Here is a 72,089-nt window from a genome sequence, read left to right on the forward strand (position 1 = left end):
TTGCCTACCTTGATCCCAACTTTACTCTTTGTTTGACTCTTTGTTAATTCGAAGTACCTGGTGTCGTCATGCTTGCTCACATCTACGTACACATAGTATCACACATGACCAAGAGGAACGCTTTGTACACAACACAAGTATTTTTTGACTGATCTTCATCTGTTCTGAAAAAGAAATTCCCAGAGGCATTTCTTTGCACTTCTGATATTCTCTTAGAGAAGATCTAAGAATCAGACCACTTATGCAACCACCAGAAGATTCCACTATTTCAGATACTATTAAACATTATTGTGTAAAGGTTTTATGGCCATATACCATTAGCAAGCCTGTGGCAATGCCGTCTAACATATAAAAAGTTGACAATACTACATAATAAATGACATACTATTATTACTTTCTTTGCTGTTTATTGTAATGGAATAAACCATGATGAATCCTTTAAGTTCTCATGCACAAACCCACAGCATTTCCATCATGATTTAACAGGAAATAATGTATAACAGTTTTACAGTTCTGCCACTTTGCAGAGATGAGCCAGAGGAGAAGCATTTTAATGGGGTAACAGTTTTCCGGTCTACCCCAACAGCACAGTCACTATTGTATTCCACCCTGCACGTGAAGTCTCCCATTTTCCATGTGTTCCCCAGGACATTTACATTTTATTGGTTTGATCCCCCTTCTAACTCCCCTGACCTAAAGAAAATATTGTTCAATTCTATGTTCCTTCTAGGTATTGAGCAGTCTTTCACTCCAACCATCAGCCCATATTAATCTCCTGCTCTGAAATTGCTGATTATGGGGGTGAAGCATTTACAAAGAAAGAGTTGCTTGATTCAAGAAACTTACTGAGTACAGTAGAAGGTGAGGGCTTGTGTTGATCGAGGACCTGCTATGCACTGTGGTGCCAGGAACATAATGGCGACTCAATGGTATCCACTCCCTTCTGCTCTGCCTTATGGCATTTAATCCTTACAAAGACTATAATATTAGGTAGATATCATCATCATCCCGTATTAGATGAAGAAATGGAGATTAGAGCCAATAGATAAATTGCCACGATAAAACAGCTAGTGAGAGCCGGAGCTGGAATTTGAACCCAGTTGTGTCTGACACACAAGCGCATATACTACACCACAGTGTCTCCGGAATGGCTTAGAGAAAAGAATTCATAATACATACATAAAATGCATCACACATAAATAATTAGAGAATCAAGGCAGAGGACAATTAATTGACAAATATGTTTGTGAGGAGTAAGAAATCACTGTAATGAGTTAGCCTGAGAAGACCAATTGAGTATGAAAATATAGAGAATTTTATTGCGTTTAAGCTTTGCTGGCCACTTTTGCTCCAGCATCATTCTGTCTTTTGAATACTCTCTCAGGAGTGCTCAACTTTTTCAGACATGAAACAAAACTTGCAAGAATGCGTGTCTGAAATAAAAAAAATAAATGAAAATTCAAATGTAACGCCTGTCTGATTTGATAAGACACAGAGAATTTAGAGTTAGAAATTTGAGAATTATTGCCCCAAAATCTTCATTTAAGCTGATAAAATTGAAGGCCAGAAAGTAAAACATTTTTGCCCATCTTTAGCTAAAGACAAAATAGAGAGAAGAAGCCAGATCTGATTCTCAGACCAGCTTTTCCACTTAACATTGTAATGATTATTTTCCTACTTACTTAACTAACTTACAAGTAGAGTTAGCAAACAGCCTTAGAAACCAAAATGACAATAAACCCAGGGCCACTGCAGGTGAACTGACGCTTGATTGAATCAATCATCTCCAGCAAGAAACAGAGCAGGCTGCTCTGACGCAGTCACGTCTTACCTTTGTAATTTCTTCTCCCTTTTCAGTCGCCCACATTGGGACTTTGGTTCACGCTTCCCCAGGGATGGCATAAGGACCCTGGACAGATCCAGCCAGTTCACATCAACAACAGATGCTTATTAAGAGTCCAATGAGTGTCAGGCTCAATCCTGGGTTCTAAGAAGTCAGCGTTTCCTAACGAGGAAAGAGATGTAAAAACAGCTAATGAGATGATCTCAAGACTTTCATTCCATTAATTCAGTAAGTATTTACTGAGCCAAGCACTGTGCTAAAAACACAGTTCCCCAGCCTTCTGATCACATCATTATATATAAGTATAAAATTGTAACTGGGACCACTGATAGGAAAGAGAGGTGAACAGTATCACAAAAGTAAGCCATGGAGGGAGTCAACCAGTCAGGGAGGTCAAGGAAGGTGCCTCCTATTTAGAAAAAAAAGTGTGTGTGTGTGTGCGTGTGTGCGCGTGTGAATGCTAGTGAACCATAACGTAAACGAAAACCTTAAAGTTGGTGAGAAAACTGTCAGAAGAAAAAAACAAGGGGAGGAAGATTAGAGGAAAAAGTCAGGGGGGAGGAAGAGATTAGAGAAAGCCCAAGTTTGTGCACATCTCACCTGCCTCGAGCTGTGAGTCAGGGAAATGGTGAACCCACCTAGACACGCTGTCTACATAGCAACACAAGTCATAACTCTCACCAATGTTTACCTTTGCCTAATTTACTAAAAACTTACTTAAGTGCTTATAATCATTTGCTATGGGAACAAATCGTGTACCTGTAAAACCACAATACTGAGACCTCAACAATTCGGAAATAATGCTTGCATAATTTCCTTGGAATAAAATGCTGTAAATCATTTTTGACTTTGAAAATACACAGGGTATTTCTCTTGAATAAAAGGAATCTAATATTAAATAGTAACTTTTTTAAACCTAGGAGTCTTAGAATAATAGAACCTAACCTTAGCACCAAAGCAAGGTTGGAAGGACAAGCATTACGCCAACTTCACTAACCACAGTTCTGCCCCAGGGCCAGCGGTCCAGCTCAGTCATATTCTGCAGACACTAGGAGCTCTGAGAATGTTACTGTGGGGGATGGAGGAGGGAAGAACAAGCTTCTGTCCACTCATTCATTCAACAAATATTTACTAGTTGTTCACGATGTGTGAGATAATGACTAGAAAAAGGTTATTACTTGAAAGTAAAAGAAAAAAAAAACTTGTAACTCTGAAAATATTGTCTATTTCTCCCATGTACTAAATCAGATTAACCATTTCTTCCCTCTCCTACCCAGAGTTTCTTCCTCCCCCACCCCCGTATGCACATGATTCTTAATTAGTGAAATTGCCCTTTATTCTTTATTGCTAATAAGTGTACAAATAAATTAAGGTCACACAAGTGAGAACAGCCTGTTTAGTCAATACTTACTACAGCACCACCACTTGAGCTTGTCAGAGACTCAAAGGCAGGCAGAGGAGTAGGAAGCTTACAGCAAAAAGAAGGATGGTGTCAGGTATGCCCTGATTGGAGGTTGTTGGTGTGGGGAGTAGAGGTGGGCCAACTAGAAGTGATGTATCTTATGTAATTGGCTTGGGAAGTGTATTTAGCCTTCTCTGTTTGGTCCTGAAGTAGAAACTGATTGGAGGGGATGGCAAAAATTAGGGAACCTGTCAGTCATTGACCAAGTCCTGACTATTCCGGGACAACTGCTGGAGAGGCTGTGGTTTGGCTTCCTGGACTGGTTGCTGCTGATCTGGGTCAGAGTTATACTGTCATATATAGTCTGGCCGTTGTCCTTTTATAAATTCAGTCTCTCAGTCTCTCCTTTTGATTAATCTCTTGCTTGTGAGATGTTGACCAATTCAGAGAAGGCTGGAGATCCAGATGGTCACCATTTATGGATTGTACGGTTGTTTCCATAGTCAACTGTATTGTGAGATCTTCTTGACCGTTTTGTTATTGTATCATCATGGTTATCATCTGATAAGAGAACAGCTGCTTAGAAGAATTTAAGACTCTGGATAGAATGCAATAGATGAGCATCATGACAAAAACAAGAAGAATTAATAGTCCCTACAAAACGCTTCAGAACTGGGAACTCCAACTGCCCAACCCAGGACAAGAACAAATTCCATATAGGCCATGAGGATCAACCTTAGAGAGCCAAGTAGCTTTTTTGCTTAAGGTAATGTACAGTCTGCTCCACCTTGTTTCATTGACCCAAGTACAGCAAGCAGTATTAGCCATGGCACAGACTCCACAACAATTAGCCAACAAAAAAATCTAGAGTAATGTAATTGTCCATTACTACTCATGCCAATGAGTTGACACTAATCTGTATTCCATCTAGGGCAGAGGTGGTATCATTAATGACTTCTACTAGAGTTAGTGTCCCTTCAGAACACTGATTTGATTATTTATAGAAACAATGAGTCAGTCATTCCTCCAGGTAGGGTGACTGAATAATCAAAGATGGCTTTGTATTGGAGCTTACATTTGAGTCAGAATGAGCAGCCTTGGCAATTTATAGGAATAGGGCCTCTGTGTACAGACAAGTCTCAGAATACTATTTCTAAATTACATGAGGTATTAATCAAAGGCAAACAGGACCAGGCATCCTGGCCATGAAGGAAGGAGTATCCAGAAGGGGCACATGGAGATCAGGGAAAAAAGAGTTGTTCATGACATGAGATTGGAACCAAGGCCTTACATTAGCTGGGTTATATTTAGATCTCTATCAGTCTCCTTCAGGTGGTATTTGGCTCATCACCCTACACAGACTGTTGAATTCAAATTTAGAGTTACCCAGGGTCTGATCGATAGATTATAATAAATAGTCCTTTTTCTGGGAGAGAGGGACACTAGCAAAGAGGCACAGAATGACTTGTTTAGGGTCAACTGTCCATGAAAGTACAAGTGGAAGTGAATATTGGCTATGATTGTCTATGGTGTCATTTGATGAAGCCCAGAGGTTTTTATCGTGGGGGGCTAATGTCATATCCAGCAGTCAGTAAGACTGAGGGCAGCTGTTTGGAATAATCTAAGAATGGTGTTAGAAAGAGTAGGTTTGAACCTAACAGTTATAATCAAGAAGAAAGAAAAAAGGGCTAATATGGGTCAACAACAACCAGAGATAGTTAGAGAAAATAAGAGGAAGAATGATTTTAAGCGAGCAGGTGAAACACTAAACAGTAATTAGACAAAGGTCTTGGTTCAAATTCTTGGGTGGAGCTTTCCACTATCTGAAATCATACACTTGTTCTGAAGGTCTTGGGTCAGCCGTCTACTTCCAAAGATCAGTGGCCTTCTATAGGACCTTCTGTAGAATCTGTAGTTTGAAGTCCCCTATTGGAGAAGGCTTCCAATTGTATAGAATTCTGAATTGCTTCTTTAGTTGTGAAATGTGAACCTACGGATTAACTCCCTGGAGTTGCCCCGCTGTATTTGTCATTAACAGAACATGATATGGCCCCTTCCAACATGATTCAAGAATGGTTTTTCTCTGATGTCTCTTCCAAAATATGAAATTTCATGGTTGAAGATCATGGAGAGGCTGTTCAAGAAGATATTAAGAGAAGACAGGTTACAGTGTTGGTGATAGTCTGGGTATAGAACATGAGTTCCTTGCAATATTTTGCTATGCCTGCATGCAGCATGGCAGAGTCTAGTATTTTAAGTAAAATCTTAAGCTCATGAGCCTTCCAGTTACCAAGTAATAGGGGGATAGCCAGTATGTCCTAGAGGGAGTGAACTTTATGGCCATAAAGGCCGTTTCAGAGTATCTTTGGCCAAGAAAGTTCAAGGGTTTCTGAAAGTTTTGCTAATTTTAATTTAAAGATATCATTTGTTCTTTCAGTCATTCCAGAAGATCATGCATAGTAAGAGCAGGGTAGTTTTTGAGTAACGGGTAATGCCTTACAGAGTTTTTCTATAACGGTTTTATAAGTATATGCTTTGGTCACTTGATATAAATGTTGGTATGCCCAGATTGGAAACACAAAATCAAGCAGCTCTTTCACTACTGAAGGGCTATAGTTTTTGACAAGGAAAACTTCAACCCATCCTGAAAATAGATCTACAACTAAAATATATTCAGATCCCATGGAAGCTGGAAGTTGGATAACATCCATCTGAAAGCATCCAAAGGGCCGTTGAGGCTTTGGTTTCCAGCCACGTCCCACCTTTACAGTTTTCCCAGGATTATCTTCTTGACAGATGACATGTGACCTCAAAATAATCTAAGCTTTCTTTTTAAAGTTTCCCCACAAATGTTGATTTAAGATAGTAACCAATTTGTCTATACCACAATGATAGCTTCATGAAGAAATTTAGCTAATTTCTGTTTGAAATAATCTGATACCACCACGTGGCCATCCAGTAGCACCAGAGATTATCTGAGTGAAGGGTGCAAAATCAGGAGTTAATCATTGATAATTTTTTTTTTTAAAGATTTTTTATTTTTTCCTTTTTCTCCCCAAAGCCCCCCGGTACATAGTTGTGCATTCTTCGTTGTGGGTCCCTCTAGTTGTGGCATGTGGGACGCTGCCTCAGCGTGGTCTGACGAGCAGTGCCATGTCCGCGCCCAGAATTCGAACCGACGAAACACTGGGTCGCCTGCAGCGGAGCGCGCGAACTTAACCACTCGGCCGCGGGGCCAGCCCCAAATCATTGATATTTTTTAATGACCTCTTTAAAGCCTTTGAGGGTTTAGTTAAGATCATAACTTTGGTTAAGGCTGCTTGTTTAACATAATGATCTGCGAGAGCATTTCCTCTAGCTTCCATATTATCTCTCTTTTCATAGGCTTCGACTTTTAGAATAGCCACTTCTACAGAAAGCAGGGGTGCACCTAAAACTTCCCTAATGCTGTCTATTTTCATAGAGGTTCCAGCAGAGGCAAGAAACCCCCTTTGTTTCCAAAGCACCCCAAAGTCATGTACTACTCCGAAAGCAGCCCTGACATCTGTATATATGTTTACTCCCTGTTCTTGGGCTAATTGGCAGGTTCTACTTGCAATAAGTGTTGCCATCTGGGTTGATTTTACCTGAGGTGGAGGACTATCTTCTAGAGGACAGATTAAACCAGCGAGAGCATATTCTGCTTGATAACCTCCAGTTTCAGCTTTGAGGAATGACCCACCAACAAATAACATCCGGTCAGAGTTCTCAATGGAGTCTAATAAATCTGAGTGAGGTACCAAACGTCCCTTAACTGAAGTGGAACAATCATGAGATTGCCCTTCTTCTTGAAGGGGCAGGAGACTGGCAGGATTTAGGGTGTTGCAGGAGTGAATAGTAATGTGAATCATAAGGGAAAGTTAGATCTTTTAAGTCTTAAAGACTTGGGAAAAATAGGAGGAGGCTTCACTGAACCTCTACGGTGTGACTGTCCAGGTATATTGTGGTCCTCTCCAAGTGAAGGCAAAAGGGTATTGACTGTCCCGGTCTAGAGGCACACTGGAAAAGAAAAAGCAAAGATACACTACAGTGAAGCAAGTGGCTTCAGGTGGAATTGATGACATTATTGATATTTGGGTTAGGTATTACTTCAGAGTGAGGGATAACAGTTTTGTTGGTGGCCTTGATGTCTTGAAGAAATTGATATCCTTGTCCATTTGGTTTCTTTACTGGTAGGACTAGAGTGTTATAAGGGCTAGAACAGAGTATGAGAAGGACTTTGGATTGAAAGCTTTTAACTGTATGTTTGAGTCCTTCCTTTGATTCTGGCTTTAAGGAATATTGGGGAAACGCGTAACAGTTTGGTAGATCTATCCGAACATTAATAGGTTCTGCGCCAATTATTTTTCCTATTTCAGTGGTATCTGGAAGTCCATAGAACATCAGGTATGGTATCAAGATCTTTATTTGGGGTAACACCCAACATGATGGGGAAGCAAAGGTGTATCCAGAGCGGAAACCACTCAATTATAAGTAGAGGAGTCCTCCGGAAGCTCAAGAAACAGTCCCTTGGGTGTGCGTATCATATTACAATTCCATTTTCAAAATAGGTATCTCCCTATTAAATTTGCAGGGGTGGTATCACAGAGCAGGAAGAAATGTTTTTCAGGCAAGGGCCAAACATTTGCCAATAAAATCTGGGAGACAGGGAAAACCTGTGAATTATTTGAAATACCTACTGTCTGTGTGGTATGTTTAATTCACGGGAGAGTTGCAGCAAAGGTGGCAGGGTTTAATGGAGAAAGAGCAACAAACATACCTACCGGGAATTGATGAGGCTGACCACCTGGATTAATAGTTAATTCACCTCGCATATTTAAGGATAAGGCAGGAGATTGGGTGCTTTTTCCTTCCTTGGAGCATCCTCACAGATCTGAATTAAAGGATTTTTCTTTGTCTTGTTTTTACTTTGCAAGGTGAAACAATCTTTTCTCCAGTGTGCCTTCTATTTACAATATCTGTAAGTGTCCTTGTCAGAAGGTGATCAGTTGGGAAGTGGGCCACCTAAGCTATTTGATCTGCTGGGCATACATTTATTTTAGGTCCTATTTCATTTTTATTTCTAAAGGCCTTTCAAATTGTTCTCCCAGGTGATATAGTTCAAATAAAAGAGCTATTTTCCATTCTAATTTCTGGTTTTGAATTAGGTCTCCAATTTCAGATTTAATTTCATTGACAAAATGAAATTAAATGGCTGCTGTTACATTGGTGCTTTCTCTAACTTTTGGATGTTGTTGGAAGTGTTTTCTTGTCTAGCCTGTAAGTTTTGTAACTTTGCATGTTTCCTCTGTTTTTCATGGTTAAATTACACTAGAAATGTTTTAGATATGATTTTTAGGAGACTTAACTTTTCTAGACATTTTTTTTAACCTTCAAGTTTATTGTAGAAAGAGGTGTCCTGTAGATCCATTTCCAAGTCAGTCTAACTGACTTTGCCAGCCGGGATTTAGCATCTGAGGTCTGTCCAACATGTGTACAAGTTGATATAAGTCAGGTAACCTGGGTGATATGCACCCAAAATAATTCTGAGTTCTTCTATGAATAGTTGCGGGTCTTGACCGTGTTTAGGGAATTCCTTCATTCATCTCAGGTTCAAGGTTTAAAGTCTACAGTTGCCTGAATAGCTGGTTCATGGGAAGGGTAGGTGTTTGGGGCAACTGGCATTTCGAAGTCCTAGGAGAGTTATTGACCAAAATGTAGGGGTCTGGACAAGGGGAAGAGTTGACAGGGTGAGAAAGGAGAGAGATCAAGAGGATGAGGGGAAAGAGGGAGGATTGGATATAAGGAAGCAACCGAGGCCAAGATGGAGGAGGGTTACCAGGGAACTGAGTCGTGTCTTTTTGCCTAAGTTAGTCAAATTGCTCATTAGCTTTGGCCAAACACTCTTTTAGTGAAGCAATTTTTGAATCAGAATTTCATTTGGGGGCTCTGCACACCAATCAAAAAGTGCTGCCCACTGAGCCTAAGAAATAGTATTCCCTTTCTTTTCTAAGGTATCTCCCAAATGAATAATTTTGTTCCAGTCGAATATTCTCCAGAGTAGCCACTGAAAGCCCGAATCACCCTGGGTGAAGTTACGCCATTTAGAGACGGGCACTAGAATTAGGACTGTAATGAGAGCACATATAGGAAGCAGGAGACTTTCCTGGAGAAGGGGAAGATTTAGACTTAGAAAACTCCATCAAGCTGGCAATGGTCAGTGGAAATGTGATGTTTATGCCATTGAGGTCTCGGGGCCCCAATCTGATGGTTGAACTCTTCCAAATGCACACCCAACAACTTGTCTGCCAGCAGGCTAAAAAACAGAAAGAACATTCTCTCTGGTTCAAAGCCCAAGCACTCAGGAAAAAAAATTGAGATGGAAGGAGAACCTCATCCAGTTTTGTTACTCTCAGTAAAGTTTGTCCAAGTGGCTGCTGATCCAGTGAGAACTGCAAATTCACCTGTCTGGGAGGAGGGCTCAAACCTACAGGGCTCATAGCATCCTCCCCTGTGAGTCTCCTTCTTAGGACAAACACGGCAGAGAGCACAACACAACAGAAACACAGACAAGAGCAAAGAGGGTTAAAAAGGCACCGCCTGATTCCCCCAAGGACGCCATCAAATGGGAACCAATGATAAAACCCAGCTATCTGGGAAGAAGGCTGAGACGTTCACTGCAGAGGTCAGAGTTCAGACCCGTGCTGACTCACCATCTCAGCATCAACCCAACGAACCAGGAGCAGAAGGCACAAGCAGTCTCACAGGTGCCACGTTTGGTGGAGGACCTGAGCCCTTGCCACCCTCTGAACTGACTTTGGGGTCCTCTTTCCCTTTTCTTGAAGGACAACAGTGTTCCCAGATGAATAGCACTATCAGCCCAATCTCTGCCTGTAGAATCGAAGAGGCCCAGCTTTCTTCCTTCATTTTGTCCCATCTCTGGCCCCTTCAGTCCAAGCTGGCAGCATTTCTGCTAAGATAGTTCCTTGAATCCACAAGCCATACACCTAATTCTTGAGGAAGCAGTTGTCCAGCCACCTCCTTGGCCCCGTTTCCAGAGCACTATCTGGACAGGCTGGCAATGCTCTAAATCATCATGCAGCAAGGTGAAACCAGGCCGCACCTCCAACACTTTGCTTAGGAATCTCCGTAGCTAAATATACAAGTCCATCGCTTACAATGACTACTCTCCTAAAGCCGGAAGAACACAACGCAGCCAAGTCCTCCGCACTTTGTAACAAGGATCTCCTTTCCTCCAGTTTCCAATAGCATGTTCCCCATTTCCATCTGAGATCTTGCCAGAAGCGCCTTTAACAATCATATCTCTACCAACAATGTCCTAAAGGCAATCTAGGCCTTTGCTATCAGGCACCTCAAAGCTTCGTGACCAAGTTCCAAAGCCACTTTCACATTTTCATTACAGCTCTTAATATTTAATACTTAATACAGTTATTAATTACAAGAATGGTATTTGGTATTTATTATTTTTCCTGGTACCAAAATCTGTATTAGTTTGCTAGTGTTGCCATAACTAACTCTCACAGACTGAAAACCACAGAAATCTACTGTCTAACGGTTCTGGAGGCTGGAAGTCCAAGACCAAAGTGTCGGTAGGGTTGGTTGCCTCTGAGGGCTGTGAGGGACAGCCTGCGCCATGCCTCTCTCCTGGCTTCTGTTTGTTTGCTGGCAATCTCTGATGTCCCTTGGCTTGCAGAAGCAGCACCCAGATCTCTGTATGCATTTTCACATGGTGTTCTCCCTGTGTGTGTCTGTGTCCTAATTTCCCCTTTTGATAAAGACACCAGTCATATTGGGTTAGGAACCCACCCTATTCCCGGACGACTTCATTTTAATTAGCTCTGTTTGCAATGACCCTATTTCCAAGTAAGGTCACATTCTGAGGTACTATGTGTTAGGAGTTCCACATATGAATTTGGGGGACACAACTCAAACTATAACAAACTGTTTTTTCATATGTTTTGTACTTTTTTTTTTTTTTTGCTGAGGAAGATTCACCCTGAGCTAACATCTGTGCCAATCTTCCTCTATTTTGTGTGGGGGTCACTGCCACAGCATGGCCGCTGACAAGTGGTATAGGTCCGTGCCTGGGAACCAAACCCCAGCCTCCGAAGCGGAGTGCATTGAACTTAACCACTAGGCCACAGGGCCAGCACCCTGTTTTGTGCTTTTTAAATATATTTCTCTTTCCTTAGAAATGAATAATTTCTTAAGTCCTTAATGGAATCTAAGTACATGAAAGAAAATGTCTACTTTAATAAGTATCATTATTTTCTAATTAAAGTTTAGTATTAAATTAATATGCAAAGAAAAACCCAGCGATCTCATAATCCTTGAGATCTGAACCAAAATTTATCTCTGTGATTCTAAGGAAGTGCTAGAAATCAATACAGCTAGCTAGAAAGATCATGTTTATAATTATAACATGGTTATATTTGAGTCTGATGAAATTCGGAATACAAGTGGGTAGACGTCAGGACAATTCAGACATGCAATACATTTCAGAGGAAATCAGCAAGAGGACAGAAGAGCAAGGTGGCAGGGAGAGCTTCATCGATTTGCCTGAAATTACTCAGGAGAACCAAAGGCAAACGCAGTTCTCATTTTTAACCCACTGCTTCTACCATATAACACTCTTTGTCTTGACTGATTCGAAATGGAATTCACCCAAAGTACAACCTCATCAGCATACAGCGAGGGAAAGTCTGTGACCTTGGTCTTCTCACCTGCTCACAGGGTGATCTTTGAAAAGTAAAGGCACCTCTGAAAAAAAGGACATTATATTATACAGACATCTGAATGGGGTCCCTCTATCATGTGAATAAAACTTACACCTGAATAGACTTTTCCTCATTCACAGAGACTGCCATTCCTAATTTGAACTGAAAGATAGGCTTCTTGAAAGTATGAATTAAAACAATCTCTTGTCCTTTATCTTCTTTCAAAGAAAATGCATAGTTTCAACACGATATTTGCATAATATTTTATAGTTAATTTACATATGCATCTATAGTTATATTTACATTTCAAAGTACTTTACCTCCCCATGAAGTTCAGCAGGATTTCTTTCTCTCCATTTGATGAGTGAAAAACTGAGATGCAGAAAAGAAATTCAATTTACCAACCTTCATAATGGCCTAATTCGGACTAGCGAGCAAAATAGCTAGCTATAGGGGTACTAGTTAATAGTAAATTAGTTGAGGGTCAATTTCAGAAAGTCAGCCAGGTTGGTTTCAGGACCGTGCAGTCTTGATGATTCCACACAGCTCCTTACAGGACTTCCTGAGTTCTTAGCTGCCTCCTAGTTTTCATATACCTGTGAAGGAATAAAATCGCTTGTTGTCAAACAAAGCATATTCCACAAAGCACTCATCAACTAAATTTTCAAAAAGCAACAGCTGCCTTCTTAGGGAACGCTATTGTTACTTCTGCAATTAATGCAAGGTGGCCAGCCGGCCTCCACATGAACCACTCTATTTTACTCTACCTGGAAAGCCACTTAAATCAAGGAGAGAGAATTTCCAAGGGATTCTCCATAAACTGCGAAGAACGAGAAGAATTAAGGGCATGCATTCCACAACTTGTGCAGACATCCGGGCAGCCTGGGGAGCTGGATGGCAATCTCTAACGTAGACATTTGCAAAAATAAGAATGACGATGAGAAAAGAATAATAGACGCCATTTACTGAGGGCTTACTCTGTGCCAGGCGCTGATCTGAAGTCTTCACATAATAAACGTTTGATCCTCGCAACCGTCCTACTACATGGGGGCTAGTATTATCAGAGCCTCCTGGAGATGAGAACAGAGGGGCGAGGAGTAACTCACCTAAAAGTCATGGGGCTGCCGTGCAGTCCACACTCAGACCCAGCAGTCTTACCTAAAGCCATAGGCTAAAAGCTGCTTTGTGTGCAGATGCATTTACAGATGTCAGAGGGAAAACAAAAGTTTTGATGGTTGCAGATGCAGCTAGAATGATAGATTACTGTATGGGCGTAGAGTTCCATTTAGGAAACCTCTGGAGAAACATTGAAATGTATTTAGTGAGCTAAAAAGAAGACAAAACAATTTGGACATCTTATGTTTAAAAAATACATCTATAGATAAATGGAAATAAAGACAGCAATACACCATTAAACAAGAGTAGATTATCATTTAAAATTGTGGTGGGACATCATGTTCTTTAACCATAAAACTACAGAGAGAATATCTTGTTGGCCAAGAAAAAAACAGAAGCAACTGCAAGTGTTTGATTCTAGGTCTCAGGAAGAGAGTTGAGGATGCAAATTTGCTGTTATTATTACTACTGCTACTACTGTGCAGGTTAAGCATTTGATTAAAAGGTTTTTCCAGGAGAAATTCCTATGAAGAACCATGTCCGGGCTTCTGAAAAGCTGAATCTTTGGAAAGAACATTGTCCAGAAAGCAGTATGACCTCTGGAATAAGAGATGTGTGTGAAATGTATTTATTCCTCAGTGTTCGTGCCAGGATTGCATTCAGTGGTAGTTAAAAATAGCTGGAAAGTCGAACTAAGCCAAGTACCAATTGCAATTTAGTGTGTATTATTTATTTAAGGCATATTACGGATCTTGTTTACAATATGAATACAGTGAATACTTAACAATAGGAATGCAATTATTTTATTAAAAAAAGAAGTTTGAGGAATAGGAAGAAAAGCCAATGTGCTTTTTGTGGAAACTTGAATGTGGAAATAAGTGGTTTAATTCTCATTTTTCTCTGTAACCCATGTTCGGATTATGTCTGTTAAGCCAAATACTGCTAAATAATCATCACTCGCCTCCTTCTTATAAACTCAAACCTGTTCCATGCTGGAAGTGTTGCCTGCAGCTGCGTCTGGAATAATACTGTGACTGCTTCAAAGTCCAACTTAAAAATAATGATTACCTAAGGGAAGAGAGAAACTGTGTTCGTCGTAACTGGGAGATTGAGACTAAGGAAAGCTGACTGGCCTATAGCAGCTATTCCTTACCGACAACAAACAAAAAACCCAGAAGTGGCAGGATATCAGCTTGGTTTGAGTAAAATTTTGGAGGAAAGCTGTGAATGAGCAGAGATTTGCATCCAGGTCGGCAAAGAGGCGGATGTGGGGAACCTGAGAACTCACGTTTAGAATTCACAGGAATTGTGTGGAGAGCTCTAAGCTCACATAGTCCATGAAATTGAAGATTAGAGTTATATTTACCTAAATATTCAGGAGGCAAAGCAGCCCCAAGTGACATCTCAGCAACAGTGGGGCACCGGCCTAGGATCTTAAAGCTGAGAAACTGGACCCCAGTGCAATGCAAGGGAGGTGAAATTATTACCCTGGAACTGAGCCCAAGGGCACTCTCATCGTCACTGCCAAACAGGCGGACCTACAGCTCAGGGAGGAAAGATGAGCGTGTTGATGCTTGGGTCAGAGGACAGTGGTGACATAACCCTGAGATCAACATGAAAACGTGGGGGAGTGATGTCCAGGTCAAGGCAGGTAGAGAGAGCAACATAGTAATTCCCCGCCTTGTCCGCAGCTTCAGTTACCCGAGGTGAACCGCAGTCTGAAAATAATAAACGGAAAATTCGCTACGTCACGATGCCTAGTCATTCACTTCACTTCACTCATCACACAGGCACTGCATCATCTCACCTCACCACAAGAAGAAGCCTGAGTGCAGTACAATAAGATATTGTGAGAGAGTGAGAGAGAGACCACATTCACATAACTTTTAATACAGCGTATTGTTATAGTTCTATTTTATTATTAGTTGTAGTTAATATCTTACTATGCCCAATTTGTAAATTAAACTTTATCATGGGTACGTACATATAGGAAAAAACAGTAGATACAGGGTTCAGTACTATCTATGGTTTCAGGCACCCACTGGGGGTCCCATCCTGCACGTAGGAGGGGACTATTGTAAACGCAGAGCATCCACTGATATCCTGCCAGGGCAATGCAGAACTAGAAATAAACTTACAACTAGTCAACCAGAGGAAACCCTGGAAATCGGTGATTAACACAGCTTCTAATGCCATTCAATCCTGAAAGAGGAAAGGAGGGCCTTGACCACCCAGCTTGAGATAATGGAGAAGGGCCTTTCTCTTGCTTCGCCTGCCGGGACAGACTTCTCCAGAGCCTGGTCTCCTGCTAAGGGGTAACTATCAAGGAAGCCTGGAATCCACTGGTCACAGACGCATGGATGCGAGCCTAGATAAGACATCTGTGGGAGGTAGTGCCAGACTGAAGAGGAGGATTTTGAGCTGTAGTTAGAATGTGTCACTGAAATGTTCCAAGGGAGGCAGGCCTCAGATGTGAGAAGCAATGGTGATTAATAGAAAAATTACATGGTCCAGAATTAGAAATTATACAAAGTCAAGAGTCATAAATCTCTGTCTCCAGGGCAGAATATCCAACAGCACTCAAACAGGCATGCAGGAATGCGGATGATGGTGTGATCCGCATGGCGGGGTTCTGAACTTGCACCAACAGGAAAAGAAGAGGCCTCAAAGTGTAACGTCTCCCCAGACTTTTGCAGTAGGCTGTATACCAACCCCTTCGTGACTGCAATTTGGAAGATCAGCTCCAACTGGACCAAGGTGGCAAGGAAGTGATTGACAGTGAGACACAGTGAGAGAAACCTAGCCTACGCACAAAAGGGTAAGACTTTCTGCCCCCAGTTCTTGCTAGTTTATGAAAATAGAAGATGGCTACCTTCAGGAGACATGCTACATGCTACCTTTAGGAAACAAACCTCACAGAGATCTGGAAGCTTAAAGTCAGATTCCCAGTCAAATCTTATTCAGGAGGCTGAACTCCCAACCAGGCAGGGTCCACAGTGAGGTCATTGTGAGGTTCCTCAATTCTGGTCAGAGGGATCTTCAGAATGACCCAGAGGCTTTGGAGGCATACTATCCCCGGTCCCTTCCAGGCGCATGTGTGGTCTCCCAGGCAACCGCCCCGTGACACCCGTCAGAGCCTGAGTACTTGTAAAACAGATTCAAGAAAATACAAGATGGTGCCTAAGACATCATGGAGCGGAACTGCACTCTATTTGTTTCACCTTCAACATCTCATGGACATCAAGGGGAAAATTGCATTAAAAAGAAGATTTCTATGTGGGGCCTCCAGAAACTGAGGTAAGAGAACGCAGAAGAGCCAGTTAGTGTAGATGCCCCCTCACACTCCTAGTTCCCAAAGGAAAGGATCAAAGACATGTGGGTAAACCCTGGCTCTGACAGCAGACGTAATTATGGAAGATCCAGCCTGGGAATTTTGGCTGCCCACACCCCACCACCATCAAATCCTCATGCACTTCTGTCTGCAGCCATGACTGTCTAACAACTTCCACTGACACGAGTGTCCCATCCTGGCTCAGAAGCCTCACGCAGAAGCAAAAAGATATGTCCCATAGCCAGCCTGTGCCATGAAACAGACCCTCAAGGAGAGTCTCAGAGGAGAGCACTGCCCGTCACCTAAGGCGGAAGCAGTGTTGGGGGGATGACAGGCAGCCACAGTTGGACACTGTCTACGGTCTTCCCCTCATCCATCCCCTGGAGAGACAATCTGTATTGCAGCAATTGCCTGAGATTGAAATACTTTTCTAGAAGATGTAATAAGATGGAAAAAAGTTATTTCCTAGAATTTCAGGAAATCGTATGAAAGGCAAAATAACCTAGTTATTGATCCCTGAAAAGAAAATTCAGAATTTCAGAAAATTCAGGGGAAAGGGACACTGGGAGAATAGTGAAGGAATAGACTCTAATTCCCAAGTGGTTGCTTGGGGTAAGTAAGGTCACCTACTGAGACCCAAGTTAAGGCAGTCAGTGGACCATGAGCAGGCAGGCAGGGAGCACAGGGGACTGGCCATATTCAGTAGTGACCCTCCCCCATGACACCCCAACATCCTTCATAAAGTCACTCAGCACACGATGCTTGGCTGGAGTAGATTTTCTCCTTTTATAGAAAACACCCGAACAGCAACCTCTGAGCCCAGGTTATCGTGGGGGATGTTATTAAAGAGCCATGAACAGCAACAGGAGTAGAGATGGGAACCTCTACTGAAAAACAAAATCACCAAGAGTGGACGGGTCCAGCACTTTCACAAGCCCATGACCTTGCGGGAGCGAGCCAGGCTTATCCAAATCTCCAGGGGCCAAGGAGACTTCTGAGATTCAATTTAAAAAATGAAAATAGGTTCTCCCAGTAGCTAACCCACTACCTAGCTCAGAATAAGAATCCACTTAGTATTTACTAAATGAGGGCTAACTTTTGGTTTTAAATTTTAAGTGCCTATTCTGTGCATGGGATTGCCAGGGACCACGTGCCTGTTTCTAAGCATCTTGTTCTCCCTTTGAAAAGGCATTGCCTGTGCTCAGTGACACTGAGCATACAGCGGTTAACACAGTATGTGGTAGTGCCCTGCAGAGACAGTGCAGGGCAGGAAGAAAGGGTGCTGCACCCATAGGTGCCGCCCAGGTTAAAGGGTCATGAAGACAGTGGCGTACAGGGGTTTGATGTGTGTGCTGATGTCTGTGTTGAGGAAGAAGGAAGATGTTTTTCATTCCATACCACAAACTTTTTGTTAAATATATTTTAACATATTCTGTTAAATATATTTCAATATAAGAGTTTCTTTTGTAATCTTATATATTTATTTTTATTGGGATATAATTTACACACAATAAAATGTATGTATGACTTCAATGAGTTTTGACAATTGTATACATTCACGTAACCATCGCCCCGATCATGATACAGAACATTTCCAAAACCTCAGGGAGCTCCCTCCTGCCAAGCGCCAACCCCAAACCAAACCACCACAGCTCTGACTTCTCTCAGCACAGATTAGTTTTGTCTGTTCTTGAACTTCACATGCACTCTTTCTCGTGGGGTTTCTTTTGCTCAACACGATGTTTCTGACATTTGATCCACAAGGCCTTTATGGAATGCCTTAGTCAGTGTCTTGGAAGGAATATTCCACTTGGGAAATGTTAGGAGAGTTGAATAAAGTAGCTACAGAGCTGTGGGTAAGGAATAGGGAATGCACCAACACCCTGGGGCGAGGAATAACCAGGAGCCAGCACCCGAAGGGGAGGGGGTGGGAGTGGTCACCTGACCCAGAAGAGAGAAGATGGCCACTTCAAGTGGGGTGACCTTCAGTCAGAGATGCAGCCAGCCTGGACAACCACGCAGGAAAGAAGCCGGGAATAAATACCCCATCTCTCCCTCTCTCCTGGTGCACGCCATTGACTCAGCACTCTAAGTCAGAGAGTGGGAGAGCCTGTGGATTTCCTCCAAGGAAGCCAGTCCAATGGGACGGAAAGGTATGGGAGGGTTCTGGAGGGAAAGACAGAAGGCATTTAGCACACGGCAGTACTTTTAGGAAAAATCCACAGTATAGACAAAGACCTGAGATACGATAGAGCACAGTATGTAGGAGGAGTGGGAAGAATATGGTCTCACTGCAGAGGGAACACAGTTAAGGAAGTTCTGGAAAATTCACTTCTTTACCTCTTCCTTCCTCCCTTCTCTTCCTTTCCTTCCTTTGTTTCTTTCTTCTTCCTCCCTCCCTTCCTCCAGGCTTCCTTCCCTCCCTGCCTTTCTTCCTTTCTTTGAAAATGACCGCACCAACGATGGACAGTGATTGTGTGTTTACTACAATATGCGAGACACTCTGTTAGGAGCTTTATATACTTGATGTCATTAATGTTCCCCAAACACCTATTTTAGAAGAATAATTATCCCCATTCTACAAGTAAAAAAGTTTTAAAAAGTTTACCTGTGAGGCTACAAAGTAAATAAGTCACAGTCCAACAGGATTAATAACCCACGGACAAAAACAGCCGTAATACCCAGGGGCTTGCAAGAAATGACAGTCAAGGAACGCACGCTAGAGCGAGCAGGGAGGGCAGCGGGACGATGCGGCGCTCCTGGTGAACTCGAAGGAGGGGAGACTCGCCTGAGCAGAGGGCAGAGGGCATTCCAGCTGTGTGAACAGCAGCAGCAGAGACAGAGGGAGAGCGGCAAGCTGCGAGTTTGGAGACTAGAGACCGTCTACTTCAAGGTGATCAACTTATGCAAGATTAATAAGTTCTAGAGATCTACGGTGCCACATAGGGCCTAGAGTTAACAATGCTGCGTCCGACATTTAAAAACTTGTTAAGAAGGTAGATCTCTTAAATGTTCTTACAATTTAAGAAAGGGGGAGAGTAAGAGACTAAGACAAAAGTAGTGAATAGTGAAATTCTGAGTTTCATTCCACAGACAATAAGAACGCAGTGAAAATTTTGATCAAGGGATGTACAGAATCACTACGGATCTTCAGGAAAATTTGTCTTGTGTCAGTGGGCAAAACAGATGACTCACAACAAAGACGGTTGGGAAGTTATTGTGATAATCTAGGAGTGAGGTTCTGACTAGAGTGGTGGCCACAGCAATGGAAAGAGACAGTCCTGAGATGGATTGCAAGGAAAAAATCAATGGGACTTGGCAACTGGGTAGACAGGGTCCTAGAAGAACAATGAGTAGTGAAAAACTAACCGGAGAAAGTAAGCTGTGTGGGTGAGCACTGGGCAGAGGGGAGAGCTTAGCAGAGGGGCGGAGTCTAGGGCACAGCCAGCACCAAGGGAAGGAGAGATGCCAGTCTGGTTTGGACAAACTGCTCTGAGGCATCCAGGGAGAGCTCTTCAGCAAACCACATGGAGGGAGCAAGAGGGAGACAGGTGGAGAACTTGTCCTCAGAGAGGCGACTGGTCCAGCACTGGGAGTGCAGGAGATGGCTAAGGGAGAGAAATACTGACAAGAGAAGAGGGCCCACGGTGAAATCTGGAAGTCCCTCTACACTCAGCTATTCAGGCACCACAGTGCAGATCCAAGGATTTAGCGGTGGTCAAATTACTGGCTGGCTGGGATTTGTTGGCCAGAGGACATTTCAGAAGTACAATAATAGTCCTTAAAACACAGACAGCATGGGCACTTTCCTTAAGTCTGAAGTTGCCATCAGCACTTTATTTCTAGAACATTCTTTCTCTGTTTAAATCAAATCATCAAGAATTGTGCTTCTGGGAAATGCTATACCAAACACTTATTAAATATGCAGCCGTGCCGTTTGTTTTTGCATTTTTCTTAAGGGTAACAATTAACCTTTAAAAAGTCTGACCTTTCCGAAAAGGTAGGCCTGTTGGTGGGAGTTCTCTGAGGTGTTGGGTAAATGTTTCAGACAAGCGTTTGCTTCACAGGAAACACGGACTTTAAGCTGCAGTGGTTTCCTTACACAGTAACTCTTTGAAATGACTCATTTAGCTCATATTTTTAATTTGTAAAACGAAGCCATGAAGTGGAGTCATGGGGGTCAGCCTGTGGCATAATGAGACTACCGTCTCCCAGAGGACTGAAGCTAAACCTTCAGCCAAGCATTCACATCTTACCAACAGGCCAGGGGCACATGTGCCATGGCAGATGCTGACGTGGGATTATCCTGAAGCTTATTCTCAACCAGTGCCTCAAGTCCAGCCCTGCCCCAACGCGGATCAGCAGGAAACCAGCCCAGCAGCCTGTTAGGGACCCTCCTTTCCCACCACCAGCCTCTCCTCTGTTCCATTCACGCAATTCACCATTGAAGGGCTCTTTCTACTTGGAAATCTCACCACATTCTTCCCTGATTAAAACCCCCAGTGTTCCCATGTTTACCCAGGACGCTATGAAGGCCCTGTGATCTGGCCGCCACTCACTTCTCTAGCTGCATCTCCTTCTCTCGAACCCTGCCCCTCCCTCAGACACACGCTGTTCTTATGCCAAACCAAGGTCCCCGTGGCTTCCTAGGTACCGCCACCCATGGGCGATTTGCATTCCTCATTCCCAAGGCCCCTCCACTTCCTCATGGGCTAATGCCCACTTTTCCTTTGAACACACCTCAGATGTCGCCTCCTCTGGAGAGACTATTCTGACCCACTTCCAAGGAGTTAGGTGACTTTACACACCCATAGCCTGGTACAGAGGCAGGCTTCATAACAGGGACTCTGCTCTGTCCTCTCCATCACCTAAACTGGTCCCAGCTTCCGCAGAACCACACACAGAGGAGACCCTTAAGGAATGTTGATGCAGTCCATACAAGAATAATTGAGTGAAGAAACAGTGTCCTCCAAAGGTTATACCTGAAAAGCACACATGCACACTTGTCCTGGACATTTCTGGAAAATGAAAATACTTATGGTATCTGTAATATTCCAACAAACAAAAGTGGTACACACAAAGGATTTAACTGAAGCAAGCCAGAGGAAAGGACGATTTACAGAGATTTAGGCCGCATGAGGGAAGCAACAACGGATGCAGAAGCACCGGGCCTGCAGGGCCAAAGGGAGAGAAGACAGTCCTTGAGCCCAAGGGAATTCTAGGCAGCTGCTGTCTCTCCACCGATGGTTATCAAACTGTGGCACCCAGACCAATAGCATCTTCAGCACCTGGAAACTAGTTAGACAGGTCACTCCTCAGTCCCCATCGCAGATCTACAGAATCAGGAAGTCTGGGGTGGAGGCTGTGATCCATGTTTGAACAGTCCCCCAGAGGATTCTGATACACATCGAGGCTTGACAACCACAGCTCCAGACTCCAGAATGGCAGTTGGCAAACTGTCCAGTGGGCCAAACCTGGCCCGCTGCCTGTTTTGTTATAGCTCACCAGCTAAGAATGATTTCACATTTTCAAATGGTTACATTTAAAATGGTTCTATAAGAACCTAAGTAATATCATTAATTTTGTCTCTTGGGTCACAAAGCTTAAAATATTTACCATCTGGTCCTTTACAGAAAGAGTTTGCCAACCCTGCTCTAGAGCAACACAATTAGGGAGAAAGACTGAGAGCCAGCCTGCCCTCCACCCCCTGGCCCAGGGCCTCCATGGGCCAAACGCACGGGAAGCCAGAGAGTGAGCAAGAGTCCACAGCTGAGCTCCTGGGACACAGAGCGGGGCAGAGAGAGATGGGACCACGTGGGGAAGGTCTGGGAGGGGTGGCAATGGGAGAACAGCCAGCACACAGTACACCTACCATTTTTAGGCTCCATAAAGACCATCATCTTCTCTTACAACAGTATGAGTCCTCTGAGAGAGGAAGGAAAGCCAGGGAGGGACAAAGTCTCATCACAATGCAGGGGCAGGAGAAGCAGAGAGGAGGGAAAGGGCCACGTACGAAAGTGGTTAAGACTACAGGCTTCGAAGCACAAGAGGCCAGAGTTTTGTTCCATCTCTTCCACTTACAAGCTGAGCAAACTTAGATAAGTTACTTAACCTTTCTGTGCCTCAAATGACTCATCTGTGAAACAGAGGAAAAGAAGAGTATCTACCTGATAGAGGGGTGTGTTGCAGACGGAGTGAAACACGGCCTTTGAAGTATTTACCATCACAGCTGTATGACCATAGTACACCTGAAAAGATGTTGCTCAGCTGGCCTTATCCAAGCTCATCTCTAGACCAGGCTACGTGCTAGGTGATAGCAAAAGAGAGGTGGGTAAGACAGAGGCCTCACCCTCAGGGAACTCAGAGTCCAGTTGGGAAGAGAAAAGAACAGAGCACAAGGACCTCGAAGTGAGAAAATGGCCAACTTCCCCGGAGCGGATGGAGCTTCTCAGGAGAAGGGCCATTGGAACTCAGCCTCAAGGGTACCTAGTGGGGTGGGACACTCAAGAGATGCAACAGCGTGCAAAGGCACATTTGCAAGGTGTTTTCAGGAAGTCTCGAGCAGCTCTGCAAGACTACAGCTTGAGTTCCCATCCTAGGGGGCTGGGAGTGAGGCCAAGGAGACAGCAGGCACAGATTACAGGGGATCATCCATGCCATGCTAAGGAGTTCACGCCTAAGAAATTGGGAGCCATTCCCAGAGGGAGTAATAAAACTACTGAGCAACACCCAATACGGAGTGTGAGGAAGGGAACAAGAGTCGGTGTTGGCACCAGCACCAATTGTACACCCAGATTACAGCACAACAGTGCCCCAACACAGTGGGGAAGGCACACGGTGGGACATCCTGAGGACACAGATGAGCACACACCTTGGTTAACTGATGAACACCTGGTGCTCAGAGAGAGGGGTGGAAGCACAGGTCTGTGGTCAGCAGTGGGGCTGCGTGGGCAGCAGAGGGATGCTGCCAGCCATCAGTAAATCTCTCCCAAGATGTATGTTGGCCAAAACTCCCCTCCTCTCACCAGCCCAGCCATGCAAGAGAACAGATGAAGAGGATTCATTACCTCAGAGGGCCAGCGAAGATAATATTCCCTTATCAGATAATGAGAGTGCTCTTCAGGAGCTGGGCCTAAACGCGAATCTATTACAAACACCCATCCCAGACGTGAGGTTCCAGAAATGCAGCATCATCACAAACTCCCTGTGTTTTTACAAAAAAAAAACCTGATACTCCATACATTCTAGACACAATTAGAAACGCAAAGGTAACAAAGTCATAGAGGGAGAAGGAAGGAAAAACAATATTGGTTCTAGAAAGATGGTTAACATGAGGAAATATTAATATTGATTTCCCCTTTAACAGCAGCAAGGGTAATCAAGCTGGATTGGGGACTCAATTAACACCCTGAATTTCAACCCAAGCACCAGACGCAAAGCTGGCCGTCCTGAACATGTTAAAATTCTGTTCGAATCAATTTAAAATAATTTCCCCTCTTCTTGTGATGTATTTATTAACAGACTCAATGAAAGAATTATTCGATCCCCACCCGTGAGTGAGTGGGCTGCAAGTCCCGTGCCCCAGGTCCACTAACGGAAGAACCGGAGTGTGGAGGGGGCCTGGCAAGGGAGGCAGAGATGAGGATGCATGTGCCTGGATGCCCAATCCCTGAACACGTTCCGAGATGCACCTGGGGCCATGTCGAGCCAGCATATGTTGGTTCCCATGATGGCAAAGTAGTGTCTGCTCAGGCATCGGGCGGCTCAGCGCAGTCCATGATGAGCAAGAAGACGTCCAGAAAACAAGAGATAAGTCTCACACTTTGTGACAGCCAGTGTGTCACCACATTCACGCTGGAAAGAAATTATGAAAGAAGGAGGGTGGATACAAGGATATAAAAGGAAGAGCAAACATCAGCGATCTTCTTTCCCCAACCCCAACCCAACTCAAAACAATTGCCAAGTCCTGTGAATTCTCCTCTTAAGTAGCTACTTGGTCATCTCTGCCGCCTGACTCTCCTGCCACTTTCCTAGTCCAGGCCTCCATGCCATCTCCCCTGGATCATCTGGAAAGCCTCCTTATCCATCAGCCTGGGACAAGTCCTTTGCCACCCTCATCCTTCCTCTCTTGGAGGATTGTCACCGAATGGTGTGTCTAAAGCAAAATTACAGTCATAGCTCTTGCTTAGCATTCTCCGAGGGGCCCCACCACCGGCTGTGTAATCCTAAATGGAAACACAGCCTCTAGCCTCTTCTGCTGCCGTCCTAGTCTGCCCCCAGCCTGCCTGCCGGGGCCTCGTGTAATCCTGGTGGACTTTATTTCCCACAGCACACAGCCGGGGCTTCTCATCTCTCCACACCTGGGCCTTCAGGGCCCTCCTCCGGCTCACGCACCTGGCAAAGTCCTGTCCGTCAGCATCAGGGAAGCCCGGCTGCTGTAACAAACAACCCAACCCTCAGGGCCACAGCATATGCGCCCCTTCACCATACAATGCAGGTTGGCTGGGGGTCATTCAGGGATAAGGGGCTTGACATCCCAGGGCCCCAAGCACTCTGCTGCATCTTCTGCAGCCAGCTGGCAGGTAAAGGAAGAGACACCTGGTGGACTGGAGGGAGGGTTTATGGGCCATCCTGAGGGGAGAGTGGAGGCTGAGTACATCATTCCTGCCCACATTCCATTAGCTGGGAGATGGAGCGTATCTGTGTGCCTCATGAGAAAAAGTAACTATTGAGAACAATTAGCCCGTGTCTGTGGCCACATCTTCTTAGCGCTGGGCACCACGCAATCTCCTTCTGAGCCTTTGCTGCTCGCCCGCCCCCTCCTGGCTGCACTCAGGGATCTTTCTCCTCTCTTACAGCCACCAGACAGTAGGAGCACGGAAGCAGTCATGATCTTTACCTCCCTTCGCCCACACCCCTACCACCAAAAGGAGCCATAGTGTGTGTCGGGAAAAGGCTTATTTGTCTCTAAAATACTGGAACAAAGTGAGAGGAAACAGGACAGGGTTACGCATATGAGGATGGGGGAAGGAGAGGAAGAAGCGAATTTTTTCAAGTAGCCCCCTCCAGCACGACTGGGTGCTTGATAAATAGGCATCCAAATGAGTGAAAGAATAGAAGGAACACACAAGCAAAGTGAAGGAAAAAGAGCATTTGCATCATTGAAGAATCATCTGCATCAAGAATAACATTTTATCCAGTTCATTGGCGTGCCAGGCACTGAGCTCAGCTCCTTTTTTTTGTTATTTTTTCTAGTGCTCAGCCATAACCCCGTGAGGTGGGCACTGTCATTATTGCTGAGAGGGAGCTGAGATTCAGAGATGGTGCCCCAGATCACTCCCTCAGACACGCCTGCGATTAGGACCTGAACACAAGCCCCCCACACCTGAGGGCGGACAGGACGACAGAGGATGCGAGTTAGAAAGAGGCTATTTCTCTAAAACAGGGTGCACTTCAGGGCAGGTAGCCGGGGGTCAATCAGAACGTCCCAAAGCCTGGCGGCAGAGCAGACAGGTTCCGCTGAGTTCTCTGTGATTCCGGAAGAAGGCCCCTCTCCGGGTACCCGTGACCAGGCCCCAGTCTCTCACTGGAACCAAGCAGGACTGCGGGAAACAGATCTATGGCAGCACTTGTCTCCTTCCCGTAAAGAGCAAACCTCCTCTGCAACTCTGCCCAAATCCCGCAGGCTGGGCCCCGTCCCTGAGCAATGCTCGTGCATCCCCGGAAAGTGCATGAAAAATGTTAGTATTCAGAGTTGTGTGTTTCATGTTTAAATTAGAAACACTTACATATTAATTCGTATTCTCACCATTTTTGTTATTACTTTTGAGCACTCAAATTATTTGTGCCCTGCTTTTATGAGGGCCCTAATCTTAAGCTCCGAGGGCCTAAAATTGTCATTCAGACTAAATTAATAGCAGTTTTATTGGCTCATTATTTTTGACATCTGGTTGGAAGTGCAAAGCAGTAACTATTAGGTAATAATCGCAGTAGGCTCTGATTAGACACTAATAACATTAGCAATAAACTTTAAACGTGGTTGCCATGAAGCCTGATCCAAGGAAGAGGACACTGGGCCACTCCACACCGAGGGAAGCTGGGCGAAGGGGGAACCCACCTCCCGACGCCTGCCCCACCGGACCACCGCATGTCTGTAACCGAGTTCCACAAAAACAGGATCTGATTCCGTAACAGGAAAGAAAAATGACGGTAGACAAAAATTGCATTGCTTAAATGGAAATATAGCAAAAGAAATACCCTGTCTCTCCCACTTTTCTTTTCCCCATGGCACCTTCCACCCATCTAGCAAATGAGATGTGTTAGTTAGCAGGCTGATTGGTAAGTTTTTGGTTAGTTAAATTGTCTATCTTCTTCCCACTAAAATATGTTTGATGAAAACAGCAGAGTGTGTCTATTTTGTCCACAGCTACATTCCCAGTGCCTGGGATGGCGTTTTGAACATAGTGGGCACACAGTTCATGTCTTTTGAATGAATAATCGTCCCTACCCTCAGGGATCTTACCTGTTTAGAAAAGCAAGCTGTGCTCTCCCCAGCCTCTGCCCAGAAAACAGCCGACCTTACAAACACCACACGTAAGGCGGCCTACAGGGCACATCCCAAGCAGTCTAGGGGCAGTTCCTGGAGATGGGACAAGCTGGAAGTCGTGTGGGTCAACAGCCATGTCAGGTCTCTCAAGGGGCAGGGTGGAGGACGTCTTCTGGGAGGAAACACCGAGCTGAGCACAGAAGCAAGAGCACATAGCTGGTTCAGATCCCAGCATTGCTGCTTGCTCCCTCTGTGCCGGGTCCTTGAGCCCTTGAGCAGGTTATTCAGCCCCTCTGAGCCTCAGTTTCCTTGCCTGCAAAGTGACGACATTGTCCACCAGGTGAGGTTATGTGAAGATGAGATGGAATAATGTCTGCCAACAGCCTGACCTCGTCCACACCGAGTGCTCAGCAATGTGACTTCTCCTTCCCTCCCTCCTGACATACCAAGAGGAGGAGGAGAGGTGAGAAGGGGTGGGCGGGCTCCTCCCACTGATCTCCACTGCACAGAAATCTCCTCCCAGGACAGCCAAGACTTCAGGAGACCGGCAGGCCCTGAGAGACAACCGAAATGCAAACACCGGAATCAAATTTGTTTCCTGAAAGGAAACGTCTTCTCAAGAGCTGAGCTGGTCTCCTCCAGCCGCAAGGAGAACTCAGCAAATCTAGATGAGCCGAAGGCCAGCGGGAGGTGCTAAGCCATCATCTGTAGCATTGTTTTGGCCTCATGTGGTTCCACATTTTCCAAAGAGTTTCATAGTGAGTTTACTATGTCACCAGCCACAGCCAAAGTTCCTCTGGGGTGGAAACAGGGTCCTGTCCCTCTTTTGCATAATTCTAACAACTTCCACGTGTACAGCATTTACACAGACATCAGCTCACTGATCCTCAGAACAACCCCATGAGGTGGGCCTGAGGCACAGGCATCAGGATTAAGCTCCCACTTTACCGATAAAGAAAGTGAGACTTAGAGCAATTCAGTGTCTCATCCATTCCCCAGGTCTAGCGGGTGGCTGATTCAGGATGAGTATCCAGTTACTCTGACTTAGATCTAATGCCTGTTTCACTACATAATGTAACATCCATATATCTCAGCACTCAGATGTCCTGGATACGAATCAGACTGAACTGATGTGCAGAGAAATTGCCTGACAGCTCCATCGCCATTCATCGGCATGTACTAGATGCTAGCAACAGTCCTGGTTCCATTGTGTACACTATTTGCTCCAAACCTCAACACAACCCTATGGGTTTTACTGCCCACCCCCATAAACCCCTTTAAAGATAGGAAAATTCAGACCAAGAGAGGATAAATAATTATATCAGGGTCACACAGCTAGAAATTGATAGAAGGGGGACAGAAATTAACTCCAAAACCAGACTCTGTCCACTGTGCAAGGACACCTCTTGATGCTGTGCAGTAAAGGACCACTTGGAGAAATGAGGGACCCCCTCCTCTGCAGACTCTGAAGGAGGGAAGGAGCTCAGTGCCGTGACTACCAGATCTCTTTGCTTGATCCAAGGCGATGGTGTAAACAGATTGAACTGGATTTGAATGCCAGCTCCACAAGGTAAAAGATCTTGGTCAACTTACCCAAGCTTTCTAAACTTTGGTTTCCCAATCTATTAAATAGGGCTACTGGTATGTACCACATAGGATTATCGGGAAAATTCAGTGAAACAATCAATGCAAATCATTAAGCACTGGTGTGTGGAAGGCACTCCATCCATCCCTTCTCTCTCTTCCAACATGAAAGAAAGGATAACACCGGATGTCATGCAAGAAGAATGTGGTATAAGAGGAGGTTCTATTGAGCAACAGTCACTGGAGATGGCCTGAGAAGTGGACTGGGACCTCTGAGAGAAAACCAAGGAGGATGGCACGCCAGGTGAAGGCAGCGGGCAGAGCAGGCCTGGAGGTGTGTCTTGTCTCCGTCGTCTCTTGTCTCCGTCGTCCCCCAGCAGCAGGGCCTGAGACTCTCGAGTTTCCAAACAGCCCTATTGCTGGCTTTTGTTACAGTCCGTCCATGCTCAGACAGGAGGCACACACAGGGCCCAGCCCATCCTGACCTGTCTCCCCTCACAGAAACCCAGTCAGGCCTCCCCACCCCGTCGCAGTCTGGAGGCTGTGGCCTTGGGCCCACGGTCTCCACCAGAGTTTGTTGAGATGCACTACCGCAAACTGCCCTCCTCCTGACGGCTCTGCCTCCAGCCTCTTACCAAGGCTAGGTTTCTCCTCTTCCTCCCCAAAACTGCACCTCTCTTCCTGTTTGAGGCAGCTTTCTTCAACAGCTGGGGACGGTAAACTGAGGCAGGTGGGGTGGTGAGGCGGCCATTGTTATATTCTGCAAGGTGGCATCGTCACCTGTGGGTTTGAAGGACAGGAGCCTGTAGGGGCTTGAGTTGTCCCACTGGCTTCCAAGGCTGCTTTGCTCTGTGTCACCACAACCCACCCCCACCCCCACCATCATCCAACAGACAGCTGCCAGCCTGTCCGTGTGTGGGAAGGCACATCCCTCCCCGGAAACCTGGCATCAGCCCAACTCATTAGTCCCCGGGCTAATATACGTGGCTGATATACACAGCTAATTATGAGCTTTTCTGGTCCTGTTTCCCTCCCTCAAAGCTGCCACATTTAGCGTGGCTTATTAAGTCCCAGCTATGTTGACAGTCCCCAGGTCCCTTTAGGGCCAAAGTGGAGCCTCCAACGGGCCATTACTGCAGACGTGAGATGAACATCACCGGCTCTGCCAGGATCGCGGATCCGCTTTTCAGCCGGACTCTGAGGCCTTTGAATTACAGTTTGTGAAAGCACCAGCTCCTTGAAAAACCTTGACAGTGAAGACAGATGGACTGAAAACGAATCCTCTGGGAGGGTTTATAGTCTATAGATGATCCTACCAAAGTGGCATTGCTCCCTCCCCTTCGGCACCCCACCCGGCCACCCAACCCTTCCCCAGCACCACAGCACAGGTCGCCTGGGTCACACAACAGAATCGGGGATGGAAGTGGAAACTGACCAAGGCCGCCACAGTCAGAAAGCCCTGGGCTGGAATTCTGACTTCATTTATGACAAATGCTTTATCCATCTCTCTCTGAGTCTTAGTGTTCCAGCTGTAAAATGGGGTACAATATCGTCCCAGACTGTAGTTGTGAAGATCAAAGCCAAGAATTCAGGCAAAAAGGCCTAGCACAGAGCCTGGCACTAAGTAAACACATAATGAGTTACCTTCTTCCATAGTCACTAAAAGGGCTATTGAGAAAAACGTTGAAGGAGATGACACAGTAGTTGTCTACTCAGCTGTACATCAATGGATGTCGCGAATCCTGTTAGCAACGGGCCCAGGCTCTGAGGCAATGCTTGCTGGTCAGTTGGTTTCAGGCAGTGAAGTCTTAGCTACAAGCAGTTTGTTAATTCATGTTGGTGGGAATCCTGGGAAGCCCCCACTCCTCCATCAATACCTATCTCCCCACCTAAACTATCACAGTCCTTTGATTCCTCCAGAAGAGTTCCATTGTAGAGTCCTAGCAGTGCTCCCTGCGGGAAGAGATCAAAGAACTATGATTCCAAGGCACAGACGCAGTAGCATCACCCCCATTTCCCAGCCTATCATGACTCCCCATTGCCTGCAGGAGAGAGTGAAACTCCCAGGCAGAGCTTTGGATGCTCTTTAAAATCTGGCTGCAACATGTATTTCCAGACTCAGCTCTCCCAACCTCTCATGACACTATCACATCCATTACACCACTTGTCTCGCAATCGTTCCCCAAACCCACCGTGCCCTCCCACAGCTCCTGGCTTATACGCTTGCAGGCCCTCTTCCTGAAACACCCTTTTTCTGTTTGTTGAACCCATGAACTCAAGGACAGGTCCCAGGCCAAACCCTCGGAAGCCCGGCAGGCTGGGCGCACCTCTGGCTAAGACCAAGGAAAAGAGGGAAGGCAGAAGGAGACAGTCATTTCCCGAACACCGTGTTCCAAGCACTGTGCTGGATGACTCACATGGATATGCTTATCTCATTTTAATCTTCAGAACAATGCTCTGAACTCTGTATTATCTCAATTATGTAGGAGAGAGAACAGAGCTGTCAGAAGTTAAAGTAACTTCTTGCCCAAAGTCACACTGTTAGGAAGCGTAACGGAGATCTGACCCCAAAGCCAGGGCACTTAGCTGCCCATTTCCTCACACGGCCTCCCTTCACTGGGTTGAGCATTTCAAATGCCTGGAATGGATAGTCACAGTTTATGGTCTCGTGGCCACCTCTGGCTCTGAGCTCTGGCTTCTGAACTCGCTTCCTCGTGTCTGCCCAGCAGCCACCCAGGTGAGTAACTCAGCTCGTTCCTGCTTCTCCATCTCTTGACAACTAGCGTCAACCAGTTCAAGGGCATTAAAATTTACAGAAGTCACCGAGCTCATGGGAGGGGTTAGCTAGGACCCTCCCTTGCCAAGAGTGCCTGCCTGTGGTTCTTAGGTTAGAGCAAAAAGGAGGGAAAGTAGTTTCTTTTGAGAACAGACATCATCAAGCTCAATTACACTGGATTGCATGACAAGGAAGTGGGAAAACAGCACGGGTGCATTTCAGGGTCCCTGAATGCCCCTCTCTGGCCAGCCATCCTAAGCCTCCTTCACGAGCGCTCCTTCTCTGCTTGCCCACTGGTTCTGTCCTGCCCCTTCTGGCCTCTTCACTCCAAGTCTGCTCCGTGCTTCTTACTGTCTCTTCACAGGGCTCCAGGCTCCTGCTGATGGCTCCCACACTTACCTCTCCTTCACTCCAAACCTTTGATTCTGACTGCTTCTAGATATTTTCTCCCAAATGCACCAGAGAAACCTAAAACTCAACAACTGCAAAAACAAGCTTGACAAACTTTCCTTCTCTTCAACAAACACTTCTTTTTCCTGATTCCTTTCTCTTATATGGCAACACCTACTGAGCTGACCAAATCATAAATCTAGGAGTCGTCCTTGACCCCTCCACCTCTTTCCTCACCCCTATCCAATCAGTCATTCAGTTTTGCAGATTAATATGCCTGTTTTCAGTCATCTCCCCTCTATTCTAGGACCACCGCTGTAACTCAGGACTTAACTCTTAATTGGTCTCTCTGTCTCCTGTTTCATCACCTCCATTTATGAGTCACAGTGATGTTAGGGTCATCTTCCTGAAATGCAAATCTGATTTTGGACTCTCCTATCCAAATCCATCAACATCTCTCCGCAGCTTTCAGAGTATGGCTCGAACTCCTTAGATCCACACATGATACCCTCAAGAATCTGACCACTCCTGCCTGTCTAGCCTTGTTTGCCACCACTCCCCCAGTTATACAACGTGGTTCACAGTTCCCCAGTCCCCAAGCTGCTTCACACTCTGTGTCTTTGCACACATCACTCTCTCTGCCTCAGATGCCTTTCTCATCCTACCCCTGCTCCACATTTGGCCAACTCCCGCTCATTCTTCATCACCAGTTTATGGGTGGCCTCCTCTGGAAAGCCCTGAATGGTGCCAGTCTGATTTAAAAGGCTCACCCCTGTTTCCCATAACAGTAGTTCACTTTTGTCATAGAACACATGGCACCTTCCTGTCATCTGCCTTCACACTTAAAAAGAACAGGGGTTCCACTTGCTTTATCTTCGTACTCTTTCAGAATATCACAGGTCCTGGCTCAGGGCCAATTAATAGATGTTTGTTACATGCATGAAAGAATGAGTGAATGAATCCTGGGAACATCTATAAACTCCACTCAGGTACTTTTGTCTCAGAAATGTCGACCTTAGTGGAGTTTATAGATGTTCCCAGGATTCATTCACTTATTTATTATTATTCATATTATTCATATGATATTTATTTTATTTATTGCTATCTATTATTATTTCTTATTATTCATATTATTCATATGATATTATTAATATCACTTACAGACAGCAAAATCGCTAATCTTTTCTACGTACTCACAGTTGCAAAACTCCCAGGCACTTCCCCCTTCTCCATTAAGCAAGTCCAATTGGGCCTCTGGCCACGCCGGCCCTGGCAGGATGGAGGAGAGGAGTCTTCCTAAATGCATTTCCTCTCTTGGTTTTCTTAGCTACAAAAACTTAGCTCAGACATTCAGATGCACCTGAGGAGGACCAACTGAAAGCACCTCGTGCAGGAAGGGGGGCTCCCTCACCCAGAGTCGTGAGAAAAGACACTTCTCAGATTTGGTGGCATAGAATCCCCTCACGACTTTCCTCAAAGCCTTGTTGGAGTCACCCCCGGACTTTCTGATCAGCGGAGAGGGGCCCAGAACACTCGTCTGTAATGAGCAAGCGGTTCTCACACAGGTGCTCTGCGCTCTTTCTAAATACTGCTTTAGGTATTTAGAAAACAGTCCTACTCATTCCTAAGCCAAACGTAATTTGCTGTGCTTTCGAGGCCCCCTCTGGGACGCAGTGCTCGGAAGACCAACCGCATTTGATATTCTGTTCAGAACTAATGGGAGCAATCACTTCTCCTCCGCTTGGAGAGCCCATTAGGAGAGCGGGTGAGATAAGCATTTAGAAGATCAAGATGCGTTTGGAATATCATTTATGATGCACCCTGCAGGGCTTCTCAAAACAATTCCTGCAGAGAGAGAGCGTGTGTGTGTCTGCCACGCTGACTCACTACGTCCATCTCACCCTCCACAAACACACATATCCTTGTGTCACCTAGTTTACCATTTAGGGTAAAAGTTAACCCAATCTGGAATAAAATGAAATCCAGAAATCTCTGGAGCTTAGCCTCCCTCCGACTTCTGCGGGTTTTTCTGTTTGCTTGCTTCTTTGTCTGTCTGGGTTATTTGTTTGTTTTCAGTGATGGTAGGTGATCACTGTACCCAGACATGGACCTGAGCGCTCAGCCCCTGCCCCAGCTCAGAATCCAGGGGGCTCTTCCTCGGGCAGTCCAATTCTGCTGAGGCCAGTTCTTTTCCTTGCAAGCATTCACATTCCTTCAGAATCCCCAGTTCAAAAACAGACATGCATCAAAAAATTAAATTAATAGTGTAAATTATTTGCCACAACAATAATACAGAATATATACTTACCACTGTGCTTTCCTAAAGATTTCTGACCAGGTCAGCCTGGTGGACACTGGTCCTTCACTCTGAGCTCAAAAGAAATGAAAGGCGGGGAACTCGGAGCCGGGAGGAAAGAGCTAACACAAAGCGCGTGTATTTTCTGTTTTATTCTACAGTGAGAGGAATCTTTACTCATCTGCCTTTTAAATCATGGCGAAAGTTTCCTGTCGGATTTTAAGCCTCCTTGTCTACTTCCAACAAGAAAATAGGTTTGGTTTCGGTTTGCCGTTTTTTTTTTTTTTTTTAAGGGTTTATAGGTTTACTAGCACAAGCAAATTAGCATAAATGAGATTTTTAAACCATCGTATAGTCAGAGATCCCAAAGGCAATATTCAAAATCTTTGTATTTCTCCTTTAGGCTCTAACACGAGTCTCTCTCCAGATCTCTGAATGACTGTTTCTCTGGCAAAGCAACTACGCTGGCAATCACGATAAGTAATAGTACCAATACTGTGTGCGAGACCTCCCTTTGTGCCAGGCTCTATTTAAGGAAGTCACTTATATGAGCACTCAGTCTTTACCACCATCCTACAAATGTTACAGATGCAGAATCTGAGGCCAGAGCAGCCACCATATTTTCCCCAGTTCACAGAGTTAGTAAGTAGCAGGGTGGGGAGGCCAACCCAGGCAGGTGGCACCTCAGCGCTGCTCGTAGCCCCAACTCCCCACTGCCTCTGGGGGACTGAAGGTCACGCCTGTGCTGGGGGGCTCATAATATCATCAGCCCTAGACTGTCATAGCCTCTCACAGAGTGCAGCAAGTTTAAGGTACGGGTCCTGGTGCAGCTTTTTACAAATCACACAGTGGACAGCCGAGTCCCACTTCCTCCAGAATGTTGAAATGGAATCACAGAGCAGAAAAGCGTGATCCACAAATGGACAGCAGCTCTTAACAAGTCATTATCTTCACCACCTCAAATCCTTCCTGAAAGTATGCCTTTTTTCCCCGTTGAAGGTTAACTGGTTAATTAACTGGTTAATTTAATGGAAAGAAGGAGGGAGAAAAAGTGGAAGGAGGGAGGAAAGAAGAAGAAATTAAGATAAAAACAAAATCCTGCAATGAAGAAATGGCAGAACGGAGAGTAGAACCCATCCCTCATACTCCAAAACCCAATTTGAGAAGAAATTATTTTCTACGCCTTTTAATTTAGCTTTGTGGTAGTTTTTGAAAACTCTTTTCTTTGAGCATTTCAGAGGAAATCTCCCCCTTGGAATGTATTGTTCATGTCACAGGCATATTGGAAGAACATGGGGGATCATAATAATCATCTCACAAAAGACACACTCAATATAGCAGAAAGATTGTGGTTGGTCAAATAACCTGCTCCATGAAGGCTTGTATGATAAAGATCCAAGGTGGAAAGAGGTGGTGTTCTCTAGTCCAGAGCAAAGCCACGTGCCTTCCTCATGGCCCCGCCTATCGCAGGTTTGCCATTTCTGCAAAGAGAGCAATGCCACCCCTCCAGAGAAAAAGGCGACTGGGAGGCCACCCATGGCACTCATGAGCCCTTGCATTATTATTATTGGTGTCCCTCTTATCCTCATCATTTTCATTATTTATCAGTGGCCCTGATCTCAAAGTGAGTAAAGCGTTCTCTGGAAGTAATCTGTTCCCCCAGATGTCCGAGTGAATAATAGCTTCCCTCTCTCAGAATAATTGTGGGGTTTTTGGCCAACATGCATACCACTCTGTTATGGTTGCCATTTCACGAAATGATTAAACCTAGTTGTTTCACCTGCGGAAGGAGGAGGGTCACCAAGATGGTGGCCACCTCTTCTCTTATCCTTCAACAAAGCTTCCAACATGGGAAAGAGACAATCAAAGCAAACTAGGAGAAATGCCCAGCAAGTAAACTACAGCCCTGCCCAGGAGGAAACAATCATTCGTTCCCTGGGGAACAGCCCTCACCACCATGATCAAGCTCAGAAACTGCAGACTCGAATGTCCACTGGGGCCGGGCAGATGACAAAAACTAGTGAGACTCAGACCAGTGAAGACCTGGGGACGTTGCAGCAGCAGGGACCGTGGTATGCCCCCTCTAAATGTAGTCTCAGTGTTGCCAAACTCTCAGATTTTTCCAAAAAAGCAGGAAATTGAGATTTTGATATGAAATATCCCATTTTTCAAATTTGGTAACTATTTTAAATTAATAAACTGTGTGGGCCAGGAAAACCCATTTCCTGGTCAAATATGTGGTAGGACCTCTCATGAGCATCTGCTGAACTGAAGGGGCCTTCGGTCCAGCAGGTGACTCATGGTGACCTGTGGGCATGGCCCAGAATCAAGAGCACAACAGTACTTGAGGGCTCTTGATCTTTAAAACCCTCGACTTAATGAAATGATCTTAGAGCTCTTAAATGCATGCAGCTACTGGAAAAAGAAGAATGCCGTCCTCCTTCTCTGCAGAGTGGTGGTGGGGATGAGTGGGCGCTTGACAGCTAACGTCTCTGAGCTTCAATTTCTTCAACTGTAGAACAACGGAAAGACAATACTTACAGGAATGTTGCAGGGATTAAAATGTGCTAACACAGAAAACTTGGCCAGAGTGGACGCCTCTTGATAGATACTCCATAAATCTTAGTTCCCAGCTGCAGCCAAACGGCTTTGTGACTTTGGGCACATCCTTCACTTTTCTGGACTTCGAAGGCACATGCTGGGTTTGGACCACGTTATTTCCATGGCTCCTCAGAACATGGCCATTCTGGGAGCCCCTGGTGACAGCTTTCTGCGCCCTGGCGGCACTGCCCTACTGACATCTTGCTGTCTCTATAATGACTAGGATGGCCTTACTAACACAGTTACCTCCGAACTGAGATCCGGCAAAGGAGTCATTAGCGATTTAACTAAGTTTAAAAAGAAGATGTAAAAGACCTCCAGATCTCCCACAGTGCTATCTAAAGGACAAAAGGTTGTCATTTAAGTTTTGACCTAATTGTAACATTTAAGGTTAAAATGCACACTGCTCTATAATCCTTCCTGAATAATTGCAATGTTCCCAGCCGATAACTGACACGCCTGGAGGTTGCTAGGGAAGCACTAACTGCACAAGATGAGCGTGAAGAAGTAAAGTACAGGACATGGAAGAGACAGTCACGTCTCCCATCGAATAACCCAGGGCACCATGGCAGAGAGGCCAAGGAGCGGAGCCCAGCTCCCCGCCGTGGTGGGGCTTGGGGTGTAGGGACCAACACTGCTGCAGCTGCGCCCAGGTAAGGACTCTCCATTCGTCGAGCCTCCTCGGGCCTCCTCCCGTACATTATGCTATCGTTATACTCGATCATCATCATGTCTCCCCAGGTACCAGTCAGTTTTTGCTGCAAAACACCACACAATCTCGGCCGTGTAACGGCGAGTACTATTTCTCACTCACGTGCACGTGGGGCCGTACCAGGCCACAGGTTCAGTCTAGGTGCGCTTCATATGTCTCTCAACCTCCTGGGACCAGCAGGCTTCCTGGGGTGCAGTACTTTCATGGTGATGGCAGAAACGTACAGTTTCTTTTAAGGCCTTGCCTCAGAGTTGGTGACCATGAACACTTCTACCCACATTCTACATGCCAAAGCAAGTCACATGGCCAAACCCAACGTCCGTGGGGAGGGGAGGGATAGACTCCTCCCATGGTGGGCAGGGGAGTGAATATTTGCTGAGCAATAACCTAATCTATCACACCCCTTAACACTGTGAGCCTTTCCCAAAAGGGACCATTCTTACTCCCTCCCCAACACGTTGCACAGCTTAGCTATAGAAAACTTGACTCTCATTCATCCATTAAAATCCAGTCCAATGGCACCCAGTGGCGATGCAGTAAGGAAGAAAGCAGTGATGAATCAGAAGTCCAGGTAGGCAAATTGACATCAAATTGGGAAGTCTGTTAGAAATGAATAGAGCTCCAGTTACATTACTCTTTCCTGCAAGGTGGGGTGTAAAAGGAGGGCAGTGCTGAGTCTAAACGTCCTGGAGCAACAAGCCAGTGATTAAACTGGGCAAAGAAAAATGACAATTGCCAGGGCCAAGGTGGTGACAGGGCTTTGAGAAGAGGCAGATGCTCAGCCATCACAGTCATGACAGCAGGCAGGAACAGCACCCCAACGACGGGGGCCAGGATTCCAGAACAGTAATGTGCGCCCCCTTCAGCTCAGATCTGCTCCTGGCCTGGGGGCTTGATGACATGGCGGGGTGGGAAGGCTCAGGGCTTTGGCAGTCGAGACTTCTGGATCCTTTCATCACTTCTACTGACAGTGTGGCCTCGGGCAGAATTTCTAATCTCTGAACCTTGACTTCTTCATGTATAAAATGGGAATAATAGTTTTACAGCTTAAAAATAATCTGAAAGAAATGTCCATTGTCCAAAATCTTGAGGAAGGATATTAATGGACCCAAATTTAAGCAAAATACTGTGCAAAAGTGAAAAGCAGGGTATTTTCCAGAAAACTAGGAATGGAGGAAGGTGAAAACCACAGCGGATGTGATGCTTCAGGAAAGAAAGAGTTGAGGACGGGAATATTTATTTAGTGCACATCATGTTCTTATCACTGTGATAAAACACTATATCATATGATTTAAATTTGGAAGGAAAGGGTCAACAGCTGATTATGGTCTTTCCTCCAGCCTCGGGGGCGCCCAAGATTTGATCTTTGCTTAAATCTTTCCCATAGCACTAACTTGAGGAATGTGTAGAGGCATAGCAGCTCCAAGATGCATGCTATGTACACGTCAAGTGCGCATACCTCATTATTGAGGTTATTTATTGAGTAAACTGCAATTGATGAGTGATTGGTAACGGATGAGTTACAGGTGCACTGAGAATGAGCGTTGACCAGTTATCCCTCAGGAAGGTGTGGCAAGACGTAGAAGCCACAATCCCCAGAACAGATCACTGTCTGTGTCCACTCAGCCTTGTCTTGTGACCATAGGGTGTCAACTATACAGCAATTTGGAAAGAAGTGGAAGCTTGAGGACCCCCAAGACCTCTGTTGTGCTATTGACATACATGCAGTGCTGTTGCCCATCTCATATCCTTTCTTAAAGTTAAACTGGACACTGGGTGAAGGCTATTTTGCCCCATGAGTTCCAAACACATTATGAGTCTCAGAGTATTGCTGCTACTCAGGCAGAGTGCACAGTGCAATCCTAAACTGGCTCTCAAACAGGGAAGATAACTTGCCAGAGACTGCATAGTCAGTGGCAGATACTCTTGATTGCCCTCACCCTCAACCTCCTCTCCAGCAGGCTGGGTGCCACAGGGGAAGGTGGATCCAGCCCGGCTCAATGATGCGCCAGTCATGGTGGTCTCCTCCCCTTCCTGGTGGCTGATAGGTAGGCAGTGGATCAGTTGGCCAGTGGACATGAGGGGAGGTCGCTAGGGCTCCCGGGAATCTGCAGTCCTTTCTCTTTTATGAAGACCTTGGAGAGACGGTGTCTTTCTGCCCCCGGGAATCACTATGTCTGACTGTGATACCTGGAAAACAGTGACCCTCTTATGAGCAAGAGGGAGCCATCCTGAGGCAAAGGTGGCATACCGAGGATGGCAGAATGGGGAGACACATTGATCTCAGCATTGAGCTTCTAATTGCAGGAGGCCTGGAGCTGCCTTACTGCTAAGCCTCTCATTATACGCAGCAATGGATTTCCTTATCATTCCAACAAATTTTGGTCACTGTCTTCTTTTACTTACAGTCAAGGGGATCCTAACACATGGGGTCAGTAAGTTCTGGAGCTGAGGAAATAATGGCTTCCCCAAGCCCCAGGAGGGTACCTGGTGAAACACTGACCACACAGGATCAGCAATGTTAATCTATCACTATGCAACAATCTGGTCTGGGAGAAATAGTCGAGCCAGGCACCAGAGACAGAAAGCTCCCGAGGGTCAGCCCCGAGTTCTCCCAGTGGAGGAACAGAGACCCGAGGAGAGGCAGCCATCAACACAGGTAAGAGTCCTCAGTCAGGCATCCCTGGTGCCACTAGTTGGCACTACCCTCCAGCCTAAGGGCACTTGACAGCACCAGTTTTGAAAACTCTTAGGTGAATATGTGCAGTTTATTTGGGGGAAAATGCTGGCATGACATTAGGACCTATGTGTAGGCAGATGTTGGACAGGGAAATTCAAAATGTACAGATGAAAAATTCTATCCACTGGGGACTTTGGAGCCCCTCAAATAACACCCAGGAGATAACTGCCAGGTCACTCCACACTGCAGACCAGCTCCGCACAGCGAAGCATATTTCCATGTCTTAGATGAGGTCCTGGCCATATAACTGACTTACACTCTGAATGTAATGATGCAGCACGTGCTAGACTGGAAAAGTCTCTACTGGAAGTGGAGGTGCTTGTCCACAGGAACATTAGCTGGTGTCATGGAGAATAATGGCCGAGTCACAGGTCCATGAGTGAGTCAGTTGTTTCTGACACTCACATATTTGGTTTCTATGCCTCCTTTATTCTTAGATGCATAATCCACGTTACCAAACACCGAGCAGGACTACTGAGTCTCCTCCTTTTGGAGGTGATGCTAATTCGAGACATTCTTCCCAGGCCCTCCGCACTGACACGGGTTACAGAGAATGCTGATCATCTATTCCTCAGGAAAGCTCTGCAAAGAAGGATAGTCGCGCATATGTCTGAGACTTTTGCAGGGCAACAGGCCTGTCAGCAACCTCGAGGATGGATGGGCTGACCTGTAAAGGTCCCCACTGCCAGCAGTCGCTGATTGATGAGAAAGGGGTGAGCTCGGAGAGAGGAGTTTGAAAAGCTTCATTTCAAATGTGACTCTGAGGCAGGGAACTGCTCTATAACCACAAGTTGCTGGAGGGACTTTTTTTTGGTCTTTCTTTTATATCTTGGTTTTTTATGCACATCAACAGACATGCAGATAAGGTCAAGGAACTTCCTCAGACACTCTTCTACCTGTCTCTGTTACACTTTGCTCAGCCGAGGCATCTTTCCAGGCCGGCAATCGAATTAAATAACCTGAGTATCCATGAGTCACTTCTATAAATTGCATTGCTTGTAACTGTCCGCAGGTCTCCTTGTAACGGCTACAGAATAAATCCTTCTCGTTAAGATGGAAAAGCTGGGATCTCCACTTTACCAAAGTGACGCCTGACTCCTGAGGTTTACATTTCTTGAAAGGCTTCCTCCCTCCTTGGGTCCAGGCAGAGTGTTGAGGATTTGCCTGGGGATCACTCTGTCACCTTGAAAAGGCAAAGGAAAGTTCTGCGTGCAAAGCTTGCAAATCTCAAATGATGGCCTCTCCATACCCTTTAACCACAGAATCTTGGCTTCCCTAAAAGTCAGACCTGCAGTCTGGTGTATTCAGGGGAAAGAAGCAGGGAACCAGAATTTATTGCACACCTGCAATGAACCAGGCACATTTGGTATACTCTTTTGCAGGTAATTTTCAAGAGAGAGTTAAATTCCCAGAGAAGTTAAATAACTTGCACAAGATAACTAATACATAGAATTCTCAGGCACCAACCAATCAAGAACTTTCCATAAATTATCTCATTTAATTCATATGTAAACGCTAATCAAGAATTACTCCATTCATTCCCATTCTCATCTCACAAACAAAGACTTTGAGACTTAGAGAGATTAAGTAACCTGCCCAGAAGGGTGGAAGGACTGGACTCAAACGTAGACGTCTGATGGCCACAGGTGCCTGCTGAGTCCCTATACAATCTACTAAGAGAAGAGCCCAGTTCCCAGCTGTGTGTGCCTGACCCTGCAGTCACATTCTTTCCACTGCACCACGTTCATCTCTGAACAAAGATCATGCAGTTGTCTGGAAGTTGAGATATGTCAAACTCAGGCATGCAAATGCCAGATACCGGATCTCAAGGAATCAAATGGACGTGCAAAGCACATGGAGCTTTCCACACCCACCACTCCACACCTCTATCCTAGCGCTTCTCTTCACACACCATTGGCAGCCCCACTGCCCACTCAGAAAGGGAGAGTGCTGGAGTTAGAAGGGACCAGAGAGAGGGCATGACTCAGCTGGACTCACACAGCAGGCCAGTAGCCGAACCATTATTGGAAGCCTTAGTCTTAGTCTAGAGGAGGCCGTGGCTCTTTAGCTCTGGCTGGAAATCAGAATCATCTGTACAGACTGTTCAAAATATGGACCCCAAGGCCTCATCCCACACCCCCAAGCAGACTCTCCAATGTGGGCCACAGGTACTTGTACTTTTTAAAAATATCCCCAAGGCTTGGAGTGATTGTATTTCTGTATACTTTTGCATTATCTGAATCTTGCATGATGAAAATGAATCAATTACTTTTTCTGTAATAAAATAAACAAATAAAAGTGTCGGTGTGTGTGTGTGTGTGTGTCTTTGGTCTCCAAGCTTCCCAGGCTCTCTGGATGTGTGACGGGATTCAAGACCTCCTGGTGCTGTCCCATCTATTCCAGGATGTTACTGCTCAAAATTCTTACCAATTGCTTCCATTAAACCTCTTATTGAAAATCAAAGAAATAGTATCTACCTTGACAAAGGAGACCAAAGAAAGAGAAAATACCTACAATAAAAGTGAATTAAGCTAGGGTTTAAAGTGCAGGAAAGGCTATACAGACTTTGAAGTCAGAAAGCTCTAGTTTGAGTCCTCACGTTGATTGCTAGCTCAGTTTTCTTGGACAAGTACTTCAACTGCTCTGAGCTCCACTTTCCCCATCGATCTGATGAAGATCATCGTCTCCGTCCTGCAGGACCGTGGTGAGTATTAAACACAATAGTGTGTGTAGCACATCTAATGCATACTTGATGCCAACAAATGGTAGCTATTATTATCATTAATATCGTTATTATCAAAACTAATATTTTATTAGCATTGATGACCTTTCACTTCCAAGAAATGAATGGGAAGAAAGAAAAGAAATTCAGGAGCATTTACATAATGAAAAGGGAGCAATTCACAAAGTATTCAGGCACAGAAAGCATCTGCAGGTCCCTGCAGGTCCCTGCAGACGCTTTCTGCAAGCTCTCCTCCAGCTATTTGATCCTTCTCCTTTTATGCTGAGAGTTCACAAGGCGAGACTCCCTGCTCCTTCTGTAGCTGGTGTAAGGCCAAGTACATGGGCAGCACTCAAGAACACAATTTTATCTCCTCTCTCTTTTCAGAGCTGCCTCAGGAGAGTAAAATCAACCACTGTCCAGGTAATCTTTGTGGAAGAAAAGCAGCATCAAAAATTGGAAGGTGCTTGTTTAACTTTCCAAAGAAAGAGGCATTGTGATCTCTTCACATTTTGTGGCATGTGTAGAATCAGATCCCATCAAATGGAGAGTGTAACGGCATCAGAGAAAGGAAAAGGGAATCAATCAGAGGGTTCCATCTCCTCCAAGAAGATTAACAGTGGGAATTTGGCTGTTAAAGTCATCTCGTCATATCATGACAAAAGGAGGACACCCAGGGAGCTCCTGTTGGAGACAGATTCAGAGGAAATCACCCTGATGGATGACAGTGGACTCCAGGAGCACCTGCGGAAATCCAGCGCTAAATAACAGGAGGAGGAAATAATAAGGAAGGAATCACAAGACAAATTGCAGCATGAAAAAGCATCCTTTAAAAAAAAAAAAGTAGAGCTTCTGTAAAAATGACATCAAATAAGTGGTTACAAAATGGAAAGCCACAGTCTTGGAGCAGACTTGCCATGGAGCAGTGCCAACGGCCCCACAGATCTGCCCTTCGTCTGTAGCTCATCCTCAAAGACAGAGTGGTCCACCCGGCAGCCTCATCACTCCTCCAGGTTTTGCTGCGGGGCATGGAGATGCGGTAAAGTTAGGTGCCTTGCTCAGTGTCCCCCATTTGGAAGGAGAGAAGCCAAGTATCTCTCCCATCCTCTTTTCTGTTTGCCCGGACTAGGTTGTGACCCAGGAGGGGGTTTGTCTGAACACAGAAATCCTCAACTTTCAGTGCAGGTCACCAGCACAGGTGGACTCTTTGAATAAGGGGCTGAGGAGAGAATGTTCAGTGAGGTGAATGCTAACAGCCCCCAGGAAGAAAGCTTGGATATCAGGGACAAGGTTAGGGAGTGGGGAGAAGGATCCCAACTAGAGGAGAGGGAAAGCCCAGGGCCCAGCTCTACTGATCTCATAGAGAGAGGGGCCTGGGGTGGGGCATGCTGCCATGTCATTTTTAATGATCTCATGCCACCTGTTACTGCCCAGGTCCAAGGTGGCCCAGGTCCTGAAAAAGCTGTGAGAGACTCACAGAAACCCAGGACCCAGGTGGGAGGAAGGAGAGAGACATTGGGAAGCCAAAGGTCCAGCACTTTCACACTTTCAAAGGAAAGTATTTTTATGCTTAATTGTCTTTCCAGGCTGCTGAGACCCCAACACAGTGAAGCAAGTATTGATGTGCAGGTGGGGGTCAACAGCGGCCATGAGCAATCAGATTCTTTCCATTGACATCCTTGTTTTGTTTCCCAGAGGAAAGGAGAGTAGGGAACTGCTTGTTCTCTTTTGATCTTGAACTTGGTTTAATAACAAGGATAATTTTTGAGAAATCTCTGGTATTTTGGAGATTCTGGTCTTTCAATTTTTGTGGTTTTTGTTTTCTCTTGTCTTGGTGCTAGGAGGAGGAGAAGGTAAATGTCACCTCAGGAAAAGAAGGTTATGACAGGGGAAGTCCCTGTCAGACAAGAAGGAAGAAAAGGACATGGTCCTTTAGGACCTGCAAGAAGGGGACAGAAAGAGAAAGAGAGGAACTCTCTCGTCTACTGCTTTCCTCTCTCTCCTCTACTCATATGACCAAATCTGAAGCAGAATCTCAGACAAATTTTGAGAGAATTCCAGAAAAACGAAGCTTGTTTTGAGCTTTCCCGGACACAAATGGAAAACTTTCAAGAATCACCATATCCAACACGGCACCACTCTGACCTTAGGTAGGAAATGTCACAGTGACAAAGCAAGTCAGAAGAGAGTGAAAGTCATCCTCGGTTCTCCCGAGAGCCATAGGTCGGGTAACAGAGATTCCTCAGGGTCCTGCAGGCCTAGAGAAGGTAACCAACGGTATTTGGGACACGGATAGACCATGACTGCCAGAGTCAGGAGGGAACCCACTGAGACACAAATCCCACCTGGAAGCTCTGGAGTGGACCACCGATGGGGCAAGGGAGGAGGGCAGGCCCCCAGCTCGAGGAGGCTACGAAGTGGTGGCCAACTCCATGCCTGCAGCCCGTGGCAGTGCTGCCTGACAGTCAGAAGATAGACTGCCAGCCCCAAAGGCCCGACGTGGCAGGACACCAGCAACTGGAGCCAATGCAGAACCAACAGAGCTTTGCCTGCTGTGGGTCATCAGGGGACGAAAGCACAGTCCCCAAAACCAGACATGGCCATCCTCACCCCATGGGCAGCAGCACCAGAACCCAGTTTTAGACAAGAGCAGTCACCCTGGAGACCACTGAAGGACACAGTGACAAGAAGCAGATCTGAGCCCATGTACCTAGTTGACACTTAATGAATACTACCTGATTTCAACCAGCTTTATATCAGTTACAGAGCTTAACAGACGCCTTGTGTGTAAAGAGTAGACGCTTACTTAAATGCACGCAAAGGCCGTGCTCAGCACTAATTATGTGCATGTTAAAAACGTTAGGAAGATGTATTCTTGCAAATCTAAATAATTATTGGTTAGGGAAAGGTTGCTCCCAAATCTCCATGACCTTTTGAAGAACTAGGGTGAACGCTGGTCTTTGCTGTCTGAGGACAGATATTAGCTGCCTCATGTGTGTTTCTCTCATAAGGGAAGAAACAGCAGGCCAGGCACAGGGGCAGCCCTCACGGAGTGAGTCCAGGGCTCCTCGCACAGAGACCTTGCGAGGAAAGTGATATTATTCCCAGGACAACAAGGAGGCTTTTAAAAACTACTCGAGGACACACAACTGCTAAGTGTGAAAGCTGAAGTTTGAACCCAGGTTCTTTCTTTTACACACTGTCCACAACTGTGTATGAGAGGCTGCTAGTGTTCAAAGCTGTCACTCACAGACAGATGGGTTCTCAGTTATTTACTCTGACACGTGGCCCTTCACTGCAGAGGATTCTGGAAATCAAGAGGAGGTTCCTAAGATGAGAGAGCATGATAAGAAGGTGACTATTCAACCACAAACATGGAGTCCAGAAGACAGCAATTTCATGTCTAAAATTGGATTATACTATATATTACTCAAAAACTATAGAATAAAATTAACTGACCCCTCCCTATATTTTGTCAAGGTAGTAGTGGGTCAAGTGGAGGGGTTTAAGAATACTTTTTTAAAAATCTAAATGGACTTGGCATAACTGACCCTACGTATTCCGAAACAGTGTGCCTGGAGGAGAAAGCAAAGGTCCTGTGGCCTTGTGGGAAGGGTTCTTCGCTTTCCCTGAGTCCCAAGGTAGATTTATCAGGGACAGAAGGACACAGTAGAATAGTGGAGTTCCCCACCCCATTCCAACTCTACCCAGCCTGATGCGTTATTGTTCTGCCCCTCAAAGTCCCTCCAAACCCCCCAGGGGAGAGAGAAGTGCCTGAAAAGGGCAAAGCAAAGTGCTGGAGCGTGGATGGTCCCCCGCTTCAGCCACGTCCAGGACAGGACGGTCCCGCCCTCCTCCGACTGGTCGTTTGTTGCTTATAGGATCACGGGCTGTCCAGAGAGCCTTCTGTGGGTCCCGCCAGATGGTCTTCTCAGTGCTGTGAGATGGGGATCTCTGTTCTGTTCCGTAGACCTGGCAGAATTCATCCAAAGGGTGCTCAGGTCACCTCACTCTCTCCCGTCTCTAGTTAGGACAGCCTAACTTTGGAGGGACAAAATAAGAATATTCTCTATAGCAGCTTAAAAATATCCTTGTAAACAACTTTTCAGGAAAGTGGTAAAAACGAGTCTGAACGAATCATTGGCATAACCACTGTACTAGGTGATTTCAGGAAAACAATTTTAATATCATTTCTAACAGCCTTGCCCAAGTTGGGAGAAGAGTCTAGAAGCATCTCCCCTATGTTCCTTCCAGGGCAGAGAGACAGCAGGGCCCAGGGCTTCCTGGGTCCCCTGGCGTGCAGCTCAGGGCTCCTGTGGAGCATCCTTGGCCAGCATCCCTGGGGTTCCTGCAGCGCCTGCAGAGCCCAAAGATTTCTGCCTCAAGGTCTTCTTGGAAACAAAATAGATGGCTTTGTCAACATAACTCCACAGCACAACGTTTGGGGTTCGTAGAACTTTCTGTAAAAATTCTTCAAGGATATGCCAACAGCCATTTGAATAGAGAAAATTTTAGGGAGCAACTTTTTGTTCACAGGACTCATCCCATCTGTAGGTTCGATCTGCATTTGTACAGCAGGGGCTCCTCCGCCATCGGAGGCAAAGCCACAGCGATCTCTTAGAGAAACATCTCACAGCAAAACAACCTGTGCTGTTTTCAGGAGCAGATCATTTTAGGAATGACAAATCTTCGAGGTGGCAGCACAGTGACATACTCAGTCCAGAGTCTTCAGGGGAGAGAGCTTGATAGGGCGAATGCTCCGCCTCCCAGACCCATTTACTGCGTGGTGTCTCTTGAGGGGCAAATGTGAGCATCTCGATCAGCAACGGCAGCGAGAGCTGACTCATCTCTGTATCCCCAGTGCTTAGCAAGGTGGCTGACCCACAGTAGGTACAAGAAAAAGGCAATGACTTAATGAATGGATATGCAACCTAAACTTTGGTTTCCCCATCTATAAAATGGGGGTCCATAATTCCAAAAATACAGGTCCTGTCAACCTCATAGGATGACCGTGAGCATCAGGAAATAGGAGAAGCCTACATTCATGATCACGTCTTTTGGGCAGACTCTTCATCTCTGCTCCTTCCTGCTTTTGAACTCAGTGGTCTGTACTATGCCTTACTCACTGAGGGGTCTGTCTTTGCTTACCAACTCGATGTTGGAGGGCAGGACTGGCGATGTTTATTTCTGTGTCCTCACTCTTGGTACAGATGCTCAGGGGTGTTGCTGAATGGGTCCTGGAGAGTGCACCCCGAGAAAATCTCTCTGAGCCCCAGTCCTTGTGGCCGCATGCTGCTGGCCCCCTCGGACACTCGGGCATCAGTGGAAACTGACTTGCGCCTGAGCGACAGTGGTAAGAAATGAAGTTAAATATCTTCATTAGGAAATGTCAGATGCGTGAAGGAGGAAATGTGGGGCAGGGCCTGGCTGGCCCAAGGAGCTTGGTTAACGAGGCCTGGGAGTTGCAGGAGGCAGTCGCTATGCTCCGAAGATTAAGCTGGCTGTGCTGGGCAGAGGGCGGAGGGGCTCGGCTGTTAGCATCCCAACTCCTCATCGCTAACGCCTATTTCCTCAACTGCTAAAGAGATCTGTGCAACCTGGCAGTTAGTAGAGGCGTTTGTCAAGATGAGAAATCCACTTGGAAGCATTTTGCATCTTCTACACAATTGGCTCCTTCACGATGTAATTGCGCTGGAAGCAGAGGCTTTCAAGCACTCCCCAGGCACCACGCGCCAGTTGGTACCCAGATCTTGACAATACTTGCCAAGCTCTTTGTGTTTCCTTGATTTTCATGAAAGGAAGATGGGAGCAGGATACCCTGGGACCTTCATCAAAGCAAGAGATGCTTGAATTTATTGCTCATCTTCAGCAGGGAAAGACACTTCCAATCTCATGTTAAAAGCTTTCTCCTTTTAAAGGCATTAGTGATCTGCATGAACAAATAAAGCTATTTTCCACATGAGAGTTGGCTAACACATGGCACTTATAACACCACCCCTTCCTTCTGCACCGATGATAGACTTTGCTTACTAATGACTGCATACGGAGACTCAGCCTCAGAATCCTTCTCAACACCATGCTTTAGGCATTCATTCCAATCAAATGATATTCATCATTGAGACTTGCTACTGCTAATCTACATGCTTCATGAGCTAACCTCCTTGGCCTAATCTCCTGCTGTTCCCCACATGCATTTGATATTTTTTCCTGCCCCTTCTTCTGGTAACAGAACCCTAAAAACTACCTCCAGGACCCAGCCGCCTTCCACATTTCCAGTTTAAGTAGTTTAGGTGCAATCATTGCCTCCTGTCTCTGGAAGTGGACACACGAGCTAGGCCCGGCCAATCAGAACACTGATTCTCCCCGATCACAGAGATTAGTCTGGAGATGTTTACAGGTTCTACCCTGGCCCAACAAGACTCAATCTCAGGACTTGAACCAGAGCTGCCAGAAGAAGGGAACTTATTTTACGTCTGGACCTGAGCTCATGTAATTGTAATCCCACAGCCACAGGGAGGAAACCTGCCTAAGGGTGATACCGCGTCGGAGATCGGCAGATGTGTGCGAGAGGGCACTGGAGTTCCCATGAGTCATGACATCTTTTGATTCTCCGTCCTCTGATGTTTTTAAACCTAGATCTACCTCTGTACTTTTCAGTTATATGAGGCAACAAAATCCATTTTTAAAAAGCAAGTCAAGCAAGCTCGAGTTGAGCTTCTGTCACTTGTAACTGAAGCAGCCCCAGGTGACACAATCATGTACTTCAACAGGATGCTTTCCTTATTTGGCGATGGACTCCAGAAGGAGCAAGAGAATATAAAATGGCAGGACCTCCCCTAGATGAGGTGAGTCAAGGCACATTTGTGAGCAGCCAGGACCGTGTCCTCTCCACATCCAGAAAGTGGGAGCCCAGCTCACACACGTTGCCCTCAGAGGAAACAGTCATAGAAGGACAGTTACAAAGAGAGACTTGGCAGATGGAGGCCAGTCACCACTGGGGCCTCAGAGTGAGCCAGTGGGGCAGTTCCTGTGCACAACCAAGTCTTCAGGGACTACAGACCTCGCACTGTGGCTTTGATTTGCCACTTCGACTGCCACAGACACAAGTTTGAAAAGCAAGCCAAGGACCTGAGGAGTCTCTGCAGCATAGATCTGAACCACTCGCCCCAACCCATTGCTTGAACCACACTTCACTCTCCTCCGGAAGTCCCTGGCTTGGCCCTTCCTTGCATCTTTCACTTTCTGCCCTACTTCAACCCTCAGTGTCTTCTTCCTTCCCACCCTCAAGGCTCCCCAATATCCAAAACTCAGACTCTCCCTCTGACTATGGGGTCTGACCCAGCTATGGGATCCCCTTCTGTGGTGAAAAGCTCCTACTGAGCTTACCTAGTTCCTTAAAAGGATCTTGACACAAGTCCACTGGTTTCGAATTCATTCTGAAGTCTTTGGTTTCAACATATGAAGGCAGATTGGAGTTTCCTTGGGCATGAGGGGTCCTTACACATATAGCTGAGTTTGCTTCTGACAGCTGAATCAGAATCTTTGTTCCCTATTGTTACAGAAGCCATAAAAATGCCAGCATGCTCCCTGTTGGTGCAATATTGAGGGTTAAAATATTAATCAGAAATAATCATGTATGCATTATTCATAATTCAGACTTTCTGGGTATGGGTGCCAAGAAGTAGACATATTTCAAATGTTAATTCCCTGTTCTTTTCCAGAGAGCTCACATTTCAGCCATTATACCCAAGGGGACATTTGGGTTCATTTTCCGTCATATGCCAAAAGAAACAAAAGAGTGCAATTTAGCTCCCACTGTTAATACCAGATGCCCCTTCCGGATACTTTGTCAAAACCTCTTAACAAACACGTGTCCCACTCTCTCCCCGGCTCTATCACTCTTCTGGCTTCCACTGGAACACATGTCATGCCCAAGAGAAGACACTTCAGAGCGAGAAAAACCTCAGCGTTTCTATAAACAGAAACAGCTTTAGCAAATCCCATAGAGAACTGTCTCCCTTAACAGTTTCCAAGGAATCTTTGAAATTTATTAGTTTTTAGGAACTGGTTTCCACCAGGGTATAAGCCATTTATAAGGGACCAACTATATCATTCTTCTGTCCTTGGAAACTGTCTTTTCAAGCAAGAACAATTATGAAACTATTTCCAGCAATGATAAGATTTTAGCCAATTCAAGGCATTTTCTTTTTAAATTTTTTTTAAAGGTTGGCACCTGAGCTAACATCTGTCACCAATCTTATTTTTTTTTTCCTTTTTCTCCCCAAAGCCCCCCAGTACAGAGTTATACATTCTGTATAGTTGCGAGTGCCTCTGGTTGTGGCATGTGGGATGCCACTTCAGCGTGGCCTGATTAGCGGTGCCATGTCTGCACCCAGGATCCGAACCAGCAAAACTCTGGGCCACTGAAGCGGAGCTCGCAAACTTAACCACTTGGCCGTGGGGCCAGCCCCCTCAAGGTATTTTCTTTATCTCCTTTCTAAACTCCCCAATAGCTAGTTCACAGAAACCCTCCTTCTTTCCTCTGTCACTACTTCTCCTTCTTCTCACGAGCCTGCAAGTACGCCGCTCGCCGGGTCCTCGAGTCGGACGCTGTCTGTTGGTGCCTGTCACTCTCTCTACTGTCCTATGTTGTCCCATAAGGCACAGAGGCAGAAGGTGAGAAACCACACTTCCCAGACTCCTCTGCCAGCTTTGCTTCTTTTTCAAATCTTCCAACAAGAAGGATTTCTGAAAGACTTAGAAGGCAGAAAGAAGCCGAAGCTGTCATTGCTTCAGCAGCAGGCAGCCACGAGGCCTCAGCAGACAGCAAGCACCAGGCTCAGCAACAGTTTCTAGAACCTTTCCTACCAATCATGCCCTTCGGTGATGAACAGCTGAGACTATGAGCAGCTCTTTCTTGTGCCGATCTACCTGGAGTCTGCTGAGTTCTGCCCATGGTCAGTCTGGAGGCAATGCAGGGCTGTGGCGATGGAACTTGAGGATACCTGCTTTCCCTTATAAGTGAAATGCCTAGGTGAGGACATTGCCGAATGTCCACACAAGGGAAGACTGGCCTCTCTAGAGGGGAGAGGAGAGGCGTCTTCTGCTGATAAGGGAGGCTCAGCACAGAGCGGAGGTTTGAAATATTAGCTTCATCAGAATTCATACAAACGTCCCCATTCCACCTCCCAGCTCCTGCTCCTTCTCAATCAGTGCTCTCACTTTTACAGAAGAAGAGTGGTTAGGCTCTAATGCCAACGTGAGTTACAATCCTACAACCTGCAGGATCAAACCGTGCCTGGAAGGAGAGATGGTCAGAGATAGAGATCTACATGGATTCACAAGCAGTGATCAATGGTTTGGCTACCTGGGTGAAGGCTTGACAAGAGTTGGATCAGAGAAATGGTGGAAGGAGTTCTGAGTAAGAAGTAGGGAGCAGAACCTGTCAGAACGAGCATAGAGTGTGGAGATGTCTGTATTCCATACAACTCTTTACCAAAGGGCACCCTCTGCACAGGTTGGTCTCAGAAATCAAGCAGAAATGATAATCCATTCTGGACAAGTCAGCCTCTTTCCCCAGCTACCTCAGTGCTTGCTCAATGGGCTCCTGAGCAGTGTGGCCAGGACAGAGATTGAAGTTACGCATCAGTTCAACAGTACAGATCTCTGCTGGCTGAGATGATTGCCAAACGCCCTACCTGCCAAAATCAGAGATAAAAACCATGTTCACAATATGGCATCAATTCCAAGAGAAGCAGCCAGGCACCTGGTGGCATTTAGATTATATTGGGCCCCTTCTACGGAAGGGTCAGCAATTTGTCCTCATTAGAATAGACTTACTCTGGATTTGGATTTGCCTTCTTTGCCCCTGATGCTCCTGCAGGATTATCATCCCTGAACCTACAGTATGCCTTTGCCGTTACCATAATGTTGCTTCCATGTACCATCGCATCTTGCAAAGAAATTTATTTCAGCAGAATGAGTAAGGCAACGGACTTGTGCCCTTGGCACTCACTGTTCTTACCATTTTCCTAATTATGCAGATACAGCTGACCTTCTATAAAATTGCAGTGATCTGTTAAAAACTCAGCTATGGCACTAGCTCAGAGGCACCACCGTGCAGAGTTGGAAAGCAATCCTATAAAATGCAGCATATGCTGTGAACCAGCAACCAACGAAGGACTCTCTCTGACAGCCAAAATGTAAAACTGGGAGCTTCAAGCAATGAAAACAGGAGTGGCCACCCTCACTGTCACTTCTATAATCAATTGGAAAATTTTTCTTCACATCTCCATAACTTTGGAGTCCGCTGGCTTAGCGGTCTTTGTTCTCAAGGCAGAAGTGCTTTCCCCAGAGGGACACGGCAATCGTTCCTTGAACTTTAACTTGAGATGGCTACCTGGTCATTCTGAGCTCTTCCTTCCACTAAACCAACAGGCATAAAAGAGAGATACTAGGCCAACTTGGTGATATCTCCTGATTATAGAAGAGAAATAGAGCTGCTGTGAAACACTGGGGGCAGAGAAGACTATCTCAAGAAGCCAGAGTATCCCCTGGGGAACTATCTGGTGATTCTCTGCCTAGGGGCAAAAGTTGTTGAAAAATCATCATAACCCAATGCAGTCAGCACCACCAAGGGTACAAACCCTTCAAGAGACTGAAAGATTCAAGTCATCCCACCAGGTGAGGAACTACGACCAGCTAAAGTGTGGGATACAGGAAGGGCAGAGGGAACTTGGAACAGACAGTGGAAAAAATAAATTACTAATGAATGCCATTAGTAATGTGAGAAGGATGGTCTCACAACCGGCTGCATAAATAGGGGCTGCAACAGATATGTATATCCCTTGATTATTATTTACCTATCAGTGTACAGTAACCAATTTCTTTTCCCACCCAGTATTCCCTTATTATTTTATATAATATGTGTTGTGATGTTTATTTAACCTTATAATTCAGTCTTTAAGGGATAAGGTATTAAAGGAGAATTGTGACTGATAGAGAATGGCTATGAGCATCCCTCACAGCCAGGTCCTGTGACTGCTATGACTTTGTTTCTCCTATTTCACGGAGAGAATGAGAGCACCTCTGTTGTAAGAGAGATAGCTGGGTTGTTACTAGGCAGAAGCACGATGCATCTGTTATTATTGTTCTTTGGGAGTTTAAACAGGAGTTGAGGTGTGTTTATGGAGGAGGAGGCAGAGAGGTTCTGTTCTAGATGGCAGCAATAGCACTCAGCACCATCCCTGTCCTCTTAACTCTACGCCGCAATGCAAGAGCTGGATGTCTGAGAGCCACATTTCCAACTCTCTTCAAATATGGTTCCCATTAAGACTGCCAAGGAGAGACACTCTCATGAGACTGGAAAGGCAAAATAGTCCATTAGGAGGGCAGGCAAGTGGGCTTTGATTATTGGCAGACATGAGGATTTGTTATCAGCTCCCAAGTGACCCTGAGCACAGAATGTGACTTCCTTATCTCTGACATTTAGTGAAACCTTAGAAAATACTTTTTTGCCTAGATGGACAAATAGATAAATAACTAGATGGACATATAAAAGGATGGATGGATGATGGATGGGTGAGTAGGTGGATGGATGGATGAATGGATGGAAGGATGGATGGGTGAGAGGAAGCTGAGGCAGAGAACATATATCATATATTCAAGGAATTTGATGTCCAAAGAAAAAATTGAATAAAAATAACCATAGAAGGATCAATCAATGGTTTTGGTTTTGTTTTAAAGATAAATGAGAGAGCATCTAAAGTTAAAAGAACATTTAAAGTTAAAATAGAAATCTCCAGAGAGGAAAAATTCAAATTTTCTAGAGAGGATTGTGATCATTATTAGTGTAAATTCTCAGACCAGGTGGGCAAATGTGGGCTGCAAAGTGAAAGGCACCATTAGAAAGGAAAGCTCTGAGCCGTCCTCCGAGGAGAATGGAGAAGATTGGGATTCCGGGAGATCTGCCTCTACATATATATATAGGAATCTTGGGAGATTTTTATATCATCACTATTTTAGATATGTTTTCTGTGTTGACATGAAACCTAGAGAAACAGATTTGGGCTTTATAGAAGAAAGAACATCCTAGCCAGTAGAGACAATTAACCATGAAAGTGGGAGTCTCTGTCCACTGGAAGCATTTGCATGGTAGGTAGATAACCAGATCTGGAAAATACTGTTAAAAGGATTCTTGACCTGGCAGGGAACTGGACAAGAAGAATTCTAAGATCCTTTCCAAGTCCAGCTTCCAGGGTCACTTTCTACCCTCTTGGGATCAACTTGACATTTACAAGTAGCTGGGACACAGGCTAACCTGCAGCAAGACTGTAGGTGTGACAACAGCTAGTAAGGGAGCTATTTTGGGTGAAGGGTCCGTCCCAGCACTCCTCATTCACAACACGTGAGTGGTGGCCTATGCCACATATGCAGGAGGCAGGATGATATGAAGGGTGTCTGCTAAATGAAGCAGTCTAATTAATAAGGCAACTGTCAAGTACCTGCAATGCTGATTCATCTAGCCGCATTCTCACACACCACCCAAATAGGCAACCACCTGGCCAAAGGAAAGCAGTTTCTAAATTACCCTTCAAGAGGAAGACAAGTGCCCAAACTGCAGTGAAATGAAGGGAATGCTGGAGGTTGAAACAATATCTGAAATTCAGAGCCTCTGCCTCTGATCTTTCTTTTTGAAAGATACTCTCAGCCGTGCACTACCCCCTAAGGCTGGAGCGCAGCGGTGGACATGACTGCTCCCTGCCCCGTGCTGGAAACCCTTCTACAAAGTGTGTTCAGATTCGAATTCAAAGATGTCCTGCTGAATGAACTCTCAGGCAGAGTCAGAGTTTAAAAGCCTAACAGCGTTCTTACTGTCTTTGAGCTAACTGGGTCTCTGGATTCCCAGCCACTAATTCTAAAACCCAAAAGGTAATCCTGGCATACGTTCCAGTTTCAGACCACCTCAGGGTTTCAATCCCAATTGTACTGGTTTCCAGCTGTGTGAACATCTGTGAGCTTCAATTTTTCATCCATAAAGCAAGGGACAATAGTGCATTTTTGCAGAATTTATGCAAAGATTAAGTGAGATAGTATGTGGAAAGCTGTGAAAACAGAGTCCAGACCCTCACAAAAATATTATTTTACCCACCCACTAACCTTAAAATCATTGATAGTTTGAAAATCCAAAGGTCTATTATTTTTTCCCAAGTGTTGTCATTTCTTTATTCTTAAGTGGGAATTTGTATCTACAAAGTGTTATGGTTAATATCTACAGGCTCATTTATTCATTCAACAAACATTAATTGAGCACCAAAGATGTGCCAAACCATATGACTCATGCTGTCATTCTAGAGATAAATAAGACCTACATCCTATGTTCAAAGAGTCCATGTCATTTCTTCATCTAGGCCAAGCAGAAAAGTTAAATCTCTGTTATCGTTGTAAGAGCCACTTGGGACCCTACCATCCCTGGACTTGTGACTATTGGTCGTGTTAGGGGCCTGGCAACTGGCCCTTGAGACAGGGACACATTCAAGGAGTCAAATGCAGTCATTGAACATAGCCTAGTAGCCTGACAAATGCTTTTCAACCAAACTGACGACTAAATAGAAGGAGCTTCTGGAAAACTCGTGTTACATAGGCTTTTAACATGTCATGTCCACAGTCGCTGAGCAGCGTCACTGTGGGGGTCGGCAAAGACCTGAAAATGCTTCGTTTTAATATACTGCTGGGTGACTTATTCATTTATTGCCCATTCAACAAGCATTTCTTGAGCAGCTACTATGTGCGAGACACTATGGCAGGTGCTATGAAGACAGAAAATAAATCGATGGTCCCTGTGCACGGGGCGCTCACGGTCTAATGAAACAGACAGGTAGGATGCAGAGATCAACGGAGCAATGCCCTTGCTGCTGTGATGGGCGTTGCAGAATACAGAGGAGGACTCTCCACGCATGACAGAGACAGTGGGGCGAGCTGAGTTTGGGATGCAGACAAGAGTGAAAGGAGCCTCAAGTGTATAAGCCAAGAGGCATCAAACAGGGCAAGACTTTGGGATGATTCTCTGTGGCTGCTCCAGAGTCTGAATGCAGGGTGAGGCAAACAGTAGTACAGAGAAGTAGATAGAAGCCAGACCACTCACTTCCTCCAGACAGCCCGAATGTGCGCTACTGTGTAAATGAAAATTAAAACAAGAGAAATCTGTGTCACTCCTTTCCTCCGATGGCCCAAGAATGAAAGGCCTGGATGACTATTGGTAGGTGAGCCATATATTCTTGGTTTAATCCTCACCTACACACTTGGAGCTCACCTATGGTGGGGGATGGGGATCTATTGCCTACCTGCAAGCACTCAGCTTAAATCCAAGAAACGTTTAAAGCCTACAGCATCTGTGGCCTCACTGAGAACAGTGCACTTGTATACGTCTTACTAGGACCACAACAGTCACTGCCACTCCCTCCAACCCACAACTACATCTGGTCCTTGGGTGGCTCTCCTGGTGGTACTGCCCTGGGCTCAGAGGCATCCGCCACCTTGTTCGTTGGTCTGGTTTTCACCTCTATTGTCATCACCAGCTTTTTGACTCACAGTTTGGGGGAGGGGGCAGAATGCAGAGGAAAGCGAGGGGCTTTGGGGCCAGGGTCTGGTTCTCCCACACGCTGTCCAGGTGGCGTTGATGTGAGGCTAGACGGGACCCCTTGCAAATCCAAGCTTCATTTTCCTGATAGGTAAAATGGAGATATTAATACCCTCCTGGAGGGCTTTCTGGGAGTTGCCACCACCCTGCAAGCTCCTCGGACGGGACCTTGTCCTCCTCGCTGCCGTAGCTCTAATCTCCAATGATTATCTGGGACATGGAGAGAAATCATGAGATATTTATGGACGACTGAATAATGTATGCAGAGTGCCTGACTCCTACTTAGCACTGAGTAAGTGTCTCTGTCTGTTCCCAGCAGTAACTCCACCTTGAGGACTGCAGGTGGGAGAAGAGCAGAGGGGACTTCTGACTCAGATCCCCCCCAGGGCCACCTCATTCTCCTCCATGCCAGGAGAATGTGGGACACCCCTTCCCAAAAGGCCCATCCAGCCTTTCTAATAGAAAACCTTTAACTAGGCCTTGGTGTGCCATGGAAATTAAGCACACACATCAGAAATAACAAACCAGAAACTACCGGCAGGGGCTTATCCTGTGCCGGCATCTGGCTGCATCCTTTAGACACATCTCTGAGTCTCAGTTTAGCGGTTAACGTGTATTGAATGAGTGAGCGAGTGATTAAATTTAATCAAGGAAGCACGTCAGTTAATTTCACTTCCAAGAAAAAAAAAATCACGCACTGCACTTGTACCAAGCCTTTGCACACATGATCTCATGAGGCAGACTGAGGAGGACCCTTCAATGCCGTCTCTGACTGAAGAGGAGACAGAGGCTCAGGGAGGGCCCATGACTAGTAAGCAGCAGAACCAGGCACAGAACCTGTGCCTCCTGACTCCCCAAGTCGCTCTTGCCTCTGCGTGCACTGAGCTGCCTCCACCAGCAGCACTGGGATTATCTAAGTCTTGCTTAATTTGAGCCCATCAAGAAAGAAAATATCATTATTCCAGGGCCAATAGTTCTGCACATGATGTGGATATCGCTTTTCCCCTTTCCACTTCCAAAGCAACGCCAAGGTGGTTTTCCGCCAGCTAAAAGGACTAGCTCCCTGTTCAATAGGGAATCTTTCGTAGACAAGAACAGATATTTAAGATGCGGAATTTTTTTTCCTTAGAGCAGAGCTAAGCAGATGGTAAAACGTGCTGTTATCTTCTTCAAGCGTATGCAAAGACAAGAGTCTGGATCTACATTCTTGTACACTTGGAAGAGTCAGATTAATGATATTTCATAATCCAGGGGCTCAAATTTCAACCAAATGTAACTTTTCTATCTTGCAAGACAGATGTGGCCATCCAGAAATATTATTATGAGGATACAGAGAACAGGAAAAGTACAGTTTGTACTTACATGGCAATGAAGAGCTATCCAACAGTGCACCAGAATACCATGAATTATGAATCCAGTGGGACAAGAATTTTCTTTTTCCTGGAAGGAAGGATGAGTGACACTAAATACCACTGTGACTCAGGAAAGACAGTGTGCGCCCTGACATTCCAGAAGGAAACACAGACGTAAAAATCAAGTATAAACATTTGGGGCCAACACTGAAGTGAAGGCAGAAAGGTTACCATTGACAATGTGGATATAAAAATATCAATCTGCAATATAATTATAAATAAAACGGTTGTTAACTTTTACAGTGCCCATATATATTTATGTAATGTCAAAGCTTACACATCGCCAATCTTTATATCAACTTTTATATTGGCATTCTGAGAAAAACATCATATTTCCTGGAGCTTTTTGTAAAATAATAGAGAGGCTGCAGTCATAACCATCCTTCAAATGCATAGATCGCATCTCAGCGTGTGTAAATGGTGTGCCGTGTACACAGGCATAAATAACTCACCGGAGACGCCAGAAATGGCCAGAGCGGCATTGCCAGTTTGACCTTTAGCAGAAACAGCGGGAAATTATGACCACTGCATCCAAATGCTTCACCCTGCCCCCAATTTGGGAACGTGGGAAAGGAAAAATAGGTGCCCTGACCACTTCCCATAGCTCGGTTGGGCACAAAGAGTGCCTGGCACTGGGCTGGAGAGGCTGAAGTTGAGTTCAGACCCACCTCTCGCTGGCTCAGTGATTTTTAAGCAAATCAAACATTCACTTTATACCTTCATCCATAACAGAGATTTGAGTGTATGGCTAAGATGAGACTCAAAATCACGTGAAAGACTTTGCGTTCTCTGAGTGCGTTTATACTCAAGCTACTCTTCTAGGTTCAGGTGAATGCATTATGTGGACATGATAATATCATGTGATCATGGGTGGAGGGGTGAATTTTATCTGCCCTCCTCATCTTTCAACCGTGGTCCATAAAGAAGGCAATTTATACTCCGTCTTCCTAGGTAGGGAAATTCTGAAAAAGACATTCCACCGGCTCTCTCCTCCCTCTGATTTGCTCTTCTCCAGTAAAAGACTAAGAGTAAAAACATGGCCTTTCGAGAACTTACTTTGTGTTGGACACTCATTTCAAGGCTTCACACACATTCACTGATTTAATTCTCACAATACCCATGGCACTATTATATCCCCATATTACAGCTGAGGAAATCAAGGCAGAGATCCGTACCTCACTTGCCAGCTGGAATTCACTCAGCCGGTAGGTGGCCCAGCCAAGAGAGCCGTGGCGGGAGAAGTGCAGCCACGCTTATTTGGGAGATCCAGAGAACACTTATGCAACCAGTCCATGGCAAGGAAATGGGGCCGAGAGGAAAGGGCAGGCCCAGCAGGCGAGCTGAGTAGCCACCAGGTGCACATCTACAAGGCAAGCCCAAGTGTGCACACACATGGCAGCAAGAAGCACAAGAAGACAAGAAGGGCCTCTCGGATGTGAATGAGGATGCTGAGCCCAGAACCCGCTTTTCCTGTTCTGCAATTCTGTCTCGGTACATGGGCCTGGCTCATGGGGAGCCTGGCCTCTGGTGCTCATTGTTAGACAACGTCACCTAGCCGTCCGACTCACAGTCTCTGCCTGCATTGAGATCCCAGCTCCACCACTCGCTGGTCACCCAAGGGCCGGATTCAGGTTGCAGTCTGGAAACTATACTTTTGCCTCAAGGCGGGACTCTGTTCTCCAGTCTGCAGTTGACCTGAGCTTTGCTTTGGGGTTCCTGGAACTGGCCCAGGTTAATAAAGCTGCATGTCATTTTCCTTTTGACTGTGTAACCCTCTAAACCCCTAAGAGTAAACAATGAGTTTGTTTAGGTGCCTAAAAAGATGACATCGAGTTTTATTATAATTGTTCACAGGCCCAGTGGTTCTAAAACCGTGGTCCCCAGGCCAGCAGCATAAGCATCACCTGGGAAATTATCTGGCCCCATCCTGGGCCTACTGAATCAGCCGCTCTGGGGTGGGGCCCAGGAATCTGTGTTTGCACAAGCCCACCAGGGGACTCCACTGTGTGCTCAAGTTTGAGACATCGGGTTGAGACAGAGACCACTGATTGATCAATCAAGTTGAGACAGAGACCATTGATCGATCACTGAATTTTACCAGGCCCACTAGGTACTAAAAACCAAGCCCTGACACACTTTTCAGGGTAAAAGCTGCCATAAGATGAGCCCCCAACCACACCTCTGCACGTGAAGAAATAAATTTCTCTATACAGGAACTAGCATGGATTTTGCTAATACAAACATGGCAGCCACCTCAGCAAGTTTCCACTGGGAAGATCCCCCAACAGTGTTTTCCCAGTTATGTCCTTAGGATTGCTCTATGACTTATTTCTAACAAAAACACCAGTTTAGAAGAGAAATTACAAGCAGGAAGACCTGAAGCTAAAATACTTAATTGTCACATTTTATGCTACTTCACCTCTTCCCACCTGCCTGTTGTTTCATCCTAAGTGCACACACGTGGGCACAGGCACACGCACACCTACACACACTCTGCTGGGGCAAGACCCCAATCCTGTCAGTCATGGTTAACCTAGCAGCAACAAGACTCCAGGGATGGAATGAAAAAGGCACTTCATATTCTGCAAAATCATCACTCAAGTCGGGATGAACAAGAATGATAGTGTGATTAAACACATGATATATTCTATCTCTTATAAAGACTTTATTTTTTAAAGCGGTTTTAATTTCACAGCAAAATTGAGAGGGAGGTACAGAGATTTCCCATACACGCCCTGCTCCCACACATGCACAGTCTCCCCCATCATTAACATCCACCACCAGAGAGGGACATTTGTTACAGCTGATGAACCTGCATTGACACATCATTATCACCCAAAGTCCACGGTTTACATTAGGGTCACTCACAGTGTTGTACAGACGTATAATGACACGTATCCATCATTATGGCCTCATATCGAGTACTTTCTCTGCCCTAAAAATCCTCTGTGCTCTGCCCATTCAGCTCCCCACCCACCGCCAAAAAAACCCTGAAAATCACCGATCCTTTTATTGTCTCCATAGTTTTGCTGTCTTCTATTTTAAAGTACACGTAACATTATAAGGCCCGAAGACAACACAAGACAGCACCTACAGAAGGATTTCCTGTGTTTGCAGGCAGTCGCCTACCTCACCCTCGCAATCTCATTAAATTGAGAGTCAACTCAAGCAAAGACAGTGGTGGGCTGAGTGCCCTGGTGTGTCTTGACTGGCCCTTGCGTCTTTGCTGTGGGTTCCCCGGGACTAGAAGCTCATCTTCTGTGCCCTGGAGTTCCACAGGGGACCATGGGCAGTGCCACCTTATACATGGGCCTTCTGACTGCTCGGCCTTTGGGGCTCCCTCTTCTCAGGGCCAGCACCCTGAGCACTCCTGTCTTCTCTTCATTAGGACTGAGAAACGCGGCCTACTTTCTCCCCTTGGTCATTGTCACTGCCTCCACTCTGCCCACTGGAGGGAGCCTCCCCCAGTCACACTGAGATGGGCTGAAAGTCTCTCCAGGCCCGGCTCCTTTGCTGCTTCCAAAAACTACTAGAATGCCGAAGACCCAGAAGAAACAACTAGAAAGTCACTGAGGGAGATGAGAACTTGGGACCTCTGCTTTCATGAAGTTCCAGAGGAGGGTCTTCCTAATCCTCTCATTCTTCTGACCCCACCTTCCTTCCTGGAGCGCCAGGTAGACCTCTTCTTAATAACCATAACCTCAGCTTAAGGACGGTGTCTACTATTTACCACCCACCCTAGGCAGTGTGCTGGGATCTAACAGGAGTACCTCATTCGGTCCTGCGAGAACATTGTGAGGAAGATACTATCACTTCTATTTAGCAGATAAGGAAACTGAGGCTCAGAGAGGTGAAGGGACTTGCCTCAGGTCACAGGAGCCTAAGACAGTTCATTTGACTCTCTACTCCCCCTGCCTCTTCCTCTGAAGACACAGGTCAGAGCTCTGGGTGAGCTCTTATCTTACCTGATTTCTCAGTCAGCCCCAGCCTAGGTGATGCCCATGCTGCTGAGGCCCTGTCCCATCCAGGAAGGCTCACCTTAGACACTGCTTTACGGGGTCATTGCTATGGCCCTGCCCAGAGGGAGCCGAGGCTGCCCAGCCCGGGCCTCCTGACTCAGTCAGTTCCACAGGCCCTTAGCTGGTTCATTCAGACTAACCATGCTCCGCCACTTAATCTCCTTGTTCCTCCAGCTCCTCCTCTGAAGTATAGACACAAGAATGCCTCCCCACCCATTCACAGTACAGCATAGGCTCAAACAGGAAGGCTTGTGGAAAAGACTGAAAGTACAACGCAACAGAATATTAAATTGGAGGTTTCAAAGGAGATCTCAACACATAATAAACGTCAAATGCCAAATCAAGGTATAATACAGACTTCAATTTGACATTTCGAACTAGGCAATGAGAACCAGCTAAATGATCAATTGTCAGTGAAGACACAGAAGAACCAAGATAAATAGTAAGGAATTTAGTTTTTGAAGAAAGATACCTTCAGATATGGTCACTGGGAGCTGGGAGCATCATCCTCCCACACAGGAGGGATGGAGAGGGGCCCCCCACTAACCCCAACGGCTGAGAGGCCACGGTGGGGAGCGCAGCAAATCTAGCCTGACTCATGCTGAGGAAGCCAGAGCTGAGATGCAGCAGGATTTAGTCCCTGTCTGGGAAGTAAGTGCAGATCAAAAGGCAGATCAAAGCAAGGGAACCCCACAGGCTGGAGGGGAACCCGGGGCAGAACACTGACCCAGGGCCATCCTAAAATGGATCCTGCCAGGTGGGCCTCAGCGTGGAGATGCAGAAGGACCTACAGGCAGAATCGGAAGCTGAGGTGCGAGTGAGTGCATCCTCTTGAAAGAGAAGCATTCCCCACAAAAGAGGGGCCCAATAGGGAGTCGCCAAAGAATCCATAAAAGTGCCCCTGAGGGGTTGGCCCTGTGGCCGTGGCCGAGTGGTTAAGTTCCCGCGCTCCACTGCAGGTGGCCCAGTGTTTCGTTGGTTTGAATCCTGGGTACAGACATGGCACTGCTCATCAAACCACGCTAAGGCAGCGTCCCACATGCCACAACTAGAAGGACGCACAACGAAGAATATACAACTGTGTACTGGAGGGCTTTGGGGAGAAAAAGGAAAAAAATAAAATCTTAAAAAAAAAATAAAAAAAAAAAAGTGCCCCTGAGAACACCTGCCAGGCCGAGAGGCAGAGCCATGTCACAGCAGCATGAGTCGAGTAAGGACATCCCCAGGCATGTCCCTCTCCTCCGCACCCCCTTCTACACTGAAGGCTCAGAGACAGTCGTGAGTCAAGTAAGGCCATCCCCAGGCCTGTCGCTCTCTTCTGCGCCCCCTTCTATGCTGAGGGCTCACACACAGCGCCTGGAAAGTGGGTGAGGAAGAGCTGGGAGCAGAGAGGCCGACCACACTCCCCTCCCTAAGGGGGAATGTGCCACCTGCAGGGGTCCTTGCTGGGCAGAGGTGGGGACCCTACACATAAATGAGGATTGGGGTGCTCGTTAACAGATTGCACTGGACCCCCTATTTGTTTACTGAAGCTGCATTTGTGACTTAAAGTGACTAAGGACCCGGCACCACCAAAGAGACCACAAAAGTCATGAGACCTGCCCAAGCTTTCACCCCATGCAGCAGATTTAAAGGAATAGTAAGAGATAAAATATAAAATTGCTTTCATGATCATGCCACATTATTTCTGCCAACTTAAAAGGCCAGTTACACTGTGCTCTTTCCTACCCTAATAGCTGCCACCACCATCTATCCAGCAACCCAAGCCAGAGACTGGGCATGACCCTCTACTCCTCGCCCCTCTCCTCCTACAGTCAGTCCACCACCAGGTCCTGCGTGCGGTGTTTCCTTAATACCCCCCATAGTCCATTTCTCTCCGTCTCCACTACAGCTGCCCTCGCCCAGACCCCCGGCCCCTTCATCCACCCAGGCATGGAGCCGCCACCCGGTTTGCTCTCCCTGACTCTCAGCTTTCCCTGCTCAATTCACTTTCCTTACTGCAACCAAAGTAAGGTTCTAAAATGGAAAGCCATGTCGAAAACCCTTCCGTGGACCCCTACGGCCTTCAGAATAAAGTCCAAACCCTTTATCTGGGCTTATAAGAACTGGGGGGACCTGGCCTCATCTTTCTTCACTCCACTCCCTCTCACCACCCTCATACTGAACCACGTGACCTGTCCATTAGGCAAAGAACTGTGCTGGTTTCTCCTCATGGGCTTTGCTCCTACTGTACTTAGAAGCCAAATTCTAGGGCGATTCATTCATGCACCAGGAGTGGGCCCACAACACAGTCCAGGTTTTCGTTTTCTAATCTAGAAAGCCTTAACCTCCACTTTGTCACTACTGCACACTGAAAGAAGCCAGAAGAGCCTGGTTAAAACCTCACCCTGCAAGGGCGGTAGGATAGGGCTGCCCCACCCCATCTTTTACCTGGTTGGCTACTCAGGTCTCAACCCAAACATCACCTCCTCCAGGAAGCCTGCATTGACATCCTAATGCTGCACTAAGGTGGCTTCCATGCAGTTCCCTAACACAGTCTCACATGCTTGTCACCTGCATTCGGTTGTCCTGTGTGTCCTCTCTGGACTGTAAGGTCCTAGAAGGCAGGGCTGTGTCCTATTCACAGCTCTTTGGTGCCAGTTATTCAACTTTCCCAAAGCACGTCTATAACAGGATAGCAATAGCCTATCCCTCAGCGAATTGTTAACATAAAATGAGAAAAGCAGTGCAAAGCACTTAGCATGGTTTCTGGCCTATAGGTAAATACTTAATAAATGCCAGCAGTTTATTTTTATCATTACTCAATACATTGCTGAATAGATGAATCAATGGAAATATTGGCATCACCATTGAAACACGGCGTATACGTGGCACAGGGGTCAGCCTGTGGGCAGAGGCCAGGTGCTGACTAAATGAGTTATCAAGATCCTTTCTATTCCAGTCCCTTTCTATTTTGGGGGCCCATAAATTACCTAAACACCATCAAAACTGGAAAATTTACCTCCATCAAGCAGTTGTCTGCCACAAAGATTGATAGGAGATGGGAAAGGCTGGCAATAAAATGACATTTCTAATTAGCTAGAGAAAGTGGTCCTGTGTGCACGTGTAAACGGTCTTCAGAGGAACACCTGTGCTGTCGCGCTCTCACAGAACCTGGTCACCTCAAGGCACGGCTTTGCTTCTGCATTTCAACGGGTCTCCGTTTTTTAAATTAGCTAACATTGTTCCAGAAGAAAACTATTTACTGATGGAGACATTCGCTGCCCCCTTTCCTGCCTCTTTGCTGGTTTTCCTCCTCCAGTGTGACTTGCTCCGTGGGCAGTGACTGTCTTCTTCCAAATGTTCTCTCCAGCCTGGAAAGAGGGCTCACCAATGCCCTCACAGATGGCGTGGGTGAAGACAGACAGCTTGAGTGGTCCTGATGACAGTGGTAGGAAAAACATCAAGCTTCCTTTGGGGACAAGAAGTGAGGTACTATATGAGAACCAGTGCAGGATATTGGGTCTCTCAGGTGCAGAAAGAAGCCCGAGTGAGGGGGATACGAGTGGGAAGAGAATTATTCTGTGATCCAAATCCCACCATCCCAGGCAGGTTGCTGAAGGTGTGCAGGATCATACAGGAGCCCCAGCTAACCAGGAGTGAATTTAAACGTGGGAAACACAAAATAATACCTGGCATTTAACTAGCTCTGACTGAGTGGGTGTAGCACCAGGCCCTTCACTGTCTTATTTCCTGTGATGGTCATGACAATCCTGCAAGATCAGGGTTATCGTTGTTCCCATGGACTGATGAGGAGACTAAGGCTGAGAGCAGGTAAGCACAAAGCCTAGCAGCTGGAAGTGAGAGCTCAGGGGTCCCATGTCCATCTCCTTCCATCAGAACACCACACGTCTGGGTCAGAGGAGGAACAGCTCAAAACAAAATTGCTTCCTCCAAGAGCTTCAAAATTACTATGCACGATATAGTTATGATGAGTTTGGGATATTCTTTACTTTTGAAGTCGCTGTTGACGATGATGTTCATGTCTCCAAACCCTGTCAGAGGCCAAACCCACGCAAGCACGAACACTGTCCCCTGAGACAATCCAGAGGTTGCTAGTCCCGGAAACTTTAAAGCCCTAAGCTCCAATTTGCCGTTATTGTACACACCGTCATTCTTGTCTTGGAACAAGCCGGACAAGCCGGGCAAAAGCCGCAATCTATGAGGGGGCAGGGGGCTTCTCCCTTGACTCAATCCTCTCTCAACAGCTGAATCCAGAGCTGCCCCAACCAAACAACTTCCTTTTCTGGTTTGAGTCAAGTGCTCTGCATCCTACACTTATTTTGGGCTCCATGCCTGTATATAATGAAAAAGGAAGTTTTCAATGTCTTTTAGCAGAAAGGCATCCTTTTCTGATTGGGATCTGAGCTGCAAAGAAATAGCCAGTTGAACAGAAATAAGATCTTACGTGAAGAGGTTCTCAGACTGATTATCCGCATCCATTTCTCCTCTCCTTCCAAGCTTGAGGGAGGTGTTCCCTGCCCCATGGAGTTAGGAGGGGTCGTGACAGACCTGCGGGCTGTGAGGGAAATGACGTGTGCCGCTTCTGACCTGAAGCACTGAACTCCCGGGGCAGACCCTCCAGCCTCCTCTTCTTCTGCTGCAGCCCCCAGGAAGCTCATGTGTCTCAGATGGTGCAGCTCAGTGATGGCGGAGCCTCCATCAGCCTGGACCCACGGGAGACTGTGGGGAGCAGGGCGTTATATCTGACACAGTACACAAGTAGAGTGAGAGAGAAATAAAAGTTTATCGTGTTAAGCTTAAGCCTTGAGATTTGAGGCTTGTTTGTTACTGCAGCATAGCCCAGCCCATCACTTTCCTGGTGTGAGGGACATTCCCGCAGATCCAGCAGAGTTCAAGGATGCTCTCATGTCGCCAATCCATGTTTGCTGTCATGGGAGCCACACGGACTCCCGCAGCCTCAGTCAGCAGACAGTGGGTGACCCATGTTGTGATGCTTTGGTAGATGTAGCTGATAGCAAGTTATACTCAGTGTAAATGGTGAGAGCAGAAAGTAAGCTGTATACTCTTTTTTCTCAAGGCAGAGTTAACATTTATCAAGAATTTACTCTGTGCTAGATATGTTGAGAATATTTTTTCTAATTCCACAACATCCCTGCAATAAAAAATAGTTATTCTAATCCCCATTTCACATGTTAGGAAACTATGGTTCATGGAGACTGGTTTATTCTAGGTCACACATAGAAATTGGGCTGTAAATTCAGGCATCTCTGATTCAAAGTGGAAAAGGTTTTCCATGACCTGACATAAGCCCACCCACTCAGTAGTCTCTGAATAAATGATGGGTAAATGATAGAAAGTTGAATTAACCACAGTCCCTCCCATCAGGAGTGGAGCCCAATTCCAAAAGAAAAAAAAAATGCTGGTAAATGTGCAGGAAAAAGAGACATTTCTCAAAACACAAGAGATTAAAATGCAAGCATATTGAGAGGCAGCACAGTGCTGTGGTTCTGAGGGCAGGCTCCGCATTGAAAACCCAGATTTACTCCCGCTCGTCATCTCTGTGACTGTGGATGAGCTACTTTCTTAAGCCTGATTCCTTAAGTGCAAAATGGTGAAGCCACAGTGTCTGCTGCATTGGGCTTTTGTGAGGATGGAGTGAGCTAATACAGGTCCGCGGCACAGAACAAAGGGCTGGAGCACAGCAAGCCCTCCAAGACTTTCCTTTCTGTACCCTTAAGTGGGCTGTGAAGGGCAGAGTGGACAGGGCCACCAGTGCAAAGAGTGCTGTCCTCTGTCCACTGTTCTGTGGGCAGGTAGTCCATCTGCTCCCCTCGGAACTCACCAAAGCCCCCGATCCTTGGAAGGAAGATGGCTGGAGGGGACACCATCTCACGTGTGAAGGATGGCCCTACACCCCTCCTGAACTGAAGCCTGTTTTGTACACGAGATGATTCTGTGCCTAAACCACCAAGCAACATTGAAATCAAGCCCCGACTCCGGGGCCCTTCTGCTGCTCCAGGTGAGGGCGGAGACACGGTGGTGCCGGGAGGCACACAGCAGCAGGAGGTGCTTGCCGGGCGGAGGGGTGCCAGGCTCACAGTACCCCCCTGCTTCAGCCTTCCCTCTCAGAAGCACCTCTTAACCTTGATTTTATGAGCTTCACAGCTGAGAAAAAAACCTCATTATAATGGTATAATGATTATAATAATAACACTTTAAAGTTATTAATTTATTATTTATATGATCAGCTTAACCCAGTAGAACACGTTGCAGAAGACGAAGCCTTGCATATGTATTAGCAAATCCCACAGCCACGCTGAGCAGCAGGCAGAATGAGGAGAGAGAGATGGGCGGTGTCCATATTCTACAGGTGAGGAAACATGCAACACACATTCAGACTCTTCAAAGTTGCGCAGCTTGCCCAAGGCCCATCAGTGTACCAGCTGAGCAGGACAAGAATCCGAGTGCAACGGCACAAAGTCCAAGATATGCTTTCCAGTAAAGGCAGGAATGCTCCAGTCCCAGGCATCACCTCTACAGGATCTCAGCCTCAGGAGTGCAAGAAATTATTCCTCTCGAGTAGAGGGATTTCCACATGGCAGGGACTCAGTAAGTCGTTGTGGAGTGAATGAATGAATGCATGCCTGAATGAATGAGTGCATGGATGCCCTCAGATTGGAGAGTGATCTGTCTGAGATGAAACTGTGATGATGGAACAAACATGTCATTCCTCCACCTGTGTAGCTCCTGAAAGAGATTCCTTTAAAATGATGTCACTTTAAAATGATAAAAAGACCATTCCCGGCTTCTAACGTGGTTCTTTCAGAGTTTTATATGCACCTTAATTGCTTTTAAAAATTTATCATGAGTTACTCCTCAGCTTTTCCTTTCCATAGCCCCTTCAAAAAGAATATTGGGAAATTATCTCCAATTCACTGTCCCAGACAGTTTTTCATTCTCTGCTCCATAAATTCAGTTTCTCGTGAAAAAAACATGTCAAATTGGCCAAGAGTGAATCTCTGCGGGTTTGGAGATGTGTCGTGAAGCAGCCTGCCACAGGCACAAAATTTCTTTGTACTCTAGTGTTTTTTCTTTAAATAATTCATGCATATTTCACATTTCAATGCTTGATGTATCTGTTTGTTTAATATAAAAACGATACAAAATACTTAGCAGTTAAATTACTTGACTTTCTCACCCCCCCCAAATTAAATCAAATTGAATCTCCAAAAAGATATGTTGTGTTTATGCTATGCCTCACATCACATCACACTGGAAGGATGTGGCAGCCAAACTTAGGTAGCGCACTCCTAGGGAGTGTCGACGAAAATAATCCGTAACCAATCTATAAATGAAAATTTGGGTGAGTTTATTCTGAGCTAAAATGTGAGGACCATGGCCCGGGGCCTTTCTTACCAAAGGAAGAAAGGGCACCGAAGAAGTGGGGTGCACAGAGTGGTTATATACCCCCAGAGAGGATGTTTCACATGTGATTGAAATGTCCTTTTTACAATAGTCTCGACACTGCTCTGTCGGCACAGCGATTGATGGACACAGCAGGTAGGTCTGCTGTCTCAGTGGACACAGCAGGGTGGCAGGTCTGTTGTCTCGAGCTGGGTGGTCACAGGTGAGCACAGCAATCAGTCCCTAGCCTAAGGAAAGGTGCTTATCCTTAAGGAAATGCCAATGTGGGGGGATGTTGCACCTTTATCTTAAGGGCATTTGTTCTTGCCATAGTAAATGTTTAAAGCAGATGTACAATGCATGCTCAATGGCCGTGTCAGGCCCTTTTGGAAAAACAAAGTCAGGCCAAATTAGGTTTACACCGAATGGCTTTCTCACAGGCTCCAATATATCCTATTGCTCACCATTTCTATTTGTCAGGAGCGGAGCTCGGCCCCCCAGGCACGGCCCCAACAGCCATCTATGCTCTGAATGCTGTCCCCCGGCCTCATCTCTCACCCTTCCATGCTGTATGTACCACAGATGAACTAAATCAAGCTTCCTGCACTCCCCTGAACACACACTTACAGAGGTTGGCAACCAAGGATATGCAACAGTATTGGGGAGCAGGGCCCTGGGGCCACAGGCCTGACCTCAGAGGGGATTTACACCTCACCTCAGCCTGCAGTCCCCTCCCCATTTGAATAGTGCCATTGTGATGCTTAATCTGTTGTTTGTATATAAATAGCAGGCACCAGCAACTTGGTGCCTTCTCTGAGAGGAACTGGGGGCCTCTGGGAGCTTCTGATCTCCCACCATCACGGGTCCAGCCTATGGACACCACTGTCTCTGCCTCTGATACGAAACTTTGCTGCCAACAATTCAATCCATAAGTCTTCCTGACCCTTAGATTTAAGCCCTACCAATGCAAAAATGAACACTTCGTATTATCATTCATTTTTTCCATTATAACAGTAACACATGCTCATAACAGGACATTTGGAAACATAAAAGTAGGAGGATCACCCACCATCCCACTTCATAGAGGCAACTAGTGTTATCATTTTGATACTTTCCTTCCAGTCTTTTTTCTCCATATAACTTTTACTTAGTGTCATATTATGATTTATAATAAGGAATATGCATTTGGTCTTCAGTCTCATTCCTGGCTCAAAGCTCCCAAGACCCTTGGAATTTCTTGTGCTAAGAGTGATAAAGGTGTCTTTTGTTATGTTAATAAGGTGACGTTTAGAAAGCCTCTTAGGAAGGGGGCTGGTTGCCAGGGGAACCAACCAAGAATAGAGGCCAGAACTTCCAGCCCTAACCCCTGACTTCCAGGGAAGGGAGTGGGGCAGGGGCTGGAGGTAGAATCAATCACCAATGGCCAATGATTTAATCAATCATGCCAGTATAATGAAGCCTCCATAAAAACTCAAAAAGGAGGCATTTAGAGAGATTCTGGGCTGGTAAACACTTGGAGATGTTGAGAGGGTGGAACCGCTGGAGAGGGCACTGGAGCTCCACACCCCAGTTTCTCCATATCTTACCCTATGCATCTCTGCCATGGCTGTTCCTGAGTTATAGCCTTTCATAATAAACTGGTGATCTAGTAAGTAAAATGTTTCTCTGAGTTCTTTGAGCCACTCTAGCAAATTAAACCCAAGGAGGGAGTCATAGGAACCTCTGATTTATAGCACAGGCGACAACTCAGACTTGCAACCAGCATCTGAAGAGGGGAGTAGGGAGCAGTGTCCTGGGG

At 45.9% G+C, this 72,089-nt stretch overlaps 1 long non-coding RNA gene across 1 annotated transcript; it reads right to left on the reverse strand.

Annotated features, from left to right (window-relative positions):
- Window positions 1–11,729: 11,729 nt before the first annotated feature.
- Window positions 11,730–34,189, reverse strand: LOC139076739 (uncharacterized). The gene is made up of 3 exons (XR_011528645.1): window positions 34,053–34,189; window positions 26,971–30,531; window positions 11,730–12,597 (listed from the first exon to the last, which is right to left on the reverse strand). It is a non-coding gene; the product is annotated as an uncharacterized lncRNA (long non-coding RNA).
- Between the last annotated feature and the right edge of the window lie 37,900 nt (window positions 34,190–72,089).

The sequence above is a fragment of the Equus przewalskii genome, chromosome 17 (genome assembly GCF_037783145.1).
Source record: "Equus przewalskii isolate Varuska chromosome 17, EquPr2, whole genome shotgun sequence".
NCBI classification, from domain to species: Eukaryota; Metazoa; Chordata; class Mammalia; order Perissodactyla; family Equidae; genus Equus; species Equus przewalskii.